Below are 72089 nucleotides of genomic sequence, written 5' to 3'. Positions count from 1 at the left end.
ATGTGGACAGGAAGCATATCGTTTCCCCACATTATTTTATCCTCCATTACCAAGAACAATGTCTGGTGCATAGGAAGCACTTAATAAATATTTACTGATAGATTAATAAATAGTAGTGGGAATATTAAAGGTGATAGTGGTTATAAAATATTTTCTTAATGAAGCCCTATAATAATAAAGGTTGTTTTACTATCATATTTGAGAACATTTTCAATGTGTTTGGAGTCTTCTAGACTAATAGGATTCTTTCTTAGCTGTGATGTCAGTAATAAGTCCATTCATTGTTATTTGGGAGAGATTTTGTAAGAAACAGATAATGTCTTTACATGGCACAGTGTAAGCAATACACAGTTTTACCTCAAGATATGCAGTCAATCTAAAACAAACAGGAGGGCAATGAGACAGATAATGAGTAGGCACCATAGTGCATTTTGTTATTGATTCATTTATTCATATATTCTGAGATATTTGGGGATCATACTATTCACAAGGTCATAGGGTATGTACCCTATATGAAGAAGAAATAATATTTTCCAAAAACTTAGAGTTACCATAAAGTAATTCAATGGTATACATAAACAGTTATATTATGAGATAAATGATGTTACAGAGACGGGGAAAAAAGAAAACATGTGTTAGTCAGCCTGAAGGGTGTTAGGAAAACCTCTATACAGGAAGTGATTCTTAAGTTAATAAGGAATGAATATGAAATTTCTAGGTTTCCACGTTAGGTCAGTTATCCCAGCCAGAGTGAACAGCGTCTGCAAAAATTACAAGTGTGAAAAATCACAGGATCAGTGAGGACCATGCATAGTTCAGGATCATTGAAATGTAAGGAAGGAGGGGAGGATATGTAAGGGGAGTGATATCCAGGCAGTAATAAAGAGCTTCTGCAACGTTTTTAGTTGGAGGGAATTGTGTTTGCTTATTATAAGGGTATATATAAATGTGTGTATAAAGGATACATTTATTTTTATATTAAAGTTGTAGATAGTTGATGGTACAGGCAATGGCACATATAAAGAGGGTAGTGATAGGTATTTTAGAAGATAGAAATCTAATCAAGGTGATGCTGCCAAAACAATGAACACTGTTATGCTGTAAATAAACAAACGAAAAAAAAATCTTTAAAATAAAAAAAAATTTTAAAACAACAACAAAAAAAAAACCAACAAAAAAAAAGGTGATGCCAGTGGAGATGGAGAAGAGTGAGCAGAAAGTAGAGATTATAAAACTTGGTAGCTAGTTGGAAACAGGAATTAGAGCTTAGAGGATTGTTCAGTGTTATGCATGAGATTATCTCTGGGTAAAGATAATATGAATCTTCTCTAGGGACTGGACTTCTACATGATTGTCTTAGTACAGGCTGCTATAACAAAATACCATAGACTGGGGGACTTGCACAGTAGACATTTGTTTCTTACAGTTCCAGAGGCTAGGAAGTCTGAGATTAGTGCACTGGCAGATTCATTGCTGGGTGAGGGCCATCGTCTTAGCTTGGTGACAACAACCTTCTCATTGTGTCCTCAAGTTGTAGAAACACACAGACACACAGACACACAGGCACAGACACAGACACAGACACAGACACACAGACACACACACGCAGGAAGAGAGAAGGAGAAAGACAGAGAGTGGTCTCTCTCTCTTCTTCTTACAAGGGCAATAATCCCACCATGGAAGCCCCACTCTCATGAGCTCATCCAAACCTAATCACCTACCAAAGGCTCCATCTTCAAACACCTTAATTTAGGGGATCAAGTTTTAACATATGGATGTTGGGAAGACATAAGCATTCAGCCTCTAACAGTGATATGATTTTGCCAATACATATAATTTTTTGTTTGTTTGTTTGGTTTGTCATTTAAGTTCCTGTGCCCTTTGGGAAAACTATATTGGGGAAGAGTTGGTAGAAAACAATTAACTGACACAACCCCTCCATTAATGACCCTCACTGTGGAAGCCAAAGAATTAGGTCCTTCCTCTACCCAACCATCATCAGAGCTTATTCTGTAAATTGTGAACCTTGAAAAAGGTATTAAGAGAACAGGGGCGGTCATCAGGAAGTGAGTGTCATTGGAGTGCTATAATAGCACTGGTATGGCCCCAACTGTGCTCAGGATATGGCTTTGTTATGGTTCTGCTACTCCTCCTAAGTACAAGGAGATCCCTTGATCATTGTTCACACTGCCCAAGTCTTGTTCTCCAGGTCCCATCAGTTCTGTGAGCTCACCATATCCCTTCAGTATTTTCTACTTGCTTAAGATAGCTTGAGTTACTTTCTTTCTTAAACCAAATCCCTGACTTATTTGATCCTCATTCCTTTCAGATATCTGAATGTGCTCCAATTTGCTAAAAACATTATCTAATTAATACCTAGAATTTAACAGCCTTTCTATCATATATTTAATAGAAAATGTGAAAGGGTGAAACAAAACCAACATAATTTTAACAATTAAATTCAAGAAGACCACAGCACTGATTCTAAATCAGTTCATGGTCTTATTCCTGTTGCCTGCCATTAATCTGTTTCTCCTTTATTATGATGTTTTATAGGACTGCAGCAGTACCTGAGTTCTCAATTTCTGACCTTTATCCTTATCCTTCCTTTACTCCACAGCATACCTTTCTGGATGACCTCTTTGGGTCTTTTCCCATAGCTGCAGTGCCCCTGGTAATGTGATATAAAAAAAAATAGATCCATAAGATTTTCAGTCTTGAGCAGGTGCCCAGTAGAAATAGCATATTCTTAAGATGGGGACAATATACCAGACTATTTTTTTTCACCCATTCTTGGGCTAGGCCAGACCAAGTAAACTAATTTGAAAGCTGATGGCAATAGTGAAATTCATACAAATGGTCAGTTGGTTCTACAGAATGAAGTTCCTCACTGAGCATGGACCTCATTGACCCATTGTCCCTGAGGTTTCCAGGTGGTTATGATATATCCTCCCATAATTATTAAGTTTGGTGGCCCAACATTTACTGAGGGCTGATTATGTGCCAGACATTATCCTATGTGATGGAATTTAGCCATAAGAAAGACAGACCAGGTCTCACACTCATAGACCATATACTCTAATAAAGAAGGAAAGAATCAATAATCTCATAAATGAACAATATGATTTAAGTTAGTAACAAGTGATAAGAACATAAAAGAAGATAAAAAATAATAAAAGACAAGAGAGCATGATTTTAGATAATGTGTTGAAGGAAGGCCACTCTGAAAGCTGACATGTGAATAGGAATCTGAATGATCAAGAGAAACTCACTATCCTCAGACAGGGTAAGGGCATGCCATGCATATCCAGAGACTGTAGAATGGATAACAGGCCAGTTTTTGTTTTTCAAAATGGAGATTTTTTTTTTTAAAGATTTTGTTTATTTATTTGACAGAGAGAGAGACCAGAAGTAGGCAGAGAGGCAGGCAGAGAGAAAGGAGGAAGCAGGCTCCCTGCAGAGCAGAGAGCCCGATGCGGGGCTCGATCCCAGGACCCTGAGATCATGACCTGAGCCGAAGGCAGCGGCTTAATCCACTGAGCCACCCAGGCGCCCCCAAAATGGAGATTTTATGGCCAAGAATTAAGAAAACCATAAAAAAAGTAAATAAAACAGAAGTTTTGGTATGCCCTTCTCCAGGAAGGCCAGATGGGGCTCTCCTATCCAGGCTTCTGCCATGTCATAGGCAGTTGTATGAGGGATATATGCCTCTTCTCAATGACTGGGCACAATTCACAGAGTGCCAATTCAGAAAATCAACCATATTTTCAAAAGGAGAGGTAGGAGGGAATAACTTAACAAGTATGTTTCAGAATTCTGATTCGTAACTTAGGACTTAACTTAGGTATAATTTAGCTACTGTGGAAAATTCCAGAAAAGACCTATGGGATCCATCTAGTATGAACTGGCTCCACGAGCAGAAGCCAAAGATTTGGTTATACTAGACATTTTGTTTGTGTGCATATGTGTATGTGTGTTGTGATGAGGTACTTTCTGGCAACATGTGGCTAGTTCAGCTCGTGCTGTCAGCTGTTCTGAGGCTGAGAGAAAGCACCTCAGAATGAATATATAAATGGATTTTGCTTCCTAGAAATAACTAAGGCCTTCGACCATACCCTTCATATAACGTCATCCTCTCTGGAACTGGAGAGTATTATGCTGAGTGAAATAAGTTAATCAGAGAAAGACAATTATATAGTTTCACTCATATGCAGACTATAAGAAACAGGGCAGAGGATCATTGGGGAAGGGAGGTAAAACAGAATGGGAAGTCATCAGAGAGGGAGAAAAAGCATGAGAGACTCATAAGTATAGGAAACAGAGGGTTGCTGGAGGGGAGGTAAGTGGGGTGATGGGGTAATTGCGTGATGGACATTAAGAAGGGGATGTGATGTGATGAGCACTGGGTGTTATTAGCAACTGATAAATTATTGAACACAACATCTGAAACTGATGATATACTGTAAGTTGGCTAATTGAATTCAAATTTAAAAAAAAAAAAGAATATCATCCTCTCCCGTGATATTCTTTTGTCTAGTGTCAGGCACTGTATTAGATACTCTGTTGGTATTCCCTCTATTTTCTCATTTAATTATCGTAATTATAGAACAAATATTAACTTAGATTTTATAAATGAGTAAACTGAGGTGTGAAGTGTTTGTTTCTTTTCTCTGAATCACACAGCTTGCAAAAGACAAAGCAAGAGTTCAGTTCAGATTAAACTCTAAAGTATATGTTCTTGTCAACACACCCTTAAGCAGATTTCAAAAGGAAGATTGTTTTTTAGATAAAAGAACAAGATTATAGAGGCACTCATGAGGGCATACAGATATAAGCTTTGGTTCTTTAGTCATACACATTTATTTGCATTTTCCGAACGTGGCTAGTTATTTATATTTAACTTCTCTTGCTGGGAAAAAAAAAATCACATTTTGCCTTTTGTGCCAAGCTGCAGAGTCGGCTCATTTCATTACATTTTTGTCTTCTCAGAAAGATACTATGCAACTGGAATCTCATCTGTATCAATAGTTCTCTGCCAATTGTCGGAGATTGCTGACAGTGGATCAATTTTAATTTACAGGCGATCTTGAAAGGCCATTTAAATACTGGTAATTAAGAAGCAAAATATGGGACTGGAAATGTAGCAGAATGTGGATAGTTTTAAACTAATGAGGTATTTGAAGCCCTTTTTCTACAAAGCCAAGATGTTCGAAGTGAAGATTCTCTGTAGTATATGTCATTATTTTGTCAGAGTTAAGGAAAATCATTAGGTTTCCAGTGTCAAACTAGATTATGTCCATCTAAAATACTATTTGTTACTATGCTGCACCTCCTTTTCATAATGCTTGTCTCTCTTACATTCCCTTTTCAGTTTGTGTTCGCCGTAGTTGTATATCCGTGGAGTAGAACCTATGTCCACCAAGTCTGCCAATATACTGCATGTGTATGGAACCTAACTGGGCTTATGGTTGGAGTTTAATAGACATTTGACTCAATATTAGGTGACAAATAACTCTATGAACAAAACAAGAATGACCCATTTATATATACAAAAGTATCCATCATTCAAAGATGCATCCCTGAGCCTTTAAGTGGTACAGCAAACAAAAAGTATCTGTGAGAATATTATTTTAGGCATTCATGTTCCAGCATTTCTATTCCAGGTTTGGAAGCTAGTATGTTTCTCACTTATTAATTCTGAAACTTGGGGTAACTTTAATATGCTTTCCCACCTGTGTACATCTTTTCTCATCTGTGCTCGCACCTAATTTCCTCCCTTCATATTCTTGGGTTTCTAGCCCTTCCTGGTTGTGATGGTCTTCTAGAGGATAAAGAACATCTCATAAACACACACACACACACACACACACACACACACTCACACATTAGAAGAGACTCAGTAAATATTTGTTTCTACTAAATTTCTGCCTTTGTCATGACAGGGAAACATTCTAGGGCAAGAGCCGAAGTCCTTGAATTCCAACTGCATTTCTTTTTCTTTTCTTCTACATAGCACTGCAATGTTCTCTTCTCCAGCAATCCTTTCCGGATGGCTGTAATCTAATGAGCTGTCTCTTATTTCTTATTTCATTTATTTACATCTGCCTTACAATCCTTACCCAATTCTGTTATTTGCACACAAAGTTATTCTAATCATTAACAGTAAAATCCTTAAGGGCAGGAGTCATGTTTTATTATTCTGAATTCCTAATGTTAGCACATTAGTTGGCATAAATTCACATTCTGCAAATATTTAAGTATGTGAATGAATGAATGAATGAATGTATGATCTATAAAATAATGCAATATTGGATTTACAGTGTTTTCTGTTTTTGACCCATGACTTTGAATTGATTTGATATAAATAGGTTTATTTCCAATCAATTTTATCCTTGAATATAGTATTATTCAATTAATTCAATACTATGTCTTCCTGTAACTTTCTTGTGTGACCTATTTTCTTTGTTGTACTTATGATTTTATATTCATCATATAAATTGAAAAAAAGTACTGACAAATAAAATGATTTGGATAAAATCTTAGTAATTTAAAACCTAACTCTTCTCTCCTGGACCACCCACCTTATGTGACCTGAAGAACAAACAAAATAGAAAGGGATACCGCATTATTTTTCTCCAATATACCTTGCTGGCATTGAGAGGTTTTGAATTATTTATGATATTTACTCAGAAGGAAAAATATAGAGGATTTCAGTTCTTATAATGAGCAGAACAAAGTGCAACAATCAAATAAAGTCAAAGAAAAAAATTCAATAAATAATAAAAGAGTCATGTAAATTACCTTTTGTTTTTGGAATGCCTTACATTGTAAAGTTGTAGATCATGTTTATGGAAACTTTAGGAATGAATAAAAATCCTCTCAGTGGCTATGCATTTCTTCATTTTCCCTTATGGTAGCTGTATGGACTAGTCAGTGCCACTAGTATCTGCAAACTCATTTTCTCCAAGGTGGACTTTGGGATATAGTTCTGGAGATGAGATGCTACTCACATAAACAACATGAATAGATATGTTTAGGCAACACACCAAAGGTCACTTGTACCTCAGCTTGAGGTATGAGTAAAAGAAATAGCAGAAACACAACTATGAACCAGGGTTAAAGAAAAAGTTGTGATAAAGGACAAAGGTAGCACTGACTCACCCCTTCATACAAAAAAAACCTCTTGATATAAAGGTAAAGCTAACAAAATGCAGTGGAAAGATTGCATAATGTAAAATCACAAAGACATGAAGGAAAGTTTGGCTTGGCAATGTCTGCTATGTGTAATCTCAGGCATAGAATATAATGCTTTCAGTCCCATCTCTTTGCATATAATTTAAACTCTTCATTTATAAAACATCAAATCGTCTAACTTATAAAGTACCATCTGTGCTTCCTACTTTAACAGAAATCAAATGCAGTAATATATACAAAAGTGTAAATTGCTGTATAAATATTACTGCTTAAATGTTATCACCATCATTAATTTCCCAATCATTAAGCTTACAACTAATATTTGGGCCAATGGAAGAAAATTACATTTCCCTAACACTTTCATAAACAACTGGATTTGAATTCTATTATTAGTTTTTTTCATGCAAATGAACAAATAAATACAGAGAAAAATTAAAACAATAATTAAGCACTAGAAGAAAATCAGCTATACCATATAGACATGAGAAAAGAGCGCTATGCATGATTGTTACCACCAACGTGAAAAAATAGGAGAAAATTTGCAGTAATGGGAGAAGGAAGGCAAACACAGCAACAGAAAAAGCTGGATTAAGAGGATGCACTTTATTTCTAGTTATGTTTATCTGAAGTGAACATAGTGTGATAAAATTGGCACCCCCTAGGTGGTTGAAGTAATATCTCCACAAAAGATGAATGTTTAATCAACACCAGGACAAAAGTGCAGATAGAATTTAGCTGATTCATAACCCTGCACATTCCTTTTTGCATTTGCTGATGAAAAGTATTAAGAGAAATATTTAATGATGTGATGTACTTTGAGATGAATACAGGCAAGTTGGCCTAAAGATACCCTTTTGAATATAACACCATTTCCAAATTGTAATTCACTGGGAATTTCTAAGGTATTTCTGGGGAATGTGTTACTTGGAAAGATAACATCATTCTGGACTGAAATAAGCTAGTCTGATTCCATATTAAGAAAGCTGAGGTCTTTACTGATTAGAGTTGGATCTTCTCCACCCACCTATGGGATGCACAGTGGCTTTAATGTTGAGTGTGATGGCGCCAAGCATCAAATCCAAGGTTAAATTTTGGATGTATATGGTCTCTGCATAGTTGTGTATCATATGTCGTCTGTCACTGTATGTCCTCACTTAACATGTAGGTAAAAAAGTGATTTTTCTCATAGAAATCCTTATTTCTTGTGCATATAAGTTTTAGTAACACTGACAATTATAGATGTGCAGATGAAAATAAGCTAGGTGGTTTACAAATTAGGATGAATAAAGATTAGCCAGAAAGTTTTGGTTTCTCAAAGTACCTCTAACATTTGCCAATATCAAAATCCAGATTTCTTTTCTCCTGATTTAAGGAATTGATAATTCAGATTTTTAAAAAGATTTTATTTATTTATTTGACAGAGAGAGAGAGAGATCACAAGTAGGCAGAGAGGCAGGCAGAAAAAGAGGGGGAGCAGGCTCCCTACTGAGCAGAGAGTCCAATGTGGGGCTCAATCCCAGGACCCTGAGATCATGACCTGAGCCAAAAGCAGAGGCTTAACCCACTGAGTCACCCAGGCACCCCGAAAATTCTGTTAAAACTCATCAGGGGAACTAGACCTTTTTCTGACTCTGTATCTTTTCCCTATTATACATTCTTGACAGCCTTGTGAAAGATCAGTTGACTGTAAATTAATGGACTTAATTCTAGGCTATTTTGTTCCATGGGTCTGTCAGTCTTTATTCCAGTACCATATTGTTTTAATTATTGTAGATTTGTAATATATTCTGAAACCAGAAGTGTGATGCATCTAGATTTGTTCTTCTTTGTCAAGATTGCTTTGGTTATTCTGAGTCATTTGTGTTTCCACAAAATTTTAGTTAGTTTCAAAAAATTTTAGAATTTTTTTTCTGTAAAAAATGTTATTGATATTTTCATGGAGGTAGCATTGATTCTGTAGATCTCTTTGAACTTTCAATCCCTGAACACAGGATGCTTTTCCATTTATTTGTATATCATTTAATTTCTGTCAATATTTCATAGTTTTCAGTGTACAAGATTTCCATCTCCTTGGTTGAACTTATTCCTAGGTATTTTAGTCTTTATTATGCTATTGTAAATTGAATTGTTTTCTTAGTCCCAATTTAGGCTTAAGTCTCATAAATAAGAAATGCAATCAATGAAACCCTAAACAAGGGATTGAAAGTGAAAATAGAGTCTTACTTGACAGCATAACACAATAAAATATAAAACCAGGTTGGTAACCAAAGTTAATCAGTGGACTTGTGTCATGCTGGACTAGAGAAATATACAAAATACCACTTATTGAACACCTACTCAATGACAGACACCCTACCTACACTGTTTTGATAAAAAATCTCACAAAACTATGAATTAGATAGTTTTTTTTCCAAACTGCACCTTTTGAAGTTGAAACTCAGAGACTCTGAATGAATTTCCCAAGTTCATATAGAAAAAAATTCAGGATTTAAACTTCAACCTGACCCATGTCAAATCTCCTTCCTCTTTCACCACATGGTAGGATTAATGGGTCAAATTCATCTGGATCCCTATCCATTTTCCAAACTATGTTCATATACTTTCTACAATGAGGCAGTACAGTTTCATGGCTTATAACACAGACCTCAGAATGATCAGACTGACTGGGTTCCATCATAAGTCTCCCACTTAATACTTGTCATGATCTAATACAAGATTCTTACTGTCTCTATTGCTCATCCTCCACTCACACTCCCACATACAAATATTATGTAATTTAAAAATCACAAAGTTTTAACCATATTCTGATAAAGAGATCATCTCAATGTCTTAGAAAAAAAAAGATTTTGAAAGAGCCAAGATGCCCTTCAACAGACAAATAGATGAAGATATGGTCCATATAGAAAATGGAATATCACATAGCCATCAGAAAGAATGAATACCCAACTTTTGTATCAACATGGACAGGACTGGAGGAGATAGTGCTGAGTGGAATAAGTCAAGCAGAGAAAGTCAATGATCATATCTTTTCATTTATTTGTGGAGCATAAGGAATAACATGGAGGACATTAGGAGAAGGAAAGGAAAGTGAATTGGGGTGAATCAGAGGGGGAGATGAACCATGAGAGACTGTGGACTCTGAGAAACAAACTGAGGGTTTTGGAGGGAAGGGGGATACGGGGATGGGTGAGCCTGGTGGTGTGTATTAAGGCTTGATCCCAGGACCCCAGGAACCCCAGGATCATGACCTGAGCCATAGGGAGGCACTTAACGGATTGACCCCCCTGGGCACCCCTAAGATAATCTGAACTTATGACTCACCTATTTTATTTCTATTTTTATAAGTTTTTATTTTAATTCCAGTTAGTTAACATACAGTGTTAAATTACTTTCAGGTGTACCATATAGTAATTTAACACTTCTATACAACATCCTGTGCTCATATCCACAAGTATACTCCTTACCCCATCACCTATTTAAACCATCCCTTCTTCACCCCATTCCCTCTGGTTACCATTAGTTCCTTCTCTATAGTTAAGAGTCTATTTCTTGGCTCATCTGTCTCTCTCTCTCTTTTTTTTTTTTCCTTTTTCTCATTTGTTTTGTTCCTTAAATTCCACATATGAATGAAATCATGGCATTTGTCTTTTTCTGACTAACATATTTTGCTAAGCATTATACTCTCTAGCTCTATTCATGTTGCAAATGATACAATTTCATTTTTTGTGGGTGAATAATATTCCTGTGTGTGTGTGTGTGTGTGTGTGTGTGTGTGTGTGTGTATCATATCTTCTTTATCCATTCACCAAATGATGGACATTTGGACTGATTCTATAGTTCAGCTATTGTAGATAATGCTGCTGTAAACATAGGTGTGTATGTATCACTTTGAATTAGGGTTCTTGTATTTTTGGGTAAATACCCAGTAGTGCAATTGCTAGATGTAGGGTAGTTCTGTTTTTAATTTTTTGCAGTACCCACATATTGCTTTCCACAGTGGCGACACCAGTTTGCATTCCCACCAAGAGTGCACAAGTTGTCCTTTTTCTCCACACCATTGCCAACACTTGTTGTTTTTTGCTTTATTGATTTTTAGTCATTCTGATAGGCTTATTCCTAGGTATCTTATTGTTCTTGGTGCACTTGAAAATGGTATTGATTCCTTAATTTCTCTTTCTGCTGCTTCATTATTGGTGCATCTAGATATCTCATTATAATTTCAATTTGCGTTTCTCTGATGGTAAGTGATGATGAACATCTTTTCAAGTGTCTGTTGTCCATCTGGATGTTTTGTTTGGAGAGATGTCTGTTCATGTTTTCTGCCCATTTTTAATCAGATTATTTGGTTTTGGGGTGTTGGATTTTATAAGATTTTTACATATTGTGGATACTAACTCTTTATCAGACTTGGTATTTGCAAATATCTTTTTCCATTCTGTAGGTTGCCTTCCAGTTTTGTTGTTTCCTTCACTATGAAGAAGATTTTTATTTTGATGTAGTCCCAATAGTTTATTTTTGCTTTTGTTTCTCTTGCCTCAGGAAATATATCTAGAAAGCTGTTGTGGTGGTCAATGTCAAATAAGTTAATGCTTGTGTTCTCTTCTTGGATTTTTATGGTTTCAATTCTCACACTTTGGTCTTAAATCAATTTTGAATTTATTTTTGTGTCTGGTGTAAGAAAGTGTTCCCTTTTCATTCTTCCTCATGTTGCTGTCCAGTTTTCACAGAACAATTTGTGGAAGAGACTGTCTTTTTCCCACTTGATATTCTTGCCTCCTTTGTCGAAGATTAATTGGCCATGTAGTTGGGGGTTCATTTTGGGGTTTTCTATTCTGTCCTATTGATCTGTGTGTCTAGTTTTGTTCCAGTACCATATTGTTTTGATTACTAAAGCCTTGTAATATAACTCGCGTCCAGAATTGTGATGCCTCCAGCATTGGTTTTCATTTTTCAAGATTGCTTTGACTATTCAAAATCTTTTGTAGTTCCATGTAAATTTTAGGATTGTTTGTTCTAGCTCTGTGAAAAGTGTTGTTAGTATTTTTTTTAAAGATTTTATTCATTTATTTGTCAGAGAGAAAGCACAAGCAGGGAGTAGCAGCAGGCAGAGCAGACAGAGAGAAGCAGGCTCCCCACTCAGCAAAGGGGCCCAATGTGGGACTCTATGCCAGGATCCTGGGACCATGACCCGAGCCGAACGCAGACGCTTAACTGACTGAGCCACGCAAATGTCCCTGTTGTTGGTATATTGATAGGGATTGCATTAAATATGTAGATTGCTTTGGGTAGCATTGATACTTTAACAGTATCTATTCTTCAAATCCATGAACATGGAATATCTTTCCATTTCTTTGTGTCATCTTCAATTTTTTCATCAGTGTTTTATAATTTTCATAGTACAGGTCTTTAACCTCTCTGGCTAGATTTATTCCTAGGGATCTTATTGTTTTTGGTGAAATTGTAAATTGGATTGATCCCTCAATTTCTCTTTCTGCTGTTTCATTATTGGTGTATATAAATGCAACAGACTTCTGTATGTCAATTTTATTTCCTGTGACTTTACTGAATTCATATATCAATTCTAGTATTATTTGGTGGAGTCTTTTGGGTTTTCTACATAGAGTATCATGTTATCTGAAATAGTGAAAGTTTGACTTCTTCCTTGCCAATCTGGATGCCTTCTATTTATTTTTGTTGTCGTATCGCTGTGGATAGGACTTCTAGCACTATGCTAAATACCTGTGGTGAGAGTGGACATGACATCCCTGTCTTGTTCTTGACCTCAGGGGAAAAGCTCTTAGGTTTTTGTTTTGTTTTGTTTTCTATTTTTGTTTTTCCCCATTAAGGATGACATTAGCTGTGGTTTTTTGTTTTTTTGTTTTGCTTTGTTTTGTTTTCATAGATGTCCTTTATTATGTTGAGGTACATTCCATCTAAACTTTGTTGAGGGTTTTTATCATGAATTAATGTTATATTTGTCAAATACTTTTTCTGCATCTATTGAAATGATCATACGGTTCTTACCTTTGCTCTTATTGATGTAATGTAACACAATGATTGATTTGTGTGTATCGATTTGTGAATATTGAAACAACACTTGCAACCCAGAAATAAAGCCCAGCTGATCATGATGAATGATTTTTTTTTTTAAACTGTATTGTTGAATTTGGTTTTCCAGTATTTTGTTGAGGATTTTTGCATATATGTTTATCAGAGATATTTGCTTATACTTTTCTTTTTTAGTGGTGTATTTTTTTGATTTTGGTATCAGGGTAATTCTGGTCTCATAGAATGAATTTGAAAGATTTCTTGCCTTTTCTGTTTTGGGATAGTTTGAGAAGAATATGCATGAACTTTTCTTTAAACTTTTCTTTAATTTTTTTTCTTTAAAATTTCTTTAGAATTTGCATGTGAAGCCATCTGGTCCCAGACTTTTGTTTCTTAGAGATTTTTTTCATTACTGATTCAATTTCTTTGTTGGTTATATGTCTGTTTAAATTTCCTATTTCTTCTTATTTCATTTCTGCTAGTTTATATATTTCTAGGAAATTATCCATTTCTTCTAGGTTGTCTAATTTTTTCCCATATAGTTCTTCATCATATTTTCTTATTATTGTTGTAATTCTGATGGTGTTTAGTTGTTAGCTCTCCTCTCTTATTTGTAATTTTATTTATCTCAGTCCTTTATTTTTCTTGATAAGTCTGGCTAGAAACTTAATAATTTTATTGACTCTTTTTTTTAAGTCTCCTTGTTCCATTGATCTGTTCTATTATTTTTGTTTGTTGTTTGTTCTAGTTTCTATAAAATTTATTTCTACTCTAATCTTTATTATTTCCTTCCTTTTACTGGTCTTAAGTTTTACTTGTTGTTCTTTTTCTAGTTCCTATAGGTGCAAGGTTAGGTTGTTTACCTGAGATACTCCTTTCTTCTTGAGGTAGGCCTGTATTGCTATAAACTTCCCTCTTAACACTTTTGCTGCATTCCAGAGGTTTTGGACTGTTGTGTTGTCATTGTCATTTTTTCCATGTGCTTTTGTATTTTTTTCTTTTATTTCCTGATGGAGCCATTCATTGTTTAGTGGCATGTTTTTTTGTTTGTTTGTTTTTTAGTTTAGTCAGGGGGTAGGGGCCAAGGGAGAGAAAACCTTAAGCAGATTCCATGCTGAGTGTGGAGCCTAACATGGGGCTTGATCTCACTAAATCAAGATCATGACCTGAGCAGAAATCAAGAGTCAGACACTTAACTGATTGCACCACCCTGGTGTCCTTAATAGCATGTTATTTAACCTCCATGTATTTGTGGTCTTTCCAGGTTTTTTTCTTGTGGTTGACTTCAGTTTCATAGCATTGTGGTCAGAAAATATGCCTGGTATGATTTTGACCTTGAATTTTTTGAGTTTTTTTTTATGCACTAATATATGATCTTTTCTGAAGAATGTTCTTTGTGCACTTGAAAATAATGTGCATTCAGCTGTTTTAGGGTGGAATGTTCTGAATATATCTTTTAAATCCATCTGTTCCAGTATGTCATTCCAAACAATTTTTCACTTGTTAATGTTTTGTTTAGATGATCTGCCCATTGATATTAATGGGATGTTAAAGTACCTCGACATTATTGTATTATTATCAATTAGTTCCTTTATGTTTGTTATTAGCTGTTTTATGTATTTGGATGTTTCTCTATTGGGTGTATAAATATTTATATTTGTTATGTCTTGTTGGATTGTCCCCCTTGTTATTATATATCCCCTTATTTGTCTTGTTATAGTTTTTATTTTAAAGTCTATTTTGTGCAATGTAAGTTTTGATACTTTGGTTTTCTTTTGACATCCATTTGGATAATAGATGTTTTGCATTCTTGACTTTCAATATTCAGGTGTCTTTAGTTCTAAAATGAGTCTCTTCCAGGTAACATATATATATATATATACATATATATATACACATATATATACATATATATATACACATATATATATGTATATATATATATACACATATATATATATACACATATATATATGTGTATATATATATATATTTTAATCCATTATGTCACCCTCACCCTATGTCTTTTGATTGAAACATTTAATCCATCTACATTCAAAGTAATTATTAATAGATAAATATCTATTGCCATTTTATTACTTATTTTATGGTTGTTTCTGATGATCATCTGTGATCCTTTTTTTATCTTTCTTTCATGTTTTGCCAGTTTTCTTTATTGACATATTTGATGAATGCCATTATTCATTATTTCTGTTGAGAAATCTTCTGCTAACCTTACAGGTTTTCCCTTATAAGTTAATGATTTGTCTTGCTGCTTTGTTTTCTTTATCACTATATTTTGCAAATTTAATTACAGTATGTCTTGGTGCCATTTTGCTTTTGTTGATTCTATTGAGGGGTCTCTGTACCTCTTGGTTCTGGATATCTGTTTCCTTCCCCAAATTAGGGAAATTTTTACCTATTATTTTTTCATATAAATTTTCTGTCCCCCTTTTTCTCTACCCTGTTGTTCATTCCATCGAGTGAGTTTCTCCTTTTGTTTATTTGAATTTTATGTCTTCTATGTTATCCTTATCTCTATGTTAGGGGTCTCATTCATGTCTGCCACTCTTTTCTCAAGTACAGTGAGTATCCTTATGATCATTACTTTAAATGTTCTATCAGTCATGTTACTTGTATTGATTTCACTTAGATCTCTGGCTATGGCCTTGACTTGTTCTTTCATTTGGGAAAAATTTTCTCTATCTTCTCATTTTGGCTGCCTCTCTGTGTCTGTTTCTGTCTGTTAAGAAAGTTAGCTGTGTCTTCTGCTCCTGAAAGTAGTAGCTTTATAAAGAAGGGGGGACACTGTGCACTTCAGTACAATGTCCCCTCTTCCCCAGAAATTGACATGTCAGGAGAGTATCCTATGTGTGTTCCTTCCACATTATTGTTGAGTCTGAGTCTCTTTTCATCTTAGTGTAGTCACCTGAATTGACTCTACCTATTGTGGGCTATGCTTGCTCTCTGTGGTGTTAGTGGGACTCAGGCAAACCAACTCTGAAGGGGTTTGCTCACCAGGAGACTTGGGAGGAGGGCAGAAAATTAGCAAAATTTGTGCTAGGCCACTAGTCCTATGCTGGATCCCCTAAGCACTATGGCAGTTGGAGGCTGTGTACCAAGGCGGTTGGGAGAGCAAAGCTGGTTGTGGTTATGACAATGGATGGGGGCAGCTAGGCCCAATACCTAATGATGCCTGGGGGCATGCATCTGGGCATGGCGTGACAGTTGGGCACAATATATGGTGGTAGCTATGCAACTGGCAGCTAGGCTTGTGCAGCTGGGGGCAACATGCAATGGTTTCTTGGGGCATAGACTGGATGCAGTTCAGTGGATGTGCATGGCATATGTTGGCAGCTATGCACCAACAACTGGATGGGAGGAGGGAATGTACTGCTTTAACGAAATTTGCCTTGTGTCAAGGATAGCAGTTTTGGTATAGGTGTGTCATCAGGAGACCTTGTGGGTCTGGTTGCACTGCTAGTGGGTTAAATAGCACGTATCTGTGTAGTCTTGCCTCCTGTAAGTGTCTCTGTCTATTCTGAGGGTGTGGGAGAAAAATGGTGCTTGCCAGCGTGTTCATTTTTGGAGAAGGACCCCCAAGATGCTGCAAAATCAGTATGAACAGATCTGTCTCCCATTTGTACCTCCCACCCCCAGTGCTGTGTAAACTGCCATTTTTTATGTTGCCACTCTGGGCAGTCTGTTGTTTATATAAGGGTGGCAAACCAGCTATCATCATTCATCCTCCTGGATTGCCCAGTGCTGAGACAGCTAACTTTTCAAGCCCCAGGTTCCTAATTGTACTGGTTTTATAAACTCATGGGATTTAACTCCCATGGTTTTTACAGCCAAACATTATGCAGATTAGTCTTCCCCATGTGAGATCCCTGGTGTGAAGGTCTATTTCTCTTCCCTCTCTGCAAGTGCAGCTTCCTCCATCCTATAGACAGCTTCCTATCTTTCTGAATTGCTTAACTTTTCAGCTGCACCTTCTTTTCTGTATTTAGTTGTGGAGTTTGTTCTGTCAGTCTTCAAGTCACCCTCTAGTTTATTGACTTGGACATGGATGATATCTAGTTGAAAACATGGGTGGGAGTGTGCTCAGGATCCTCCTACTACACCTCTGAAATATTGAAATTGAAGACATAAATGACTCACTCATGGTTATACAGAAGTACTACTGGACACTGAGTCTACTGAATTTCTGTTCCATGAGACCTTATTTCCTATCTTATTTCTATTGATCTACCTCTGAGAGATTAAGCTTCACTTCTATTTTAACAGAAAAGTAATTATAAATATTAGGAGAACAGAAACATAGCATTACTCAACTTACATAATAAGTCTTAAGACTAAGATTCCTGTCTTAAATTCTAACAATATAGACAAAAAGAAGGAACAGTAAAGACTTCAGGGGTCAAGGATATTAGACAGGATTTTAACTTTCCTGGGAATTTATGATACAAATTTAGGAAAATTATATCTAGACTTCCTCAATTCATTAATGACAAAATATCTACAAACCATTATTACTTTTAGTCCATCTTATAAATGAAGAGTCAAGATAAGGAATTGACAAGTGTCAAATAGACAGGAAGTGTCTGGATTTCTAGATGTCCCTACTTCAGAGCCACTATCTATTTATTTCATTTTATTCTATTTTATTTTATATTTTCAGTGTTGTTGTTGTTTTGTAATTGTGGTACAATTTATAGAACACAAAATGTGCCATTCTGGCCATTTTTGACTCTACAGTTCGATGGCAGTAATTATATTCAAAATATTGTACAACCATCACCACCCCCCATTTTCAAAAAGTCCTCATCACCCAAACAGAAAATCTGCTGAAAATCCATGAAGCAATGCCACCGTTCCATTTTCCCTAGAACGTCATAACCTTTCATCTATTTTCCATCTCTGTGAATTTGCCCATTCTAGACATTTATTATAAGTATAATATTACAATATTTGTCTGGCCTATTTCACTTACCATAATGTTTTCAAGCCTCACCCATGGTATAGTATGCATCAGAACTCCATTATTTTTTTTTATATCTGAATAATATTCCATCATATAGATATACAGAGCCACACTTAATTACTATATTCATGTATAAATCTCCTGGGAAGTAGTAATGATGGTTGTTAACTTTCAGGAAAGTTACAGAGATTAGATATGGTAAGGTAAGTAAAAATTATTGGTTCTGAAGTTTTGTTCCTTAGCTAAACTTCCTATCTTCCATCACAATTTATACAGAACATATTGCCACTAATGAGAGATATGACCTCTAATGACACTGTTTTAGGTAACTATTTCTTTTTCTTTAATTTTTAACTGAGGTATAATTGACATAAAATATTATATTAGTTTCAGTTTCATAGCACAGCGATTTGATAAATATATAACAAGATGTTCACTATAATAAGTGTAGTGGCTAGCTCTTCACCTTTAACAGTAGAGTATAAGATAGAATGAAAGGATGGATTTTTTTGTCCCTAAAATTCTAGGTTAAGCCCAGATTCCACTGCTTAAGAATTTTCTTTCTTTTCTTGCCCCCACCCACTTTGGGAATTTACTTATTGTACAGAAGCCTTAGTTCCTTGCTATATAAAAAAGGTAGAGAAGAGATAGATTATCTCGAAACACCATCAGCACTAATATTGTGTAGGTTCATCTCAGGGATGACTGAGATGAACTATAGACATATTAATGGCAGAGTCAAACTTTCAGAAAGGAAAATTAATTACTTTGGAAATGGGTACTATTATATAGGACTTTCTGGAGAACCTTGGGTAATTATCAGAAATCTCTTGAGAAATAGTGATTTTGGACTATTCCCAAATAGGAACTTATGAGAGTATTTGCAGCTAATGGCAATTACCTTAATCGAAGCACTTTATTTATATTAATTAATTAATCTACAAACTTCCTCTGTAGAATGAAACATTAATGAGGAAATTAATTTATCAACAGATATTAACTAAACGAGATGATGTGACTTGCTCAAGGCTATGGAATGAGTCATAGTCCAGGTTTCCCTGTCAAGGCAGAGCTCCTAGCCAAGCCTGGCCTATTAAGGCTCTGTACAAAATATGATTTTTATGAATATCCCTGATAGAGATAGGAGTCACTTCACTGAGGCTCTCACAGCCTATATCACTCAGTTCTGAGTAGTTTCCTTAAATCTGTATCTCTTGAAGAAGTTAAACTTTCCTTCCTTTCTTGTCTTATTGAATTCACTGGTATCCACTGGATATGCTTTAGATGGTACATATGCAAAAATCAATAAGTCACAGTGAGAGTCCTGCCTTTGGGGAGTTTACAGTCTAAGGAAAGAGATGTATATGTAAAAAGACATTTACAAGTAAGTGTTATCACTGCTGAATGGAGGAAGGTTTAAAGAGATTGACAAGCCAAGGAGAAAATTTGCCTTTCAAAATAAGCCCTGATCAATAATCATATTGAGTAGCCAGTCATATGTGACAGACTCAGATTTAAGGAACTAGAAACCTGTACCAATGAATCTTACTCCTGGCCTAAGTGTGCTTGATTATTGCACCTGGTCTCCTTCAAATAACTCTCTAATTTTTAGCTGATCATGTAGCTTGTGGGAAATTTCCATAAAAGTAAAGGATTATACTGCAACATGACTCAGTAAAGGCATTCCAAACCAGATTTGGCTGTTTAGGGAGCCAGAACACCAATATCTATACTACGATGATGATGACCATCATCATCGTCATCGTTGTCATCATCATCATCATCATCATCATCATCATCATTATCCTAAAGTCTTTACTAAGAACCCATAATGTTTCTGGCACTGTATGTGCATCTGCATAGTAATTTATGATGATCATTTTAGATTCATCAAAGGAAACCAGAAAACATCATGTTATAAGACTTGCCACTGAATTAGTTCTGGGCATTTTGTTTTTTTACATTGTTTCCCTTGCACTGACCACTGTGTATGTATTTTCTTCTGGTTCCTGAGGATCAGTAAATGAACTCTGGCATCGAAGCCAGCTCATCAAAAATTTAAATTGTGAAAAATATTTATTATTATGCCTATTATCAATGAGAACAGCATTTTACTAGCATTTATTTTCTAGAATGAGGGATGATATGATATCTGAGAGTCCATTTATTGCCTGATACATCATTCTGAAGTATTGGAGTGAATGTTGGAAATGCCAAAGAGGAGCCTTGGAAATTGAGTAAAATCCTACAGGAAAACTGACTTGAACATCCAGAAATGGAATACACCAGAGCAGATGCAAAACTGAGCATAAATGTGGGACAAGAACAGGAAAAAAAAAAAAAAAACAGACCAGTTTACACTTAATGATGAATGTTAGATCAAATGACAGAGAAGCAGGTAATAGCAGGATCCCAGTGAACATAGAGGTGAGGACTTTGACAGTCAGATCATTTGATCAAAACCTGATGAACCTTAATGTGCACTCTTGGCCAGGTGAAAAGGTGAATCTAGTGTGAAAGACAGTTCTTAAGAGGCTCATTGAGCTCTTTGGGGGAAATAGGATGTGGTCAAGAGGAAATTCTAGATCTCCACAAACCAAAAGTTGGCACAGAGCTGTATGCCTGTAGAGAATATGGGAAGATCAGAGTTGGTGGGAGCTGGCCTCTGGGACGCTGCCTCAGAGGACCCAGGGTAGTGAACAGGGAGCTCGGCAATTCCACAAGTGCTCCCAGGAGAGTCTCAGAGCACCAAAAGGAAAGGAGATGGTAAGGATATGATCTCAATCTCTCTCTTTTTCCTTTTCCCTTTTTTTTTTTTTTTTTACATTTTGAAGTAAATGGTTTTTTTTTAACTTTTTAAAAATTTATTTATTTTCAGCGTAACAGTATTCATTGTTTTTGCACCACACCCAGTGCTCCATGCAGTACGTGCCCTCCCTATTACCCACCACCTGGTTCCTCAGCCTCCCACCCCCCACCCCTTCAAAACCCTCGGTTGTTTTTCAGAGTCCATAGTCTCTCATGGTTCATCTCCCCTTCCAGTTTCCCTCAACTCCTTTCTCCTCTCCATCTCCCCATGTCCTCCATGTTCTTTGTTATGTTCCACAAATAAGTGAGACCATATGATACTTGACTCTCTCTGCTTGACTTATTTTGCTCAGCATAATCTCTTCCAATCCTGTCCATGTTGCTACAAATGTTGGGTATTCATCCTTTCTGATGGAGGCATAATACTCCATCGTGTACATGTACCATATCTTCCTTATCTATTCGTCCGTTGAGGGCATCTTTGTTCTTTCCACAGTTTGGTGACCATGGCCATTGCTGCTATAAACATTGGGGTACAGATGGCTCTTCTTTTCAGTACATCCGGGGATCAGAGAGTTGAAAGGATCTAGTCAAGTCAACTGGCATATTCAAGACTCACATCTAGTTGTCTTATTCTTAACCCAGGACACTTTTCACCCCAGAAGAAAGTGTTCCCTCAAGCTTCTTTCTTCATCTTTCAGTCAAAATGACACCACTCTTACAGTATCTATTGTATAACTGAATTCATCCTGGTTAGTGGTTAGTCATTTCCAAGTCTGATACCATAAATATACACCTCATATCTCCAATAATAACAGTAACAATAATAAAATGACCATGATGATGATGATGGCAAGAATTGTGTATGATGTACTAGGCACTATATACAGGTAATATCTAAATTAATCACAATAAATTAGAGGGTAGATAATGTTAATATCTCCATTTTATAGAATGGGGAACTGAGATCCATGGAGAGTAAGATACTTTCAAAGCAGTGGGAAGTGGTAGACATGACATTTTGAACCCCTGCATTCTGACTCCAGAAACAGTGTTCTTTAACCTATCAGGATAGTGTGCCCTTCCGCTGAAATCAGGAACCAGCTGTATTTGTTTTTATTCCTCCAACATCATGCACCACAGTTTGTAACTCTCTACTGCCCTGCATGTGTTTAACATCATATGTGCTCAAAAAAGCTTGTTGAAGTGAATCATAGCTTGATACTTCAGTAGCATTGCATCAACTGTGAAGAACATCAGTGTAAGTGGAGAAACAGAGGTTCAGTATAAAACTGAAGGCACTGTCTGCCAGTATCTGGATGCGGGAAATGGGAGGCAGTGACAAGGATTAGAAAGAGAGTACTCTGAGACCCTTCAGGAGTTGTTCTGGGGGCAAAGTTGGGTGGGTTAACGTGCAGAGTGAGGAGCTGCAGATAGAAGTGAAGACATGGTTTTGCATCTGGGTGAGCCATCTGGCTTCATTCTGTGTTATTAAACAAAATAGAGTAACTCTCAGAGTCCCAGCTTTTTCATTTCTGCAATAAATATGACAATCAGCATGTAGGAATAATGTGACAGCTAAATCAGGTAATGTACATGCCAGGCCTTCCGATTGCTCCTGTTTCTCCGTCCTGAGGCATGTCACTGCTGGATTTCCACGTGGTGTGTTTGTCTCTGCTTTTTATTGGTTCATTCTAACAGAAGCTTGAAAATTATGATTGTCACTATTTTGGTGATGAAGACAGAGAGTCATCATGGTTAATTATGAACATTGAGGGTTGGGGCAGAAAAGGGCCAGACTTGTTTGATTTAAAACCCCAGAGTCTTCCTATAATTCAGGGTAAAATGTACTCTCATCAGAGCTCTCAGGACAATTTCAAGAACCTTTTAAGTGTGCAGAATTTTTAGTTTGGATTCCACTTTGCTCCACATCAACCGTCTGCTTAAAGCCATTTGATAGTTTCAAAATTCCATATGAAATATTAAAAGGCCCTTTGTTGACAGTCCTCTTGTTTTTATGCCTCAGTCTTGGACTAGACTGCATTCTTATATTAATTATGTAATTGCACAGTAACTTCACCAAATGGATTAGCTTGATCATGTCTCTGTCATTTGGCACAGAATTTTAATTATGATTGGAATAGACTCTTCCTCACTTAGTCTACTTGGTAAACTCTTACACACCCTGAGAAGTCCCATTCACATTATTCCTCACTTTGTGCTATTTCCCTTATCCAGGCTGTGATGGGTATCCTACCTCATCATTTCCATAATACCAGGAATTAAATTTCAACTCAGTATTTTAAAACCTGCCAATCTTCAAACACACATACACACACTCAGGAACCTTGTGAAAAATAGATTTCTAGACTGAGACCCAAGTCAATCAAACCAGAACCTCCAATAGAGCTGCCTATTAAATTTAATCTTTATAAGCTCTATAATCAATTTTATTACCAGACAAGTTTTAATGCCACTTAAATGGAGCAAATAGTTAGTTTCATTAAAGTTATCTGCATGTCAGCTTGACTTTAGCTTATGGTGTCCTTTAAGGATGAAACTACACCCTGTTCATGACTGATTGCCTGGAAAAGCCCAGGACTTCAGAAACTATTTTCTGAATGAATGAGATAATAAAATAATACTCTTAGAATGAAATAATAAGAACTCAGATTATCTACAAAAATATCTCCTGATCACCATAAGTAAAAATTCCAAATGTCCTCTGCTGATTTCCATCCAACATTATGTGTTTTCTTTTAGTTTTTTTCTTTGTATTTGTTTTTGGTGTTGTTTGTTTGTTTGTTTTTGTTTGTTTTTAACCATTGGTTATCACATCAGCAGAGATTTCTCTACTCTGAGAATGGATGACATTAGTTCTGCACCAGCTGACCTACATCAGGTCACTTTGAAGGAATAGTGACTGTAGACAAATATATAGTCAGACAACTTTTGACATGAGTAGAGGCTTCAATATATTGTGTTAAAAGTTTATAATAGGAAATATATTCTGAAAAATATGTGAGGAACTTTACTGATATAAATTCTAAATGATGATGAAAAAAGTAGTAATAAATTAACATACCAGACCAGAGGGAATGAGAACAGACAAGAGATAAAATTATCTCTCTGAGTTCTAGGACTTCTCTTGTTATCATAAAGGACCTCTTCCATTTATAGGATATATCTCTATTACTTCTTCCCTCCTCTCTCCCCTCTCCTCTCACCTTGAACGTTCTAAGCTTTGTTTCAAAGAGAAACAAAGCTAGACTCTACTTAAAGGTGATAAATGAGGATTTCCATTTCTTATAACTCCTCCAAGCACCTGTCTATTAGAAGTAGTGTTGCCTGATTCTAGGATTATTGAATAATCTTCAAATTTACTCAGTTGAATTTTTGTTCTTTAAGAGTGGTGTGAGAGGGAAAAAAGATCATTTCTTGGGCAGTGAAAATAGCATATGCAAAAGGAGAGTGTCATAAGCAATCTGAAAAATTCCAGGTTGAAAGACAAGAAGATGGTCAGCATTTTAACAGGTTAAAATTTTAAATCTTCAGACGTCAAAGATTCATCTACTTGTCAACATTTTGATTTCCTCAAGCAAAGATCCTTCATACAACCAAGATGTCTGTATGAGCAATTCCCACTATAGAAAATTAGAGGATACTAACACCAGAGAGATCAACAGGTTTTTCTGGCAAAAACAGGAAGCAAAGAGCTTCTGCAGGAAACATGGGTTTGAGGGGATAAGTGTTTCTGTTACTTGTTGCTGCCAAACAAATGACCCAAAGCTTCCTGACTTAAAAGAATATGCATTTTCTTACATTGCATGCTTTTGCAGATCAGGAACTCAGTCAGGGCAGTTCTGCTCTATGGGACATCAGTTGGGTCATTCTGTGATTTTTCAAGTGATGCTTCACTCTGGTGCCACTCTTGTGCATTAGACAGGGCAGCTGGTAAGTCTGGCTTCTCTGTGCCCACCTACTCTCCATGCAACATTCTTCCATGTGCTCTCTTCTGAAAGGTAATGGGGGGCGGGGGAGGAATCAAGTCTCCCAGAAACCAATACAGAAGCTTCCAGTCTTCTTAAAGACCAGTTGTGGAACCTGGAACCTGCAAAGCATCACTTTCCCTGGGCTCCATTCGTCAAACATTCACGGGCCAGCCTAGATTCAAGGGGAGGGGGACAGAGCCCATATTTTGGTAAAAAGAATGTCAAATAATGTGTGACCATCTTTAATTCACCAACACAGACTTTTATAGAAATTACCTATCTCTCTGAAGCCTTCCATATTATAGGAAGATAGCTTTAATTATTAGTTTTAATTGTTAATTATTAGTTTAAATAGGGTTTTAATTATGGCTGTGTCCATAATGTCAATCGAAGTGCTTGAAGGAGGCAAGTAGGACACAAGTAATAACAAATTAAAGTGACCCCTGATATCTGCGGAGTATACCAGATATCTTCATGTTCATTAGCAATGGTGCTGATTGCTATTATTAGATACCTTCCACGTGCCATGATTTGTATTTGCATTATTTCTTTTTTTTAAATTTTATTTAATTTTATTTTTTTCAGTGTCCCAAAATCATTGTTTATGCACCACACCCAGTGTTCCATGCAATATGTGCCCTCCTTAATACCCACCACCCGGCCCACAGCCCTCCCCTCCAAAACCCTGTTTGTTTCTCAGAGTCCACAGTCTCTCATGGTTTGTCTCCCCCTCTGATTTCCCCCAACTTATTTCTCCTCTCCATCTCCCAATGTCCTCTGTGTTATTCCTTCTCTTCCACAAGCAAGTTAAACCATATGATAATTGACTCTCTCTGCTTGACTTATTTCATTCAGCATAATCTCTTCCAATCCTGTCCATGTTGATACAAAAGTTAGGTATTCATCCATTCTGACTAAGGCATAATGTTGCATTGTATATATGGATCATAACTTCTTTATCCATTTGTCTGTTGAAGGGCATCTTGGTTCTTCTCACAGTTTGGGGACTGTGGCCATTACTATTTGCATTATTTCATATGATTCTCATGATAGCAATTCAGCAACACCAGTTTTGTGGTACCACACAAGGCACATGGAACTCTGGAGCTGAAGTTCTTTGATATCAAAGTCCATAGTTTTTCCATGAAGTCCCATTGCCAACCCCCATGCCACACAAGATCCATGTGCTGCCAGAACAGCAACCCTTATTCTCATTTCACAAAGAAGATAAGCCAGGCTTAAGGTCACCAGGTTTCCCATTATACAGCTCAAAAGGAAAGAAGCAGAAACTGGAACCCATGAATTTGTAAGCTCCAGAAACTGTAGGTGCTACAGACACCATTTCTTTTTTTTTTTTTAATTTATTTATTTTTATTTGTTTATTTACAGCATAACAGTGTTCATTGTTTTGGCATCACACCCAGTGCTCCATGCAGTACGTGCCCTCCCTATTACCCACCACCTGGTTCCTCAACCTCCCAACCCCCCCAACCCCCTGCCACCCCTTCATAACCCTCTAGTTGTTTTTCAGAGTCCATAGTTTCTCATGGTTCATCTCCCCTTCCAGTTTCCCTCAACTCCCTCTCCTCTCCATCTCCCCATGTCCTCCATGTTATTTGTTATGCTCCACAAATAAGTGAGACCATATGATACTTGACTCTCTCTGCTTGACTTATTTCGCTCAGTATAATTTCTTCCAGTCCCGTCCATGTTGCTACAAAAGTTGGGTATTCGTCCTTTCTGATGGAGGCATAATACTCCATTGTGTATATGGACCACATCTTCCTTATCCATTCATCCGTTGAAGGGCATCTTGGTTCTTTCCACAGTTTGGCGACCGTAGCCATTGCTGCAATAAACATTGGGGTACAAATGGCCCTTCTTTTCACTACATCTGTATCTTTGGGGTAAATACCCAGCAGTGCAATTGCAGGGTCATAGGGAAGCTCTATTTTTAATTTCTTCAGGAATCTCCACACTGTTCTCCAAAGTGGCTGCACTAACTTGCATTCCCACCAACAGTGTAAGAGAGTTCCCCTTTCTCCACATCCTCTCCAACACACGTTGTTTCCTGTCTTGCTAATTTTGGCCATTCTAACTGGTGTTAGGTGGTATCTCAATGCTGTTTTAATTTGAATCTCCCTGATGGCTAGTGATGATGAACATTTTTTTATTTTATTTTATTTATTTTTTTTAATTTTCATTTTATTTATTTTTTTCAGTGTAACAGTATTCATTCTTTTTGCACAACACCCAGTGCTCCATGCAAAACGTGCCCTCCCCATTACCCACCACCTGTTCCCCCAACCTCCCACCCTTGACCCTTCAAAACCCTCAGGTTGCCCCAACCTCCCACCCCTGACCCTTCAAAACCCTCAGGTTGTTTTTCAGAGTCCATAGTCTCTTATGGTTAGCCTCATTGGGGAGGGGATGATGAACATTTTTTCATGTGTCTGATAGCCATTTGTATGTCTTCGTTGGAGAAGTGTCTGTTCATATCTTCTGCCCATTTTTTGATATGATTATCTGTTTTGTGTGTGTTGAGTTTGAGAAGTTCTTTATAGATCCTGGATATCAACCTTTTGTCTGTACTGTCATTTGCAAATATCTTCTCCCATTCCGTGGGTTGCCTCTTTGTTTTGTTGACTGTTTCCTTTGCTGTGCAGAAGATTTTGATCTTGATGAAGTCCCAAAAGTTCATTTTTGCTTTTGTTTCCTTGGCCTTTGGAGACATATCTTGAAAAAAGTTGCTGTGGCTGATATCGAAGAGGTTACTGCCTATGTTCTCCTCTAGGATTCTGATAGATTCCTGTCTCACGTTGAGGTCTTTTATCCATTTCGAGTTTATCTTTGTGTACGGTGTAAGAGAATGGTCGAGTTTCATTCTTCTACATATCACTGTCCAGTTTTCCCAGCACCATTTATTGAAGAGACTGTCTTTTTTCCATTGAATATTTTTTCCTGTTTTGTCGAAGATTATTTGACCATAGAGTTGAGGGTCCATATCTGGGCTCTCCACTCTGTTCCACTGGTCTATGTGTCTGTTTTTATGCCAGTACCACGCTGTACAGACACCATTTCTTCGCAATAATTTTAACCATGTTAAAGAACATCCTAAATTGTATGTAACCTTTTATCATTTTTATGCTCATAACTGTGTGCTAATGGAAAATGTAAATTCCTTGCAATTTACAGCAGATTTTACATTAGTGGCAGTGTTCCCATAGTTTCACTATCTCAGTTTGTCTTAAACATTTATTACTAATTTGACACCAGTGATGTTCTAATTAAAGTTCATTCTCTAACATGAAATACTGTGTTATATAAAGCAGCAAGAACAGTCCCTTTCCATTTAGATTGCCAGATATTTCATGGGTGGTTTACAATAAACGTTGGAAGTAATTTTGTTTATTTGTTTAGGAAATCATCATCTCCATCATTCTTAATCCATATTACCACCCTGCATTTTTCCAGCAATTCTCATGTCCCATTAAAAAGCTCTTTTATGCAATGAGTTTTTGTTTAGGCACAAGTTTTAATTAAAGCAAGTGTCCAAATTGCTTAATTGCCTGACAGAAGATGTTAGATTTTTCCAAGCATGACCTATGCTTTCAGGAGAAAGATTATAAAAACTTGCATTTTTGAGGGAAAAATCATGGGCTTGAGGATAAAATTAGGTAATCCTACGAACCCTTTTAGCTTAAGCAGAATCTAAAAAAGCTCTACTCTTTCACTGACCCCTGTTGGTTTTGCTTCCTAAATACATGTTTCAAGTGTCATTGTTTCCTCCATCCCCACTTCCTCTGCTCTCTGTCAACAGGCTGATTCTCAAAATGCACATTAGAATCACCTGGAATGTTTATACTTAATACTGATGCCTGAGTCTGCCCCCAGACATTCTGAGTAATTAGTAGGGGGGAGGGTCAGAGCACCTGTGGTTCTGATTCTTGGATGATGTTGATATTGTTGCTCCAGGAATCAACCTTTGAGAACCACTGTTCTCACTCTTGCTACTTAATGCTATTTGAACTTGTTCCGTGGAGAAGGGACATCCTGTGCCACCTAGAAGCTCGTAAGAAATGCAAAATTTGGGTCCTCATCCCAGAACTACTGAATCATATTCTACATTTTAACAACATCCCCAGGGACTTCATATGAACAGTAAAGTGTGAGGAGAGTTTGAATGAATGTCCTAATCATCTGTCATCTGGACTATTCATTAGAGTTGTTTTTTGTTTTTTTGTTTGTTTTTGCTATTTATTCCTATCCACCTGTCCTTCACGTTACTTTGTAATATGTATATGCAGCCATAATTATGCTCGTAAGGTTAAGTTGTGGAAATACCTCATATTCTTCCCATGTTTGCACTTAAATTCCTTTCTCTGTTATGCAGTTTCCACCTTCTGCCACCTCTTCCCCATTCCCCAGATCCTAGTGTTCCATGAACACAGCCCTCTGCACTTGTAGCTCTTCATCAGATGCTTCCTCCTCAGGGAACAGTCTCCTGCCCTTGCTAAAGGTCTGTGTGTCACAGTAGTCTTGCTGAGAAATACAGCCACATTTCTTGTCCCTGAACCTTAAGGTTCAAGGACAATGATCGTAGGATAGCAAGAGAGTAGTTAGCAAAACCCAGGGCTGCTTTGTTACTCTGAGCTTGGTCCTTTCCTGAATTCACATACTTGGAAGTTCAATTGATTTTCTTTGCCTTCCATTTTACCAACTTATACAATGGGGATAATGACAGAAGCATTTAAATGAGATCGTGCAATAAGACCTGGGCAGGCATCTGAATCACACATAGTATTGACTTGATTAGTGATAATATATCAGGTGTTCTGGCAGAGTAAAAGATAGATGCTCAACACTAAAGCATGAAGATGTACTTGAGAAACTACCCACTCAAAGGAGGGTGCATTAAAACCAGAGTAAGACATTATGCCTGCAAAATACTGGTTTAAACTGTCTTTTAACCACTAGCTAAGTGATGAACTCTAAACACCCTTTGCTGAAACTCTTGGGTGACCCAATTCCTTTGTTCTTAATATAAAAGGAAATTTGAACTAAGGAAGAAATTCTTTTCTAGGAACCCAAAAAGAAAAAAAAAAGTAACAGAAGAAAAGAAAGAACACCCCTTCAATTAATTTTTGAGAACTCTGCAGAACTCTTAAAATATTTTATATTTCATATTAAATATTTCAGTTACATTGGGAAGGTTTATAACTCCTGGTGAATAGTCCTTCAATTAAAATATTTAACTGAAGGCAAAGGGTATCTTTTTTCCCCTACTGAAATTTAAAGTTATTTAATTTTTTTTAAAGTTATTTAATTTTTGATTATATCATGTTACCTTGGACTCCCACAAAGGCTTGCCCTGCATTAGAAATATTGCATTGCACTAGAAAGTCTTTTGTTCCTAACTCTCGACTTGTAAATGATATATAAGCATTGTTTCAAATGGTAAAATAAAAAATGAATAATTTCTTTTTAATAGTCCACATGAATTATTATTGGATCAATAGTTCACAGTATACAACCTGCAATTAAGTGTATTCAATAATTCAGTAAAATGGCTATATTTTATATCTGAAAGCTATTAAAGTAACTTTACATAGTCCCTAATCTAAGATCATTCTTTGGTTATAATGAAAAAAATATATATACACACACATACATACAACACACACACCACACACAAACACATATCTATGTATATATACATACGGTATTAAAAAAAGTAATTGATTTTTTATTCCAAAAATTATTAAATACATTAAAAAAAATAACTCTCTAATGGGCTATAGTCAATTAGTAAACTCACAATCCTCAGTATTGTAAAATCTCCAAGAAAATACATTGAGTTTTTTTTTGTTTTTGTTTTTTTGGTTTTTTTGCAAATACATTGAGTTTTAACTCAGAGACATTCCTCATAAACATGTTTAAGAGAGTCCAAAACTAGATATTTTGACAGTAAAAGCAAAAGGTTTTGAAATTAGTTCATAACTGGTTTATGTTAATAGAAATCAGTCTGCTTTTGAAACTTTTCAGTGTATACTGTCGGCCTTAGCAGTAGCTATATGCCTGTTCTCACAGACCCAAGCATGGAATGGAAACTCAAAACTATTTTTTGATTGAAAAATTAACTCAGTATTGGTCTATAGCATCTGGCTACTCAAGTGTGTCTTCTGGGCCAGGAGCCCTGACCCCACCTGACAATTGAGAACCAGATACAAAAGCAGAATTTAGACACTCTAGCCCTATGACATGGAAATCTGCACTTTGATTGAAGTCCCATAGTTTTGAATGTACAACATTTGACAAGCATCTTAAGCCTAAAAACACCTTAACCCCTGGGACTCTAGAAGCATCCCACCCAAACCCCATCATGGGTCCAATACTTCCCAACACTTTATGAAGTGTAAATGGTCTGTAAATATTAACTCTTATCCTTAGACACTGTGAAGAAAGGTCACTTCAAGGCCAGATCAATACTTAAATCACAAGGCATCTCTGGTTTAGCAGAAGGCACCCTGAACTTTGAATTGAGAGATATAGATTTGATTCTTGAGTTTGTCACTTCCTACCTGCTTTGTTTTGTTTTAGTTTTTATGAATTCCAGCTAGTTGACAAACAGCATAATATTATTTTCAGGTGTATAATATAGTCATTCCAAACTTCCAAAAAATACCCAGTGCTCCTCATAGCAAGTGCACTCCTTAATCCCCATCATCTATTTCACTCATTCTTCCTACCATAGACCCCATCCACCAACCGTAACCATCAGTTCTTCTCTATAGGTAAGGCTCTGTTTCTTGGTTTGCCTCTATCTCTTTTATTTTTTCCTTTTGCCCATTTGTTTTATTTCCTAAATTCTACCTATGCGTGAAGTCATATGGTCTTTGCCTTTCTCAGACTGACTTATTTCACTTAACAGAATATTTACTCTCTAGCGCCACCCATGTCATTGCAAATGATCATTCATTTTTATGGCTAATATTCCATTGTGTGTGTGTGTGTGTGCGCGCGTGCACACATGTGTATACCACTTTTTTTTTTTCTTCTCAGATCTAAGGGTTAGGGTTAGGGTGAGGGTGAGGGTTAGTTGAAGGTATGTGCCTGATATCCTGTAGCTCAGAGAACTCTCCAGAAGGTTAGGTTTAGGGTTTAAGGGATAGGGGTTAAGAGTCAGATTATGTTTGGGGATAGTATGAGGGTTATTATTAGGGTGTGTACCTGGTATCCTACACTTTAGAAAGTGCTCCAGAGGGAGAAGAAAAATGCCAAACTTCCACTGGGGTGAGAATAGACATGACAACTCTCTACAGACCTGAGTCAAGGAAGCAATTTGAGGCTCAAAATACTCTTACTATAGATATTCAATTGCTCCTTCTGGTTTTTTTTCCAAGTTTTTATTTAAATTCCAGATAGTTAATATATAGTGTCATATTAGTTTCAGGTATACAATATAGTGATTCAACACTCCCACACAACATCTGCTCATCATCAGGACAAGTGCACTCCTTAATCCTCATCACCTATTTTGCCCATCCCTCACCTACCTCCCCTTCAGTGACCATTAGATTATTCTCTATAGTTAAGAATCTGTTTCTTATTTTGTCTCTCTCTTTTTTCATTTTCCTTTGTCCATTTGTTTTGTTTCTTAAAGCCCACATATGAGTAAAATCATATGGCATTTGTCTTTCTCTGGCAGACTGATTTCATTTAGCGTAATACCCTCTAACTCCATCCATGTGATTGCAAATGGCAAGAGTTCATTCTTTTTTATGGTTGAATAATATTCCATTATATGTACATGCATCAGTGTGTATATACGTGTGTGCATATATGCATATATACACACACATAGAATCTTCTTTATCCATTCATAAGTCAGTGGATACTACCTGCTTTACTTCAGGCTTCTGTCCTATTCAGATTCCCTACATTTCAGATTCCTAGTTGGTAAAACTATAATAACTTCTCAGGCTTAACGTGATGATCTGATATAGAAACAATATGAAATCTCTCTGTGATTCTATAATTTCACACACATAAAAATATTAATAGGAGAGCCCAGCTGATAAGTTAGTATGGGTTCTGATGATGGGATGGGGTACCCTATCGTGTTACATCATATCACTTTCCTTCTCAATATTTTGGTGGTACAATCCAACTTTTCTGGCCCTCAACTTTCTCCCTGAGCTGAGCCCTGCCCTTCTTATTGATCCCCTCTCCTATCCATTATTCCTTTTCACACATCCTACAGTCATACTGGCCTTGAGGTTTTTCTATGAAAGCAGAAACAATGTATTGACAATTTGTCCTTTGTCCTAGCCTTTCCCTAGGATTGAAATCACTTCCCTCAGGTGTCAGCATGGCCTCTTCATTCAGTTCTCTCAGAGAAGCCTTCCCTGATATCGGGAAGAACACCCACTCTCTTCCCACTTACTCTGCTGCATGTTCCACCAGATTTATCACTACTTGACATCATAACTCAATTTGGAAGCAGAGAACACTCTAGGTATTTTAAGAGGGAAAATTTCAATAGAGGAAATGCTTGTATATAAAATCATTAAAAGATCTAGAAGATCTAAGATCAGACAAAGCCTTAAATGACATTAGGAAAAGAGGCTCCAGCTGTTCAAAAACCTTAAGAATGTGGATACACAAGTATTTCCTGGTGGCTGCTACTCACTACACCATGATTTCTGCTCAGTTGTCTACCTCAATCTCCACAGGTGATTATGGGATTTTCCCTCTCCTCCAATTCAGGTCTGTGAAAATACCTCTCATGGATCCGTCCTACAGGGGCCCCACTGCAAAGGAGTCTGGGAAATACAGTTTTGAGAACTCAAGGCCTTTCATCTCCAGGAAAGCTTAGAAGGGCAAAGGTAGGAAAATAACAAATCATCTGGCATATATATATATACATACTTATTTTCTGTCCCTTACAGAAACATGAGCTACATGAGATCAATGACTCTCTATTTTCCCACTGATAGAGTCTAAATTTCAGAACATTAGCTGAAATTCAGTCAGTTGACACTCAAAAAAAAAAAAAATCTTATTGAATGAATGAGTGAGTAAGTGAGTGAGTGAATAAACGGCAGAAACTCCAAGCTGGTATTGCAGTCACTCTCTATGCCTCCCCGTTTGGTGTGCTAAGACTGCAAGGCAAAAGAACACCCTTCTGTGTGGGAGTTTGTGGTCACTGTTCCCACCCTGTGGGCATTCTCAGGTCTCATATCTTCGCATAGTTCCCAGTTAGGGTCAGCTGAACAAGGCTGAACAGGGCATTAGGCTGGACAGAGCATTAGACCGGGAGTCAAGATATTTGGGCTTCTGGCCTGGCTTGTGTTTCTGACAACCGGAGGTGTAAGTAGAAAGAGTTAGGGACCCCCTGGAAAAGAAAGAAAAGTCCCCCCCCATTTTCCATCATCTATGCTTTTCTGGTTTCACATGCTCTAGAATATTTTTGCAGAACTTCCTACGAAGTGTCAAAATTACAAAGAAATGCAAAAAGATTTTAAGGAAACAAAGGAATGTAAAAACTCATAGTCACTACCAGACTAGGACATTAGTCTAATCATATCAGAGATATTAGCAAAGGTAAAACTCTCAGTACTGTTCAAAGTAAGCATGATCCTGCCTTCCTTACCCTAAACATGGAGCCCAAGTCCCCATCCAGTTTATACCCAGTTCTTGGAACCCAGAACCCCTGCTCTCCTCTGACAATTCCTCTGCTTCCTGACAATGTTAAAGACTCTGTCCTCGGGGGAGCCCAAGCTTCACTAACATAACATAGGATGCCTGTAGGGGCATGTTTTCTAAGCACACCTGCACAAACTTATGCCCACCTCTATATTTGATGACAAAACTCCCCTTTCTGAATATTCATCTTAACCCTAAATAAAAGAAACACACTTTTGGAGAGTCACAGCTTTAGAAGTTAATACCCATTTGTTGTAAATCAAGTTTCATTTGTGCAACAACTCTACCTGGTAGAGTCTCTGTCTGTAACTTGCCAAGGAGGGAACTCAGGTTAGTTCAGTTACAGGGGGATCTTGGAGAACACATTTTATTTCTCTGAGCCTCATTTTATTTTCTGGGAAGGTGAGACTAGGAATGGTGCTCTACTTAGCTCACAGGGCTGTCAGGAGGATCATTTGAGACAATGCATTTTTCTACTCATTCACTCATTTACACATGCATTCCTTTGTCAAACATTTACAAACACTTACTCAATTCCAGAAATAGTAGAAGAGACTGGGTCTACACAAGCATATAAAACACCATCCCAGATCCATAGGCATAAACAGCCGATGCAATGAGCGGACCAGAAAAATGAATTCAAACCTGTGTTGTGGCAGGGAGGACAGCTCACTCTGCTGAAGGAGGCTGTCCCTCTTCACATGGTGCTGACCCTCTGCACAATCACAAAGGAGAAATTGAGTTTGGTCAAGTGACGCACCAGAAAGAGAGTATGTTTTGCTGCAAAATGTTACATACATAAAATCTAAACTTTTAAAAAGAAAATAGAAAGCTTGAATTTGGGTAAAGAGTAGACAGTCCTTTGATTTTACTGGGGCATATGTTCTTTGTTTGTTAATACATGTCTGTATGAAAAGGTGTTTGAATTCGAATTCTAGTCCTGCCACCTATTAAGGTGTTATTGTAAGATATAACTTAACTTTTCTGGGTCAGTTTCCTTACCTGTAAAGGTCAGGTAATTATGATATCTATTTTAGTGTTGTGAAGATGATACAAGTTTATACACAAACTGCTTGTAATCATGTCTGACTACTCAACAGGAAAAACACACAATAAACCCAGCTATTATTATAATAACTATGATGCTATTTTCATTATTGTTGTTATTATTATTGATAGAATTTACTTCTCTGTGGAAATGCTCCTGCTCAGTGGGAGGTCTTGGGATTCATAACCATCAAATGTAACAGCTTGAGTCCAGCCAATCCATGTAACATTTTTTTTTCCTCAGTCAATTAACATCACCCAGGACCAGAGGTTAACAGAGCATCTCTCATCCCTCCAGCACTGGGCAGCCTCATGGTTGGGGCCAGCTGTGCTGGGTGCTCTCACAACAGATATCACTCAAGTCCATGAGGACTGCCCCTGCTGACTTTCTCCTTTGGCTCAGTCATGCCCTCCTAAAATGTATTTAGCAATTGACATGTTTTCATCAGTGCTCTCATACAATCCATGCAGGGTTATATGCAAAAGGAACTGGGGAGAACATATTCTCTTGTTCCTTCACTCTACGGGTAGTAAATCTGAGGACCCCAGAGAGAAAGAGCCCTGCCTGTTGTCACAGAGGCAATTAATGGAAAGGATAAATTCAGAACACAAACCTGCCTAGTCCCAGGCCAGGTCTTTTTTTTTTTCCCATTCCCTTGCCCTGCTTCTGAATTACCATGTGGACAATAACAATTAGACACAGCATAACACTAAAAATGTGTCAGATTTACATCGTTGTGGCTTTTTATTTCAGTCTCAGCAAACACTATTCTGTTACACACATTGGTTTTAAAACCCAGGTTTAACAGCCAGGGTGCATGGATTGAGGGGATAATAATGCACGCATTAATAACCGTAATGGTAGAACTGACAATTATATGGCACATTACAGTTCACAAAGTATTGTACACACACTGGTTCAATTGTTTTCTCTTCAGCATAAATAAACACAAATTTTGGCAATGGAAAGAAGATTCTAGCATACTCCTAGACTCAGTGTGGACACTACATCCTTATTTTTCCAGGCTCCACTCATGGCATATCTCCCACATGAAGCTTGTGCTTCTCATGAGCTAAGTAAACAATATTTAAATCTCAGAGCCTTAAATCTTACCTCTCAGAACCTCCTGTTTAACTGGACTGTCCTTCAATCCTTAATAGTGTGTGTGTGGGGAGGGGGGCATAGTGTGTGTATGTGTGTATGTGTGTGTGTGTGCATATGTGCTATCTTTCCAACCACTAGGAACTCCTTTGGAACAAATGTCCTTTCTCAGCAGTTACAGAGGAACATGGTTCTAGGCAAATAGAAGACTCTCAGAAATGCCTGTAAATTTATGGGCTGTAAAATTATGGGTTGGATAAGGTTCAAGAACATCTAAGAAGAACGAAGTTTTTGTAGTATTGAGAACCACTATTGTACTTAAGAGTTTGGAATGGTTTTCAGAAAGGGATCAGGGATGGACAGAAAGTCAACAATATAATATGTAGAACATACTCTGTATAATTTGTAAGGAAAGTGAAAAGGAAATTCAGATAAAGGATTTTTTTTTAAGATTTTACTTATTTGACAGAGAGAGAGGTAGCGAGAGAGGGAATACAACCAGGGGAAGTGGGAGAGGGAGGAAGAAGTTGCTTGAGCAGGGAGCCCAATGCGGGGCTCCATCCCAGGACCCTGAATCATGTCCTGAGCTGAGGGCAGATGCCCAATGACTGAGCCATTCAGGTGCCCCCAGATAAGGGATTGATTGAAGACTTATATGTATGCAGCATGTTAAGAAACTGGAAAAATCTTTGTGAATGGGTTCATCTGGGGTGGTGAAGTCCACATATTTGTCCAACAGATATTTAATAATGAGTGCCTCCAAAGTACAGCTCCTAAACTCCTTCATCAAACTCTTCCAAAAAGTTTTCTCCTTTGGTCTCAATAAATCCCCTTAAGATTAAACCTGCTGATCCAGTCCCAAACTGGGAGTTAATTGTTATATGATTATTCTCCCTCAATCCAACACTTACAATCATTACAAAGCCTTTCAGTTAAACTTTGAAAACACACACTGCTCACTGCTCTGCATCTCCACAACCCCAGTTCATGGCCCATTTCTTTCTTTTTTTTTTTTTTAATTTTTTTTTTTCAAGATTTTTTATTTATTTATTTGACAGATAGAGATCACAAGTAGGGAGAGAGGCAGGCAGAGAGAGAGAGGAGGAAGCAGGCTCCCTGCCAAGCAGAGAGCCCGATGCGGGGCTCGATCCCAGGACCCTGGGATCATGACCTGAGCCGAAGGCAGAGGCTTTAACCCACTGAGCCACCCAGGCGCCCCTCATGGCCCATTTCTTGCCTTGCCTACCACGATTCCTTTTGAATTAGCACCATGATTAATTTTCACTCCCTGTAATCTAATCATTTACTCTTCAAATGCATTTTTCTCAACAAAATAACGCTTTCATGGTTCTGTAAGTTTTGACAAATGCACACAAAACAAGTTTCACTACTCCCCAAGATTCCCTCTTACTGTTCCTTTTCAGTATAATCCATCCTTTCACTCACAGTCCCTGGAAACCACCAATCTTCTTTCTGTTCCGGCACTTTTGTCTCTTCTAAGATTTCACAGAAATGGTATCCTATGTCCTATAACCTTTTAAGTCTGGCTTCTGTCACTCAGGAAAACATATCTAAGGTTTGTTCATGTTGTTGTGTGTATCACATGTTGTGTCTATGTTTGTTTTTCCTGATGAATTGCATTCCATTATAGAGATTGGATGCAATTTGTTTATCTGTTCATGAATTACAGGTTATTTGAGTGATTTCCAGTTCAGAATGAGTATGAAGTTACATTGGAATTTTTGGAAACATAACTGTATTTCTCATCATTAATTTTCTTTGTTAGGAGTCATACAGTATGAACACATTTGACTTTATAGAAATTGCCAAACTGTTTTCCAAAGTGGCTTTACAATTTTTCACGTTCATGAGAAATGTAGGAGAAAGCTCCAGTTGCTCTGTATTTCTGCCAGGACTTGAGCACTTGGAGCATATATATATATATATATATATATATATAGTCTATATATAATTGCACATCTTTTCGTTTCACATATCTATATCTGTAGATATAGAGATAGTTTTTTTGTATATATAGTATTATATATATTATAATGTTACATATAATATGCAATGTTGAGCATCCTTTCATGTGCTTATTTGCCATCTGTATTTTTTTTTGGTGAAAATTTGTTACATATTCTTTGTCAGTATGAGTTTTGCAAATATTTTATCCCACACTATGTCTAGTCTTTTACTCTCTTAGCAGGGTCTTTCACAGAGAGTAAGTTTTAAAATTTGATTAAGTTTAATTTATCTTCTTTTTTTTTCTAGATTGTGATTTTCATATCATAGTTAAAATATCTTCACTTAGCCCAAGATCACAAAGTTTTATAGTTTTAGGTTTTCACAGTCAAATCCGTTATCAATTTAGAGTCACTTATTTTGTAAAAGGTATATAATATGTGTTAAGGTCTTTCTTTTCTTTACTTTTTTTTCTTTCTTTTTTTTCTTTCCCTCTTTCTATTTTTCTGTTTGGAAAAGGGGAGGGATATTTTTTCTCAATTCTTTAAGAACCATATATTAGAAAGCCTGCATTCCCCCATTGAACTCCCTTTTCATTTTTGACAGATATAGGGGTTTATACCTACATCTATACTCTACTTCACAGCTCTATATATCTACCTTGTCATTAATACCACACTATCTAGATTTTTATTTATTTATTTATTTATTGTAATATGTCTTAAGATCAGGGATTTTGTATCTTCTAACTTTCTTCTTTTTCAAAATTATGTTGGTTATTTCAGTCTTTGACTCTTCAAATGAACTTTATAATCAACTTGTGAATATTTATTTAAAAAGAAAAAGACCTTACCTGATGTGATTTTAATTGAGCTTTCATTAACTATATGGATCTATTGGGGGGAGAACTGATATCTTAATGCTGTGATTTCAAATCCGTGAACTCAGTATATCCCTCTATTTAAATCCACATTGAAGGGCGCCTGGGTGACTCAGTGTGCTCAGCCTCTGCCTTTGGCTCAGGTCATGATCTCATGGTCCTAGGATCGAGCCCTGCATCAGGCTCTCTGCTCAGAGGGGAGCCTACTCCCCCCCCCGCCCCCGTCTGCCTCTCTGCCTACTTGCCATCTCTCTCTTTTAAATAAATAAATAAAATCTTTAAAAAATATATTGACTTCTTTTTACCAGTGTATTGTAGTTTTCATTGCACATATTTGATTAGTTTTTTAAAAGATTTTATTTATTTATTTGTCAGAGAGAGAGAGAGAGAAAGCACAAGCAGGGGGAGAAGCAGAAGGAGAGGGAGAAGCAGGATCCCCACTGAGCAGGGAGCTTGATGTGGGGCTCATTCCTACAACCCCAAAATCATGACCTGAGCTGAAGGCAGAGGCTTTACTGACTTAGCCACCCAGGCACCCTGGTCAGTTTTAATAACTATTTCATAGTTTCAGATGCTATTTTTCAAATTTCAATTTCTAGGTTTTCATTGGTAGAAGAAAAATATAAAATTGATTTTGATGTTCTATACTACAAACATGTTTATTTACTTTGAGAATCTTTTTGTTGATTGAGTTTTTTATGTTGTGAAAACAGTTTTATTTTTCTTTTCCAATTCCTATCCTATCATCTATCTACCTATCATCTATAACTACCATCTATCTATTTCCTAATCACTTATTTGCCTTTATGTGCTGTCTCAGACCTCCTATTTGATATTGAATTTGAGTGTCAAGAGAAAACATCCATTCTTGATCTCAGTCTTAAGAAAATAGTATTCAGTAGTTCACCATTGAAAAACAACCAGAGGGTTTTGAAGGGGCGGGCGGGGGGTGGGAGGTTGAGGAACCAAGTTGTGGGTAATAGGGAGGGCACGTACTGCATGGAGCACTGGGTGTGATGCCAAAACAATGAACACTGTTATGCTGTAAATAAACAAATAAAAAAAAGAAAATAAATAAATAAATATCAAGTTATTAATGTTCCTTTCTATTTCTTGTTGTTAAGGTGTTTTGGTGTAAATGAATGTTTAATTTTATCAAGTACTTTCTTGGCATTTATTGGAATGATTTCTTTTATTTAGTTTCCTGAAATGGTGAATTATACTACTTGATTTTCAAATGGTGAATCTGCTCTAAATTTTCAGGACAGGCATTGATTGTGAGGCATTATTTTTTAAAATATTTTTGGGTTTAACTTATTAATTTTCTGCTCATTACATTTACATTCATAAAGAATATTGATGTGTAGTGTCATTTCAATGTTTGACTCTGGTTTGGATCATTCTGGATTTATAAAACAAAATTTGAATGTGTGCACTGATTTTATTTTCTAGAAGAATTTGAATAGTATTGGTATTATTTCTGATATTATCTTTATTATTTCTCTTATTTTGTTTGCTTTGGGTTTAATTTGATCTTATGTATCCAGTTTTTTTTTTAAGTTTAACTATGGAATTATCAATTTAAAACTTTTGGTTTTATTATAATAAATGTATATCTTGCTATATTTTTCCCTAAGCATTGTTTTAATATTATCTTACTTCATTTGATGTCTATTTTAAGTGTTTTTCAATCAAATGTTTTCCAATTTCACTTTTGAATTCCTCTCGATGCATAGATCTTTTAGAACCACATCTTATTTTCAAGCATTTGTAGATTTTCAAGATATTGCTCTGCTACCGATATCAATTTCAATTCTTTCATAATCACAATCTAAACCTTAGCTATTTTCTACATTCTTTAAGTTGCTGAGTTTTATTTTATGTCTCAAATGTCCATATGTTGGCAAATGTCCAGTGTGCACTTTAAAAAAAATTGTTTCCTGTTTTTGTTGAGTGGAGTAGTGTGTAAATATCAAATAGATCAAATCTGTTGTTGGTGTTGTACTGGTCTCCTATGGTCTTATTTATTTTCTGGTTAGCTTTTCTGTACACTGAATAAAGAATGTTGAAATACACAACTAAAATTATTGGATTTGCTTAATATCTACTTTCAGTTCTATCATGCTTTATTTTATGTATTAAAACTATCTTCTTAAGTGCATATGCACTTGCAAATTTAAAATCTTCTTGGGGCGCCTGGGTGGCTGAGTGGGTTAAAGTCTCTGCCTTTGGCTCAGGTCATGATCCCAGGGTCTTGGGATCAAGCCCTGTGTTGGGCTCTCTGTTCCGTGGGGAGCCGGCTTCCTCCTCTCTCTCTCTGCCTACCTCTCTGCCTGCTTGTGATCTCTCTATCAAAATAAATAAGTAAAATCTTTAAAATCTTCTTGGTAAATTGACCGTTATATTATTGTGTAATTTTTCTCTTTATTCCTAATAATTTTTAATGTGCTAAGGTCTACTTTCTTTGATATTAATATTGGCACCCAACCTTTCTTTAGGTTAATGATTTTTTTAAAAATATTACACTTTATTTCATTTTAAAAATTTTACCTATTTCCATCTTTATATTAGAGTTTTTCAATGTAAATATATGTAATATGCATACAGTATATATATATAATGTAAATAATATATACTATATATTAAGACAACCTAATACTATATATAATAATACTGTATATATTAGGTTGTTTTAATATTCTCCAACCTGACAGTTTAAGATTCCCAATAACTTTCTTTAGATCATTTTCATTTATTATGATATTGATATAGTTGGATTTAGGTCTGCTATTTATTGTTGGTTTTATGTTTGTCCTTCCTGAGTTTTGTTTCTCTGTTCTCCCGTTCCTGCTTTCACTTTATTCAGTTGAATTTTTATCCCTTGGATTTTTTTCATATACTGTTGAATTTATTTTATATATTTATTGTGTTTGCTCTAGGGATTAAAGTTTTATTGTGTACATAATGTTATTATTTTAGTAGTTCAAGAGTCAGACGTTTTGCAACCATACCAGTATCTTTATCATTCCCCTCTGATATTTATGTTATGGTGTTACATGCACTACTTTCACAATGAATACCCTGCCAAACAATATTATCATTTTTACTTTCAATATTCATGCATATTTTCAAGGATTTAAGAGGAGAAAACAGACTTTTATATTAACCCCTATATTTACAATTTGTTGTTTTTACTTTTTTTTGAAAGAGTTTATTTATTTATGTGAGAGAGAGAGAGCAAGCATGAGTGCTGGGAAGGGGCAAAAGGAGAGGGAGAAGTGTACTTCTCACAAAGCAGGGAGCCCCATGTGAGGCTCAATCTCAGGCTCCCAGGATCATGAGCTGAGCTGAAGGCAGATGCATAACTGACTGAACCATCTAAGTATGCTTTTACTTTTATTTCGAAAGGCCCAAGTTTCCCTACAGTATCATTACCCTTTTATATAAAGACAATATTTAATACATTTTTTAGATCAGAATTTCTGAAAATTAATACTCTGAGTTGTCCTTCATCTAAAATTTATTTTGTGATCACTTCTATTAAATATTTCCACTGGATATGAATTCCAGCACTTTTCTTTCAGCATATTAAAAAAAACTAAATATTTTATTTATTTATTTGACAGAGTCAGCAAGAGAGGGAATACAAGCAGAGGGAGTGGGAGAGGGAGAAGCAGGCTTACCTCTCAGCAGGAAGCCAGCTGCAGGGCTTGATTCCAGGACCCTGGGATCATGACCTGAGAGGAAGGCAGACTCTTAATGATTGGGCTACCCAGGTGCCCCTTCTTTCAGCATTTTATTTATTTTATTTTTCTTTCAGCATTTCAAAGTGTTGTTCCACTTTCTTGTGTCTTCCATATTTTCTGATGATAAATCCATGTTTTTTTAATCACTGTTCCTCTACATGATGTAATGTGTTGTATTTCTCTAGTTCCACAAAGTACTGTTTTTATTTTTTATATGTTTGTCTTTTATTTTCAAAAGACTGATTTGGTTATAATGTCTAGGCATTGTTTTCTTTAGTTTTTATGTTTGGGGTTGACTATGCTCCTTGAAATTGCAAATTTATATCTTTCATGATATTAGGGAAGTTTGGGGTCATTATTCACTCAAAACTTTTTTTGTACCCTCCTCACTCTTGTTGGGATTTCAATGACATGGACATGGACATGCAGTAGTGTGGCTTAGGACTGCCATCAGAGCAAAGCCACAGAATAAGAAAAAAAAAAAATAAGTAAATTCAACCCTACAATGCCTGCTATATAAGTTTTAACTCTTTTCTACACTCTATTTTATTTGATTTTCGGAGTTTTCAAATAGTTGCCTGTTTTGTTTTATATAAAGTTTTAGGGTTATCCCTGGGACAGATTTGCTGTGGCCTGAGCTGCAATTTATAGTTTTTCACATGATTGACAGTATCCTTTGAAAAGTATATTTTAGATTTTTTTATTCCTTGCTTAAAATCCTCCAACCATTTCTTCTTCATTGGGAATATATATAATTATGTTTTAAAAGTAGGACATTCTAGACTGTGACTCTTTCCCTCAATCAGCACACTGCAATCGTACTACACATTGTTTTTTATCACTATCATTTTTTTTTCCTAAGTAGAGAATGACACTCCTTTCCTATCTTGGAGTCTTTGAACTTATTCTTTTTGTATAAAACATCTAGTATCTCAGAATATATTTGGAGATGGAGACTTTAAAGAGATAATTATGATTAAACAAGGTCACATAAGTAAGCATTGATCCAATCTGATTAGTGTCCTTATAAGTAGATGACTTTTGGACAAAGAAAGAAAGACACCCTAGGGCTGTGTGTGCACAGAGACAACCATATGAAGAGGCAGCAACAAGGTGGTCATCTACAAGTCAAGGAGAGAGGCCTCAGAGGAAACCAAATCTGGTGGTACCATGATATTGGACTTCAAGCCTCTAACGTGGTGAAAAACCAATTCCTCTTTATTAAGCTCACCCTGTTTGCATTATTTCATTATGACAGCCTTAGAAAACTAATACAGATTTCAGTACTGAGAAGTGAGGTGCTACTATTAAAAAAAAAAAAAGGGATACCTGATGGGCTCAGTGGGTTATGCCTCTGCCGTCAGCTCAGGTCATGATCTCAGGGTCCTGGGATCAAGCCCTACATTGGGCTTTCTGCTTATCAGGGAGCCTGTTTCTCCTTCTCTTTCTGCCTGCCGTTCAGACTACTTCTGATCTCTCTCTCTCTCTCTTTCTTTCTCTGTCAAATAAACAACAACAACAACAACAACAAAAACTAAAAATGTGGAAATGGCCTTAGAATTGGCCAATGGGTAGACATTAGGAATATTTTAAGGTGCATGTTCAAAAAGTCTAGAAGGAATTGGTGCTAGGAATATGAACATAAAAGATGATTCTGGTGAATTCTCAGACAGAAATAGGGATCATATTATTGGAAACTGGAGGGAAAATGATCTCTGTTATGAAGTGGCAAGTAACTTGGCCAAATCATATTCTATGTTTTGAGGAAAACAGAGTTTTTGTAAGTGACCTATTTCTAAGTTTATTTCTAAGCAAAATATTGAAGGCCTTGCTTGGTTTCTTCTTACTGTGCTTAGGAAAGTATAAGAGGAGAGAGATAATTGAAAGAAGTGTTAAGCAAAAATGAATCAAAACTTGAAGATTTGGAAACTTCTCCGTGTATCTATATCAGAAAAACATGAGGTAATGTGTTCTGGAGAGTATATCAAGAGCATCGCTAGAAAAAAAAAAAAATCATTTGCTGAGGAGATTATGGGTGTGACTCATGGATCTAACCAGGCATCTCAGCAGAAGCCAGAAATAGAGATGGAGTTACAGAAACAGAAACACAGAAACACAGCCAGCTGGGAATGCTGGGGACAAAAATGGAGCAACATGTAGGAATGTTGTCAGGGTTCCATGATTGTATGGGATAAACCAATAGAGTGATCTAGCTATAAAAATATGGTGTTCTTCCAAAAAAATAGAAGAATGACTCCAAAGGTGAGACTATCTCCTTCAAAGCTCTAACAAGTGAGGCTAACTCCTTCGATGACTGCCAGACTTCAGAACTATGAGAAAATAAATTTCTGTTGTTAAAATCTTCCAGTCTATGGTATTTTATTATGGAAGTCCTAGTAAACAATATAGTAATGAATACAATTGAGTTCTAAGAAAAGAAGTGTCCAAGTCCTAACTTCTAGTACATGTGAATGTGATCTTATGTAGAAATAGGGTCTTTGCAGACCCAATTAATGTAAGGAATGAAAAGTAGTCATACTAAATTTGAGAGGGTCCTGGGGTGCCTGCGTGGCTCAGTGGGTTAAAGCCTCTGCCTTCGGCTCAGGTCATGATCCCGGGGTACTGGGATTGAGCCCCGCATCAGGCTCTCTGCTCCGTGGGGAGCCTGCTTCCTCTTCTCTCTCTGCCTGCCTCTCTGCCTAGTTGTGATTTCTCTCTGTCAAATAAATAAAATATTTTTTAAAAAGGAGAGTAAGGAAAAACTACAAATAATTCGGGGAGGCGAACCATAAGAGACTATGGACTCTGAAAAACAACCTGAGGGTTTTGAAGGGGCGAGGTTGGGAGGTTGGGGGAACCATGTGGTGGGTAATAGGGAGGGCACGTATTGCATGGAGCACTGGGTGTTGTGCAAAAACAATGAATACTGTTACGCTGAAAAAATAAATAAAAAAAAATAAATTTGAGAGGGTCCTAAGTCAGATGAGAATATCCTTATAAGAGACAGAAAGGGAGAAAACACAGTATGATCATTTATTTTGTATGTCAACTTGACTGGGCCATGAGATTCCTCAGATATTTGGCTAAACATATTTCAGGCAGGCCTATAATGGTGTTTCTAGGTTAGATTAACATTTGAATCTGTAGACTGAGCAAAGCAGATTACCCTTCCCAGTGTGGGTGGGACACATCAAATCCACTGGAGATTTGAATAGAATAAAAAGCTGGATAAGAAACAATTCTCTTTCTGTTTGACTGTCTTCAAGCTGGGAACATTGTTCATTTTTGCCTTTGGATTTGGGCTCAGTTTGGAAATTACACTATCAGTTCCCCTGATTCTCATGCCTTTGATTTGGACTGGAACAATACTGTGGGCTTTGCTGGGTTTCTGACTTCCCAGCTATGAATCTTGGGATTTCTTAGCTTCTATAAGAACAGGACCTAATTTTTATATGTATAACCTATTGGTTCTTTTCTTGGAAACACAGACTATACACAGAGACATGACTTCGATGTGAAGACAGAGGCAGAGTTTGAACTTATGCGGCTACAAACCAAGGAATAGCAGGAATAACCCAAATCTGAAAGAGTCAAGATAGTGTTATATTCTAGAAATCTGGAGGGAGTATGGCCCTGCTTGCTCCTTGGTTGCAGACTTCTGGTCTCTAGAACTGTGAGCAAGAACACTTCTGTGTTGTTTTAAGTCACTCATTTCTGGTAATTTGTTATGGCAGCCACAGGACACTAATACACATTCTCCAAAATTATATAGCCTTTTGTGCAAATGCAAGGTTTGATCCTAGTCTACTGGACTCCAAAGGCCCTGCTTTTATCACCACACATGGTACTTCATCAACTTAGTTTTCATAAGACAGATTTGAGTGGCAGTCATGAAACTTTCTTTGGAAAACAGAATTTATACAAAATGAGATCATTTTTTCCTTCTCATAATGTTTACAAATCCATTGACTTTTGTGTGGCAGATACTGTGCTGAGCAGTGTGACCAAAGTAAATAGAGACGTGGTTGGTGCTTATAGGGCTGCCAGTCTAGTAGTGGCAACAGATCACAGACAGATATTCTGATAAACTTGTAAATACTGATAATGATAAATACTGTAAAGGAAAGAAATAGTGCAGTAAGAATGATAGAATACATAGGACTATGGGTGACAAATTTAGACCTACCCAGAATTTAAAAAAATTATATATTAATTTATTTATTACTTTGAGAGAGAAAAAGAGAGAGTCAGTGAGGTAGAGGGACAGAGGGAGAGGAAGAGAATCTCTAGCAGGCTCCTTGCTGAGCACAGAGCCTGACACAGGGCTTGATCTCACCATCCTGAAATCATAACCTGAGCTGAAGCCAAGTGTCAGACTCAATCAACTGAGCCACCCAGCTGCTTCAAGAACTACCCCAGAATTTTTTCTCTGTTATGTCAGGAATTTTATATTCATCTTTCTATCCAAAATTATCTTTTGAGTAGAAGCCAGCTTGATCTAATAATCTAAATTGGGACTGGTTTATGTAGAGGGAGTGCTGGAGGCATAGGTTATGAGCCATTTATTTTTTTATTTTATTGTAGACTAGAAAAAAAAATCAAATAACTCTCTCTCAAAGTATCTAGGCATTTCCAACTGTGAGTTTCTTAAACTGTTCATGAGAGTACCTTAATGATATTCTAGTGGACAGTGTTTCAGGTTGAAAATTTGATATAAGGGAAACCAGAGACATATATTATTAAAGGCTCCAAGATGCCCTTGGGCTATCCCCAGGGTAGGCAAGGTCTTGCTGCTTTCAGATTTACCTTGCTCATGGTTTCCAGAGTGATCTTCCTAAAGCAGATATGGCACCAGCTTTCACCACTGATTAAAATTTCTCATTGCCCACCCACTGCCTCTAAGATAGAGTCCAACTCCTTTGCCTGACACAGAAGGACCCTCCTGAACTTGTTTCTGCTTTTTTCTAAGTCTATCTCTTGTAACCTCCCACATCATCAGTTTACTCTAGCAACGCTCAGGTTTGTAATTAGCCCCCTCCAAGTGTCTCCACACATAGACACACAATTCATTTCTGTTTTTTTTTTTTTTTGTCTTTGTCATATCCTATCCTGTACTTTTTATGTTTTCATCATCCTCAATGTTTAATTCAATCATATCCAGTCTCATTGTATTATAATTCTTATAAAGTATGTTTTCCCTAGTCAGACTATATGAGACTCAAGATTTGACTTCATATCTTATCAATAGCTTTCAACAGAAGTGGGGAAAACAATGGTATGTGACTTCTGAGATCGGGCCTGGACACTTCAGCCAAGAGCTTCAGCTAACTGCTAGACACATATAAGGCTGCTTTGGATCATCCACTTAGGGTCAAGTTCTGGGATGGCAGTAGACACAAGAGTAACCCCAGGAAAGTCCAGTGGGAGAACTGCCCATCTGAAGCGAGCATGAATTACTGAGCCACAGAACTTTAAAAAAGAACAACATGGTCATTGTTTCAAGTCACTAAATTTGGGGGTGACTTATTACACAGCAATAGATAAATGACACATGACTCTAGCTAGTTTAAGCCAACAGGATTTATTAAAGACAGTAGGAAGTTCACAGAACCCTTGGATGAACAGAGAAACAATGTTATGCGTTATCCAGTGGGGAAAGCAAAGCCAGGATCAACACAGCCAGGAGTGAAGCCCACCATGCTGGAAGCACAAACACCACCATCATCACCTGCTCTTTGCCACTGACCACACTCCACACAGGATATGGGCAGCTCTAACCCCAACCGCCCCTTCTGGCACTTTGACCAGAAGAACAATCTTCTCAGGCTGCTTTATTCATGCTACTCTCTTCCTCACCCATCTCTTGCATGAATTGCCTGATTAGCTGAATGGAAGTCACATTCTGGTGCCCTCACAGCAAAGAAATCTGAGAAACTTAATGGTTTTTCTTGTCATTGTGGCTGTTTTGGTTGACAGTACTGTCTACTTCTTACCGTGAAAAATCAGCAAACTATGAAGAGGATTTTAAAAAGATTTGGTCAGGCAAAAATAAAAGATCAAAGATATCTATGCATCCACCTTCACACTTACTTAGTATGTGGGCTTCAGTCCAATGGGATTATGTTACAAGACTTCAGAATTCTGGGTGCTCTGTAGTTATTTTTGTATTTTCTTATGCAGATTCCGTTTGTGAATATGCTGATTCCATTAGCCATGGTACTATATATCACCACACCAAAGTGACAGCAAGTAAGGTGTTAAAATATGTTCATTTGTTTAAGATAATGTCAGCAATGTGTTATTTTGAGAGGCAGTATTTTACAGTGGTGATACTCAAGAGTCTCTAAAACAAGTCTCTGAATCCCAGTGTCTCTTCTTATATGGCTGTGCCATATAAGAACTTATATGGTAAGTAAGAACTATATGGTAACTTACCATATAGGTAAGTTACTTAATCTCTCTGTGCTCTAGTGGTTTTATTTTTTTTAATATATAAATTTAGGCTAACTAACGTTATGCCTAATAATATAATGTTTAATATGATATTATATATGTCTAATTAGTAATATAATTATAAAATTATAATTATAAAACCTTATTATAATTCTATATAATTATACTTATAAGATCTTATTATAATTGTGTATAATTTCTATATAGGCATATAACACAAACAGCATAATACATATATTGTAAATGTTATGAAAATGTTAGGTAGTAGTATTTTCATTTATTATTTTCAGTAAATTCTTTAAAAAGTTTTTAGTTTTGAAGTGATTAGCCCAAAAACTGTTTATGTTGAATCAGTAGATCTGATAGGGATGAGATTTGTGATTCATTTCCCTCTCTGTGAAACTTACACTCCGTATAAGAAATTAAATGAAACTTATGTGTTATATGCTATCATTACATGCTTAAATCATAGTAGGTACTCAACCCATGTAAGCAGTAGTTCTTATAGTCATATATGCATGCAGTGTTTTCATTGCTCATCAGGTATGCAAGTTTCCACATCCCATAAGAAAGGCATGTGGCTGTGAGCTTTTTTCCCCTCAAATTATATTATTTAATCTTTGCTGCAGTTCTATAAAGTATGCAGTTCATGAAGGTAAAACCCATTACACAGATGAGACAACTGCAGCATGGAGAGTCTCCATGACTTCTAAAATGTTATACATTATGATGATGGTAAAGACAGTATCAGAAGGCATCTCCTGAACCCAAAGTTTATTCTCCTTTGTAGCCACCAGTGTGACTAGAATAAACTCCTACTGCGATGTTGTGAACATTTAGTTTGGTGTCCAAAGCCTCCATGTAAGAATTACTGAATGTAATAGAATTTTACATTGTTTAGAACAAAATTAAGTGTGCTCTAATCCGGTGAAGACTCAGGACCAACCAGCTGGAGGATATTATATGACAGCAACCCAAAGTCAAAACTTCATGGTATAGTGAACCGCCCTGGAGGGCATGTTAGACACATATTCTGGGTTTCCACCTCCCAAGATTCTGGTTCGGTAGAACTGTTGTGGTGACAGAGAATATGTATTTCTCTCAATTTTCCAAATGATGCTAGTGCTGCCAGTTCAGGGATGACATTGTAAGAATCATTATCATAGAAACATCTAGACCAGCTCAGCCATTTTAAAAATATGGAAATGAGTTGAGAAGGAATACAAACTGTGAATGTTACCTGGGATATAGACTCTAAAATAGGAATTTGTATGCTGGAAGCTTGTTGAAGAGTGTTCTTACAGACATTAACATTGAGGAAGTGAAAGCAAGGGCATCAGAAGAACAAGAGGTTGAAGTGCAATGATATTGCAACAAAGACTTTAGCTCACCTTGGATAGGGTTCTGGAACTGGTTTAGACCTCCGGAATAGTCTTCAATTGAGACAAGGAAGCTGTGCCTTTGTACACCTCCTCTATTCCTTCATATTGACCAATCATTTGACTTGGTCTGTCCCCAGGTTGGGCTCCTGGCACTTGGAAGAATGAGTGTTCCAGGAGTCTTATTGTCTCTTTCCTGCAGGATGCCTGGAAGAACACAGGAATTGGAACTGGAGGTGTGAGCAGGTTGCCTTGTTTCTCTATGAATTAGCTATTTGGATTGAACTTTGAAAATGAACCTCTGAACGTAGTGTAGTGGGGAAAAAAAAAGATATTTTTTTAAGACCTGGGTTTGAATTTCCACTCTACCATTTATAAGCCTTGTGGCACCAGTTCACTCATGTTCCTCTCTGGCCTATTTCCTGATTTGCCAACAATGGGTAATAATAATGATTATCTTCCTTTTAAGTACATGGAGCACTGGGTGTTATACACAATGAATCATGGAACACTACATCAAAAACTAATGACGTACTGTACAGTGACTAACATAACACAATAAAAATAAATAAATAAATAAATAAAAGGGAGGATGCTTTAACATGTATCTACTGTGCAATGGTGCTATGCAAATGGTTATATTAGTGCTTCAATCAATTATCTAATACTCTGTAGTTAGTGTAGTTTAGTGGCTTCAATTATAAACATTATTACTTCATAGCTTCTGGGCAACAGAAATCCAATAGAAGGTTTACTGAGTATTTCTGGTTCTGTATCTTTCATGCGGTTGCAGTCAAGATGTCATTCAAGTCTCCAGTCATCTGAAGCTTGACTGGGGCTGCAGGATCCTTATTCAAAATAGGCCACTCCTGTGGCTGTTGGAAGGAGGTCTCAGAAGCCATGGTGGTATTTAAGTGTCCTCATGACATAGAGACTGACATTCCTTCGTGAGAATTGATCCTAAATTGAAAGATAAAAGCCACCACTTTTTCATGCCCTAGCCTCAGAGGTCGTGCTCCATGCTTCACAATAACGTTTTGGTTATTTGGGTTACCCATCCCTATCCAAGAGCAAGCAAGGAGGGCATTACCAGGAGACAAGATTCATGTGGGACCACTTTGAAGATTAGCTACCAACAGTGCTTAAAACAGGTATCCCTGGGTGGCCTGAGGACAGAGACATCTCATTTTGTCTAGGACAGATTTCCTCTTCCTCAAGATCATCTGTCTATTAATAGGAAGCAGGGGTCTTAGACCAAAGGATTCAAGCATTAATGCTTAAGGAGAAACTAGATTGGAGGGAATTACTAGCAATCAAGAATTCTGTCTAGTGGGCACCTGGGTGGCTCAGTGGGTTAAGCCTCTGCCTTTGGCTCAGGTCATGGTCCCAGGGTCCTGACATCGGGCTCTCTGCTCAGCAGGGAGCCTGCTTCCCTTCCCCCCTCTCTGCTTGCATCTCTGCCTACTTGTGATCTCTGTCTATCAAATAAATAAATAAAATCTTTAAAAAAAAGAATTCTGCCTCACATTCAACACAGAATTTGCATTGTCACAGAGAGTGTCAATTCAGATAAAAGAGGGATACTTTTTAACCTCCTTCATTTTTATTGCTTCATTTCTTTAGCTGAACCCAATTCAAGTATACTTTTAGATATGTTTGCCACCAAAAAACTGTTTAGAGACAAAGACCTCGTGAAGTTTTAAATTTTAAGGAAACATTTTCCAGTGAAAGTCTTTGACAGGATCAGTACTTGAGATAATCTCTTATTGTATGCACCTGGTTTGTCTGTTCTTTTGGACCAAAGAGTAGCCTTTAATTTATAGCAAAGAGAACAGTTGAGTTTCCAGAAGAGACTTAATTCCAGAAAGAGGAAAAAAAATTATGTATATAAAAAGAAAGCTATTTACCTCATTAATCTTTTTTATTAAGAGTCTTCCTGTACTAAAATGAACAGCCTGTTATGGGAGAAAAGGCTAAATGTCTAAATCTTGCTTTAATGGCGGTAAAGCGTATTATTCATATTAACAACCCTAAGGTTATTTTTATGTGCATATAATGGTTGTGCTGATCTGCTTTCAGGACATAATAATCCAGATTTTACACTCAGCAAGGCATCTTATTCATTTAAATTTACTGCATATATTTAGAAATACATATCAGCAGTGAATACAACCTAAATTGTTAGGTACAATACTGAAAATATGAGCCTAAATTAGAAAGGAGGCTAAATATAAAGATGGTTGTAATGAACATACCTATCTGCAGTGGCTGGGATAGCAGGCATAGCCCTGGATTCAGATCACAAGGCTCAGGTTTTGGTTTCTCCTCTTCTTTTGATAATTATGTGACCATGACCTTGGGAAAATGTTTGACCTTGATGAGTCTAATTTCTCCCCTAAAAGTAGGGTTGTTAGGATTACTAAATCCATGTTTACTGAGTATTACTTATGGAGGATAAGTTCTTCTGAGGGTGATAAATATGTGAACAACTTATATTATTCATAAACTAATTTACTCACAAAATTGACTCTTTGTTGGAATCTGGTGTCACTTGTACATTGCTAGGATCTAATACACAGTAGTCACAGTAGTACACAAGGCAGGTTATGCTGCTGACCTTTTGGCATATGTAGTAATTGGGGAAATTAGAAAACTAATCCAGATTATTGGAACAGACTGTGATGAGTGCCATAGCTGGGGGAGTATGGCATCAATGGAAGCACATGTAGGGCAGATGGGTTATCTAGGGGTTTGCAGGAAGGCCAGGGGAGACCCAAGACTGTCATAAAGAGCAGCAGGAGCAGTCAGCAGTAGTGGAGAACTGACATGAGAACTCTTCTGCATGATCTACAGAATAAAGTCTTGTCCAACTACAGAGAATTGTTTTATCCAAACACTTGGATGTACAAAGCTTCCCAAATATAAATGTGAAAAAACATGACCCAAGAGAGAACATTAAAGTAGGTTCCTTTGGAAAAACAAGAATGAAGGACACTGAGACAGAGCATGAACCCATAATTCATCAAGATAGCACAGAGATTAAGTTATGAAATCTAGTAAGAAATAAAGTTCCCTTATCTATGGCCAGAGAAAGGACTGAGGAAAATGTTTTCGTGTCTTCCGTTTGTACTCTCTATATGCATTATTGGTGTTCCCATAGTGTGTATCATCAACCACAATTCCCTTAAGTCTTTAACAGCGAAATTCAGGGCAGGTACTCCTATATTTACAAATTTCCAAGCAGACAGTTGAGCTCATCTTCAAACTCCATATTGTTCAAGTATTCCTCAACAAGTTCATCTTGGAGTTTCAGCCCATAACCAAATACAATCGGGTATGATATCTCTGTTGGACACATTGTCATCCCCAGTGCCATCCAAAGATGTTTGTTTCCTCAAAGGATTTATCTAAATAAATATTCTTCCAACTAAGAGAGCTTTGTTAATATGTCTCTTAGCTGATGGGAACCCTAACAAAAAGAATTGTGACAAAGGTCAGAAAGCAGCTTCTCCCGATTATCATATACATGAAATACAAAGCTTTTTAAGGGCAATATCCTATTCTTAAAATTACAGAGCTATTATCATGTCCACATTATAGATGAGGAAATTCGAGGTCTAAACAAAGTTGTCTCTCGGGATATTGAACTCATGCCTTGAGTACATATCTGTGGGCTTTCATATTCCATATACTTCAGATAAAAATGATATGAAGAATTCAGTTAAACTTTTTAAAATCGTTTTTAACTTTATTATGTTTGTATTTAAGTAATTAAGAATTTTTTTTTTTTTTTTAAAGATTTTATTATTTATTTATTTGACAGAGAGAGAGAGAGATCACAAGTAGACAGAGAGGCAGGCAGAGAGAGAGAGGAGAAAGCAGGCTCCATGCTGAGCAGAGAGCCCGATGTGGGACTCGATCCCAGGACCCTGGGATCATGACCCGAGCCGAAGGCAGCGGCTTTAACCCACTGAGCCACCCAGGCGCCCCTAAGTAATTAAGAATTTAACTGGGATTTTAAGACTGGTATGTCCCACCTGGTGACCACAGGCTTTTATTTCTTTCTGAACATCACTGTATTCTTTAAATGGTAAAAATAATATCTATTTCAAAATATATTGTAAGGGATGAATGAGGTAAAATATATGAGAGGTCTAATTCAGAACATGAACATAGGTGTACAACCAATGATAACTACTGCTAATTTTTAAATACTGCTAATATTTGAATACTTATCATATTACTGGACTCTCATCTCTATTTTGCCAAGTGGGCCTTGGGAAGCACAGCAAGATGAAATAGTAGAGCATCTGACTTTGAAGCTCAACAAACATCATCAAAACTCAGTGCCACTACTTATTATCTCAACAGACTTGAACTCCATTTTGCATCTGTAAAATAGAATTAACTCTAATTTCTTACTCATTAAGTTGGTGTGATTTGATGATGAGATTAGATGAAATTGCGTAGACCTTAGAACCAGCTATGAGTAGAGCCTGGATTCTAAAGCTGGTCTGTTGACGCAAGATACATCTCATCAACAATTCAGTTACCTTTTCTGACAATCCTTGCCTCATCTATGTGAAAAGTATTCATCCAGCATCACTGCACAAAATATTCTCTAAAATAGAGTTATTTTCTACATGTGGACCTTTGTGAGGATCTTTTAGGTGCCAAGCATCATGCTTGTAGCCTTGCATAAGGAAAAAAGAAAAAAAAAGACAATTCTCTACTCTAAAAAGGCACTCAGCCTGATGATGGAAAAATAGGAAACAAGCAATTAAAGTCATGGCATTTTTTTTAATGTTAAGTCATAGAAATCTATTTTTCTACACAGAAAGAGGCTCTCAGATTATCTCTCTGATATGAGGAATTTGAGAGTCAGGGTGGAGGGGTTGTGGGGGTAGGAAAGGAAAAAATGAAACAAGATGGGATTGGGAGGGACACGAACTCTAAAGACTCTTAATCTCACAAACAAACTGAGGGTTGCTGGGGGTGGGTAGGGAGAAGGTGGTTGGGTTATGGACATTGGGGAGGGTGTATGCTATGGTGAGTGCTGTGAAGTGTGTAAGCCTGATGATTCACAGACCTGTACCCCTAGGGCAAATAATACATTATACATTAAAAAAAAAAAAAAGATGCTCTCAGGATTTCATATGTTTTGCTCTTATACATGAGGTATGTACTGGGATCTATGGAGCATATTTACAAATCACAAATCATATTACAAATTATGATAAGTATTATAATCATTCTAGGACATATCTATAGAAACAACTATGGGGAACCACAGAAGTGGGTTTCAGTTATTAAAATGGGAGGGAGGCACCTGGGTGGCTCAGTGGGTTAAGCCTCTGCTTTCAGCTCAGGTCATGATCTCAGGGTCCTGGGATTGAGCCCCTCTTCTGGCTCTCTGCTCAGCAGGAAGTCTGCTTCCTCCTCTCTCTCTGCCAGCCTCTCTGCCTATGTGTGATCTCTGTCTGTCAAATAAATAAATAATAAAATATTTTTTAAAAAATGGGAGGGGGCAAGAATCACTGAACTAAATTCTAATTTTATAACAAAGTTGCAAAGTGATTCATTACAGTCTTAGCCAATTTTAGTAGTTGCATAGACAGGAGAACATAAAATTATGTGTGTGTGTGTGTGTGTGTGTGTTAAACAGAGAGAGGGAGGGAGAAAGAGAGGGAGGAGGAGTAGGGGAAATGGGAGAGGGAGAAAGAGAAGGGGCAGGGGAGAGAGAGAGAGGGAGAGAGAGGAGAGAGAAAGGTAGGAAGAGAGGAAAGAAGGAAGAGAGAAATTTAGGTTACTGCATTGCTGAGCTCATGAGTGCAGGAGTTCCTTATGATGTTGCTCCCAGTGAAAACCACATGTCTGTTGATTAATTTACTTTCTATAAAAGAGCTATTTTTGTAAACCGTTTGAGGAGTCAAAGGAAATGCAAATGAGCGGCTGGAAAAATTTAAGTGCCGAGAAAGAAAAAAAGGTGGAAGGGCTATTATTCTATTTTATGGGTGTTGATATGAATGCCAGGTGCCTCTTTGTATCCTGATAGCCGACTGCCTTAAGGGCTTTTAAATAGCTTTAAAACGATTTATTTTCACATCAATATAATATTGAGGAAGTTTTATTCATTAAATGTTTATTCATTCAATATTGAAATCCATGGAGACACAATATATATTCCTACGTGTGAGCATGTATCACAGAGATTTAGCTGTTTGGGCAGGAAAAAAAAATGTTTGTATAAAGAAGACAGTGTTTTATATCTAGAGAAAACTGGGCAGGGAGCCAGGAAATGTGGGCTTCAACCATTAACACTAATAAAAGGACAGTAACCAACAGTTAGGGAACACCCACTACATGATGTCAGGCACTGTGCAGGGAGACTCACCCGTTACCATGGGCTAACTCTATAGGAAGCATAATCACGACTTTTTTAGATAATAGGGTTCAGGTTAGGGTGCCTGGGTGGCTCAGTTGGTTAAAGCCTCTGCCTTCCGCTCAGGTCATAGTGCCTGGGTCCTGGGATTGAGCCCCACATTGGGCTCTGTGCTCAGCGGGGAGCCTGCTTCCTCCTCTCTCTCTCTGCCTGCCTCTCTGCCTACTTGAGATCTCTGTCTGTCAAATAAATAAATAAAATCTTAAAAAAAATAAGGCTCAGATTATGTCTGCATTTCAAGTTCACATTGAGCTCTTTGTAGTATTTATTAAATATTAGGTAAGTGAACGAACAAGTGAGTAAGTGAATGCTCAATTTTGGTGGATCAGAAGCCACCAGAGCTTGTTGTGTGTGTCTGTTGGGGGGGGGGGGGACTAGTTAAATCTTTAATGCAATTTTAGAAGGAAGGGAATCATCAAGATTTGGACTGAAGTGGTATCAGTGAGGCTATAGAACAAAAATGGCTGAATTGTTTGCTTTTTTTTTTTTTACTTTTTTTTTCCATTTTATTTATTTTTTCAGCGTAACAGTATTCATTCTTTTTGCACAACACCCAGTGCTCCATGCAAAACGTGCCCTCCCCATTACCACCACCTGTTCCCCCAATCTCCCACCCCTGACCCTTCAAAACCCTCAGGTTGCCCCAACCTCCTACCCCTGACCCTTCAAAACCCTCAGGTTGTTTTTCAGAGTCCATAGTCTCTTATGGTTCGCCTCCCCTCCCCAATGTCCATAGCCCCCTCCCCTTCTCCCAATCCCACCTCCCCCCAGCAACCCCCAGTTTGTTTTGTGAGATTAAGAGTCTTGCTTTTTTAAATTGCTTTACCATTTGCAGAGCAAGCCTATCTACATCATTTCTTTGGATCCTCCTAATAACTTTGAGGCAATGTTATTTATTTATTTTTTTCCTCACGAAAGTGAAGTACAGAAAAGTTGTACATCTTTCCCAAGGTCATGCAACTAGTTTGCAATTACCTAGGTCATGGTAGTACTCTAAACATGGTCATGAAATGAGATGCCTATTATAAATAAAGCTTCAAATCTTTGTTTTCTTATATCAAGCTTGTTTATGCTCGTTCATCAGTGTTTTTTTTTCTTTTTTTTAATTTATTTTTTAAATGGCGTCAAGAAGGTAGCATCTAACAGTCCAAGAAACATAAGAAGCAAAGACAAAAATATTTTATGCTGGAATGGCTGGGAGGGAAGAGAGTGAAAAAATGTCTCTTTTGTAGATGGTAAACATGAAAATAGATTATTTTATGAGTCTAATTTGAGGCATGTTGAGTTTGAGTTACCGACAGATTACTCAGGTGGAGCTGGACATGCAGTCCAGGAAATTAGATTGCTCAGGGTTGGAGAAAAAAACAAAACAAAACAAAACAAAAAAAAACAAACACAAAACAAATAAACAAATTATGAACATAAATATTTTATTCTTATCATCACAGTAACAAAATGAGGAATTCCACAAAAATTATTTGAGTTCTCCAAGGGAGAATGTATAGAAGAAGGGAATTTGATGATTTTATTAGACTTCATACCTGTTACCTCTTATTGGTATCTGTTTTTATACTCAAAGCATTATTCTTGTAGAAGATTGAAATTCAGCTTTGCCAGACAGATCAATATTGGGTGTGTTCATTTGTGTCTTTGACATCAGAAAGAACTTTGCATTTAGTGTGATATGTGACATTGTATGATATCAGTGATTTGTATTATATCAGAATTGGTTGCCCCCCAGAAGCTGAAATACTACTTTACCGAAAACCTGAAATGTAAGGCTGCCCACTGAATTTCCACCTGAGCTTTAAAATGTCTCCTGTAGTGATAAAGTATGCCTCAGACATCCACAGATGACAGTGATCATCTGCACTACGTTTTTCAGGGAACGTCTCAACAAAAGCTCATAGAGCAATAGACGACTCAGAGGATTTACAATTTGCCAGCCTCTTGTTCTGCTAAGTCCATCACCCTAATTTGCTCCTGGGCTGATTTATATGGAATTTCTCTTTTTCATTACTCACCCTGTCCTTTTAAACACTGTTAAATTCTGGGCAGACAAGTATTGCTACAAGAAATACCTTGGGAGAATGAATCGTTGCCTCACAATTAAGTGTTGGATGTTACTTACAAGAGCATATTTTAAACATTTCTCTACTTCTAGAGGTCATTTGCTCTGCTGGTGGGTTGACTCGTGCATGCCAGTATTTTAGAAACTGCTCAGTTTTATTGTAATAGCAAGAAGCTGACTTGACCAAGAGGAAGGGTGGGAAGAGTGGGCAGGAGTGGCCTGGTCTCTCAGCAGATGTTATAGAGCATGAAATTGGAGAATAAATGACAAAAGATGGGTCTTCAAAAAGAGGATGAGTATTACCATATTAGTACATTATTTCTCAAACTCATATCCTATGGAACCTTAGTTTTAGAAAATATAACCTTCTAAAAATTGTCCTTTTACTTGAGTAAGTCTGAAAATACTGATTATTTCATTTCCTTCTGAGCTGTTCAAAGCACATTAGCATATAAATTTCCAGAAAAGTCCTACAGTGACATATTTTATTTTACTTTGTATAATTCAGGGATTTCCAAATTTATTTGACCATAGAATCCATCCCTGCCTTATCATTTATTAATTTGTGGCATTTCTAGTGGGTGCACCAAACCATGGTTTGATAAACATAACTAGTCTCTAGGCAATGGGACTTTCCAGGGCAGATGCTATGTGTTATTCCTCTTACATCTCCAGATCTTGGTAAAGTGCCATTAACAAATTAAAATAATTGGGAAGTTATGAGTTTTATAAATTTACTAATTGTGTTTTTAATGCAATTTATTTAATTGTAAGTGTGTTTAATTTAGTATTTCATGAAGGCTGTGTTTAATAACAGGCTGTGAAGTTTCCACAAATTTAACAATCAGCTCCATTAGTGATAGGAATCAGAAAAATTAGCCTGGAAACTGTTATCATAAGAATATTTGGAATTGTAGGGCCGCTGAGGGAGGGTGAGGCAGGTGGTTGAAGAGGAAGGATGATAAGGATAAAGAGCAGTAGCACATAGCCCTGTGTAAGTCATGATCTGGAATTAACTCAGACTGCTTTGCCCTCATTTTGTGGGTTCCTGGGTAAGTCCACATATTATTTTTTATAAATTTATTTATTTTTTTCAACGTAACAGTATTCATTGTTTTTGCACAATACCCAGTGCTCCATGCAGTACGTGCCCTCCCTGTTACCCACCACCTGGTTCCCCCAACCTCCCACCCCCGCCCCTTCAAAACCCTCAAGTTGTTTTTCAGAGTCCATAGTCTCTTATGGTTCACCTCCCCTTCCAATTTTTTTTAATAAACATATAATGTATTTATTTAAAATATTTTTAGTGATTGTCACTGCTCCCCAGTGGACTTCCTTCAGAAACAATAAACTCCTTTTTCACAGCTGTGTTGCCTGATTATCTAGCATGAACACAGTAAGCTTTCTGTTGGAAAACCTAACCTGAATTAATTGTGTTTAAGATTTATGTGTAGCATAGTAGATACACGAAGGATAAGGCAAAAGGTGAAAGATGGTGTGTAGTTTGAATGCTAATATACTTAAGGCCATTTATGTTTATATTTTCTCTTGAAGTATCCTGGGTACATGAGTTTTGAAAAATAAAGGATTAGTATTTGGTTGCAATGGATTTCGTGGTGACAGAGGACAAGATTAAGGAAGTGCTCAGAAGGAAGCCTGCTTCCCCCTTTCTCTCTGCCTGATTCTCTGCCTACTTGTGATCTTTCTCTGTCAAATTAAAAAAAAAAAAAGTCACTCGGCATCAGGGAAATACAAATCAAAACCACAATGAGATATCACCTCACACCAGTCAGAATGGCTAAAATTAACAAGTCAGGAAATGACAGATGCTGGAGAGGATGTGGAGAAAGGGGAACCCTCCTCCACTGTTGGTGGGAATGCAAGCTGGTGCAACCACTCTGGAAAACAGCATGGAGGTTCCTCAAAATGTTGAAAATAGAACTACCCTATGACCCAGCAATTGCACTACTGGGTATTTACCCTAAAGATACAGACGTAGTGATCCGAAGGGGCACGTGTACCCGAATGTTTATAGCAGCAATGTCTACAATAACCAGACTATGGAAAGAACCTAGATGTCCATCAACAGATGAATGGATAAAGAAGAGGTGGTATATATACACAATGGAATACTATGCAGCCATCAAAAGAAATGAAATCTTGCCATTTGCGACGACGTGGATGGAACTAGAGTGAAATAAGTGAAATTAGTGAAATAAGTCAATCGGAGAAAGACAACTATCATATGATCTCCCTGATATGAGGACATGGAGAAGCAACATGGGGGGGTAGGGGGATAGGAGAAGAATAAATGAAACAAGATGGGATTGGGAGGGAGACAAACCATAAATGACTCTTAATCTCACAAAACAAACTGGGGGTTGCTGGAGGGAGGTGGGATTGGGTGAGGAAGAGCGGGCTATGGACATTGGGGAGGGGAGGCGAACCATAAGAGACTATGGACTCTGAAAAACAACCTGAGGGTTTTGAAGGGTCAGGGGTGGGAGGTTGGGGGAACAGGTGGTGGGTAATGGGGAGGGCACGTTTTGCATGGAGCACTGGGTGTTGTGCAAAAAGAATGAATACTGTTACGCTGAAAAAATAAATAAAATGGAAAAAAAATTAAAAAAAAAAAAGAAAAGAAAAGAAAAAAGAAATGTTTTCTAAAAAGGACTAGGATTTCTGCTGGGATTTGTAGAATAAGTATGATTTAAATAGAGATTTAAAACTTATATTTCTGACTGATGGGGCAATGTAAATGTGAGTTGGCAGGCTTTATAGCACAGAGCATGTTAAGGAAAATTTTGATGGACCAGTACGAATGAAATTGAGGATATTATGTGGATTGTTGCAGGATCTTGGGAAAAACTATTTTAGTATATACTGTGAACAACTGAGAATATGAAGCCAAACAACTTGACCTTTGTTCAAATGCATTAATTTAGATAAAATAATACAAGGTAAGAATGTGGGTCTGAAAGATAAAATTTGGATTAACATATAATTATAATTTTGTAAAAGTTATGATTGGGTTAATGCTTCTTTTGTACCAGAGATTTCCTTCCTATTATATAGAACTCCCCTAAACTCCTTCAAAGCAGAGAGAGAGTGACTCATGTGATTGGTAGTTTGAGAATAACTTAACTATACTCCATTCAATTCAGTCATCTCCCTTATCTGTCATTTCATGTTCTGCAGTTTCAGTTATCTACAGTCAATTGTGGTGGTGAAGAAGATGATCCCCCTTCTGACGTACAGTTAGAAGGTCAGTAATAGCCCAACATTACATAACAAGTCTCCATCATTTGCCTCCCTACATCTCACAAGTAGGCATCTTATCTCACATCATCATGAGAAGAAGGGTGAGCACAATACAAGAAGATATTTTGGGAGGAGAGGGAGATCACATTCACATGAATTTTATTACAGTATATTGTTATAATTGTTCTATTTTACTAGTAACAATTGTTGTTAATCTTTTACTGTGCCTAATTTATAAATTAAAATTTAATTAATTAAATTTAACTATTAATTAATTAATAGTTAATATTAATAATATTTAATATAATTAATATAATATAATTTAATATAATTAATTAAATTTAATTAATTAAACTTTATCGTAAGTGTATACATATAGGAAAAAATCACAGTATGTAGACAATTCAGTATTATCGATGATCTCAGGCATTCACTGAGGTTCTTGGAAACTACTTGCCATTCATAATGGGATGCTACTAAAACTCCTTCCTTCTTTTTGGAAATAAAATAGCTCCAGGAAAACAAAAAAAAAACAAAAAAACAAAAACGTCATGTTCCACCCTTCTGTGGGTTGGCATCCTACCTGAGGAGGTGTGTCCCATCCAAAGTTGCCTTTTACTAGAAGAATGAGTCAAGCTCATTCTAAGGTCTACTGAGTGTAGATTGACTTGCTTATAGACAGCTAGAGACCTTTTCATCCAATTTTTGTTTGTAGTAAAGATGATATTGTCTCTATCATCCATTTCTTTGTTATATTTTGAAAACTTTTTTTTTCATAAACTGGGAAGAAAACAGGTGTTATTCATTGGACCACCTAAACATCCCTGCACTGGATGGACAAGGAAAGTCACTAAATGAGAAATGGAGAAACAGTGGAGGAGCAAGATTCCCAAACAGTAGCTGGCTGTGCTGGTATGCTGGGTCTTCACACTGTGAATTTCAATGGATAGGCTATGTGTTTTATTCTTCATGGTTTTTAACATCATACATTGGACTTAGAAGGTTGCTATAATAGTTTGATGGTTTCCTAACTGCTGAAACTTCATCAAATGGCTTTAGCTGGCAATAGGACATTTTGACCTTGGTGGATGACTACAGTTTTTGGTGAATTTGTCCAAAGGAAATGGCTATTTCTTTAGAGTCAGGCCTGGATATGGGGATATGCCCATCTCAGTAAAACTCCATGGGCTTCATATTTGGCCCCAGCAAACACAGCCAACCTAGATAATAAGATAGAGGACCCAGGGAGGATTATGGTGGAGTTGATTTTACTACAGCTGTGAACTACATTTAGCTTCCATGGACAGGCAGTGGGGTCTTCAACAGACTTAAGAGGTCAGCAAAACTGGGAGGGGCCCTGAAAGCTCTTATAGGATCAGAGCTTACCATAGAGGAAAATCTTTTCCTAAGAAATATGAAAAGAGGCAATGGTTTGACCATAGAGGTAAGAATCTGTCTCAATAAAGGCCTTGCTGTTTTATTTAATTTTTAAACATTTTATTTCATTTTATTCAATTAATTAACATATAGTTTATTATTTTGTTTCAGAGGTAGAGTTAGTGATTCATCAGTTTCATATAATACCCAGTGCTCATTATATCATATGCCCTTCTTAATGCCCATCACCCGGTTACTCCATCCCCCCACTCCCTCTTCCCTCCAACAACCCTCAGTTCTTTTCCTATAGTTAAGAGTCTTTTATGATTTGCCTTCCTCTCTGATTTCATCTTGTTATTTTCCCTCCCTTCCCCTGTTATTCCATGTTTTGTTTCTCAAATTCCATATATGAGTAAAATTGACAGTTGTCTTTCTATGATTGACTTATTTCACTTAGCATAATACCCTCTAGTTCCATCCACATCATTGTAAATGGTAAGATTCCATTTTTTGATGGCTGACTAATATTCCATTGTATAAATACCCCATCTTCTTTATTCCTTCATCTGTCGATGGACATCTGGGCTTTTTCCATAGTTTGGCTATTGTGGGCATTGCTATAAACATGGAGTGCAGGTGCCCCTTCAAATAGCTATGTTTCTTTGTATAAATACTTAGTAGTGCAATTGCTGGTTCATGCGTAGCTCTATTTTTAACATTTTTGAGGATTCTTCATACTTTTTTCCAGAGTGACTGCACCAGCTTGCATTCCCACAAGCAGTGTAAGAGGGTTCTCCTTTCTTTGCATCCTTGCCAACATTTGTTGTTCACTGCCTTGTTAATTTTAGCCATTCTGACTTGTGAGAAGTGGTTTGTGGTTTTGATTTATATTTCCCTGATACCAACTGATGTTGAGCATTTTTTCATGCGTCTCTATCAGTCTTTTGTATATATTCTTTGGAAAAAAATGTCAATTCATGTCTTTTGCCCATTTTTTTGACTGGATTATTATTATTATTATTATTATTATTATTATTATTATTATTATTTTAGGATGTTGAGATTGATAAGTTCTTTCTTGGATACTAGCCCTTTATCTGATAAGACACTGCTATTTTGAACTTCAAGGCAGCCCAGTTCAAATGTACAAGAGTGAGCCAATCAAAGCTAGCTTAATGTGTTAAGCCCAGGTTAGGAAGACAGTGAATGGCAATTCCATTTAAACTGAAAATGCCAGGGCTCATTACAGTGGCAGATTATGTAATTACGAAGAGCTTGTGCTCATTTAAGTGCTGAGGTGCCAGAAGCATGAGGGTGAAAAGAGGAAATGTAATTAAAAATGTGTGTGAATTTGTAGGTGTTGTAGGAAGTGATTATGCTGAGTGAAATAAGTCAAGCAGGGAGAGTCAAGTATCATATGGTTTCACTTATTTGTGGAGCATAACAAATGACATGGAGGACATTGGGAGATGGAGAGGAGAAGGAAGGTGAGGGAAATTGGAAGGGGAGGCGAACCATAAGAGACTATGGACTCTGAAAAACAGCCTGAGGGTTTTGAAGGGGCAGGGGTGGGAGGTTGGGGGAACCAGGTGGTGGATAATAGGGAGGGCACGTATTGCATGGAGCACTGGGTGTTGTGCAAAAACAATGAATACTGTTATGCTGAAAAAAATAAATTAATTAATTTTAAAAAATTAAAAAAAAATAAAGAAATCCATTACAGGGAAAAAAAAAAGTGTGTGGAATTCTTCCCAACCTATCTTCCACCCTGTGAAATGGTTAATGGGTAGAATCAAAACTAACTACTGAATGAAAGTTTATCTCAGCTAAGTTCAAATGTTGTGGAACTTAGACAACATGTATATAGTACCAATATCCCAGTAAGGATAAAAGCAAGAAGACATTTTTAAAAATTATTTTTGTTTTATTTTCCTATCTACCTTTATACAGATATCACTGAGTGTCTGCTGTGATTGGCAGGGTTTCAACAATAGGTGTAAGGATCACTATAAATACAGGTCTTGCTGTTTTAATCTTCAGTCTTTGCCAATGCCAAATACATATTCTAGGCACATGATTTTCTTTGGATAGCTGTTTTAAGAGTTAGGTATTGGCCTCTAAATTAAGTAAATGTGGAGCCAGTTCTTTGATACTCATGAGTGCACATTTCACTCGTAGGGCATGTTAAAATTAAGGATCTGATAGTTTGGGATTAAGTTAATACAATCCCTGAGGATAAGATTCCAAAGAGACAGAGCCTAGATGGTAGTTGTTAAAGGAACCCCAATATACTAGGCATTGACCAAATCTCTAGCTGAGATTGAGAAGAATAAAAAGTTGAAGATAATTCATTTTCAGCCTTAACTTCTCTTAATTTTAACTCATAAGGGCAAGACAATTTGATTTTGGACTTTAATAACTTCAGAGTTTAACATCTTTGGATATAAAGTGCAATGGAAATAATCCTTGAACTTTAATTTATCCTTGGGAATTTCATAAATAGAGGCAGTTTATATTCAAATTTGAGATATCCTTTTTTGGCATTTTATTATCTGAGTATCATTATGCCTTTTTATTATAGAATCCTAATGCTTTTATTTCATCTCAGACATAACTGTTGATTTACCGTTTTGGACAATGTGGTTAGATGTAAGTTGGGGTGGGAAGTAGATTGGGAAGGAATAAAGAATATGGAATGTAAAGTGTCAGTGGGATTCATGTAACAATGTCCTGCCTGGCATAACTGAGGGTCTGGTGGGGGAATAATGTAAACTACAGAGTAAGGATTCCAGAAAGATATGTGCCAGGAAATAGTGGTTGTCAGTCTTCTCTCTCTCTCTCTCTTTTTTTTTTTTTGATTGGAGCATGTATTGGAGCCATGCTGGTTACTAGCACAAGTTTTATGTCAAACATGGATATGAAATCCTGGTCTCAGCATTCTTTTTTTTTTTTTTTTTTTTTTTTTTTTTTTTTTTAGCGTAACAGTATTCATTGTTTTTGCACAACATCTAGTGCTCCATGCAATACGTGCCCTCCCTATTACCCACCACCTGGTTCCCCCAACCTCCCACCCCCACCCCTTCAAAACCCTCAGGTTGTTTTTCAGAGTCCATAGTCTCTTATGGTTCACCTCCCCTTCCAATTTCCCTCAACTTCCTTCTCCTCTTCATCTCCCAATGTCCTCCATGTCATTTGTTATGCTCCACAAATAAGTGAAACCATATGACACTTGAATCTCTCTGCTTCACTTATTTCACTCAGCATAATCACAATGATGTTTTTGATGATTTTGTAAATAAATCTTTAAAATATGGTGTGTATTTTATGCCTATATCACATCTCAATTTGGACCAGACACACGGGAGTTGTTTAACTAGCGCCATGTGGCTTGCAGTTTCCATACTGGACTGCACAGTACAGAGCAATAAAGCAGACATCGAGGTAAATTAGAGACATTGGGAGCAACACCGTTAATATTCTAGAGTTAGTCTCATGGTTTAAAGCTCTCATACTCAATCATGATATGCCCAGATTATAAAATACTCATAAAATTTTAGATCTGGGAGGAATTTGAGAGATGGTCTGATTTAAGACTTTCTGTTTTAGTTGCAGGAATTGTGCTCAAAAGAGGATGAGTGACCTATCAAGACCATACAGGAAATTAACAGCAGTACTGGAACCAAAGGACATCCCTCCTGTGTTTACATTGAGGGCACATCATGTGAAATGGCACTGGGATGCCCTCTACTTTGGACCCTGTAAGAGTATTCTACCTACTCATGAGCAAGAAAAGAAAGGGGAAGTACCATGGGGTTCCCACAGTGTGCTGGATGCCCTATATATGTTTACCATTTTTTTTTTTTGCATTTTGTACATGCTTTAATGACAAATTATCAGCTTAGAAATGGAAAAGTTGAGATTTTTCTCCTAAAATATGTTATTCACCATTGTATGTATTACAACAAGGAGAGCCTAGCCTCGTCCCTCTCTAAGTCAGAGAGGATAAGCACCACACTTGTATAACTAAGTACAAATGCCTTTACATTCCCTGGTTTTAAAATCTTCCTCTTGACAACCTCAGTGCTCCATTACTATTGACCTTTGCATTTCATTTATCCTGCAGATTAGATTTGCAAATAAGAATTGTGGGTTCTCTCTTCATTCGAAACTGTGGATTTTCACATACTGTATTATGTTAATTGAGCCAGAATTTAAGGTGTGGAAATTAAAACTCAACAAGAGAAAATAATGTACACTGTCTTTAAAATCAAGAATTATAGAGATATGCGACATTACATGGATTGCCAACATTGACAGAAAGTTATAAGATGGATTATGTGGTGAAATGTCTGATGGAATAGAGAAGATGTTATTGTGGGTTATATGAATACAATAAATGATGCTCAAGTGGGAATATACAGGAACTTTGAGTTGTAAGGCAGATGGATTCCCTCACATGGGAAAATTGGAGTGATTAAATTCTCAAATGACCAGGAGCCTCTCTTGAGCAACATCACAGTCTTACTGTGTGACCTTAGGCAAGTCACTTACCCATATGGTACCCATTTTCCTAGCCTCAAAGTGGTGTTCATAATCTGTATTCAGCCAGATAATGTTTACAGAGATTTTTTAGATACTTGGATGAAATGCTCCATTTACATGTAAAGTAGTGTTATTATTCAAATCCTCCCTCTGCTGACTACTGTACAGCAGGTGTACTGCAGGAAAGCAAATGAGGAAGAAGAAATGGAAAATTGGCCCCTTAAATGATGGAAATCTGATTATCCCAAATTGGCTCATTCTGAAAGGGGGGCATTGTGCTGCATTTATTAACCATTTCCAAACATACTTCACTTTGGATGAACAAACAAGCAGAGGAAGACATAGTCTTTTCCCACGACGAGAAACAAAATCTGAGATAAGAATAAAATCACTTAAATTCTGAGCATAATCCCACGAAAAAAGAATTCCATTACTTGGTTCTGGCTTCCAGTAATGCAGAGTACTGGGAAAATTAAGAAGATTCTGAATTCTACCACTTTGGTCTCAGGTTACATTTACTCATGTCTAGATGCATATTTGGAACTAAGTTATCATTGACATTATTGTCTTCTATTAGTCGAGGTTCAATAATTCCTTGCCCAATTTTAAATGCTGCTGATTCTTAATGACATACATCCTAAATGAAATTGGCTATGAAATAAATTACAAAGCTTTTTGGGTGTGTTTTAAAAGCACATAGGAATTAAGTGGAAGTGACAGGTGGAGTAAATAAACAGTGTCTGGTATCCTAAGACATGGATTATGCTCAGTTTTTCCAGCAAAATTTGCTGGGTGAAGCCCAAAGACTTTGAGGCAGCACTGTATCTTAGTCTCTAAAATAAGGGATTTCCACAGAGTATCTAAGATCTGTTCCAGGTCTTACGTTCTGCAATTACTTGCTTTTTAACATCTTCATTGTTGCTGCAATGAATTTACATGCGTCTCTTTTATTCATCTTTGTTTATCCTGTGGCTGCTGTATCTGCATATTAGCTCCTGGAACCCTTGCAACATTCCTATGAGACAGTTGTTACTTCCTCGGTTAGCGCAGATGTGGAGTAAGAAGGTGTGGTTACGTTACCTAGTCAAGGTCACACTAGGTAAGTGGCAGAAGAAATAATTTTAAATAACTCTAAGTGACTCTTAAGCATATAATATTCTCACTGTATTATACTACTTCTTAGAAACAGCATTGCGTCTCAGATTTCTCTTACTGGGCATACCTATTTGATATCACTCACCTTCCCATTTACCTTTGACTGTTTTGAAACAATGAAACATGTGCATATGAAATTTGGTAGAACAGAAATTATTTCTTTGAGCAGATTTTTGAAAAGATCCTGGTCTGCCTGAACAATTACTGATGAAATTAATGTCATCCTGGTAACCCCTAAAAGTGCCTGACATTCTTTCTTAGTGACTAATTACTTTACAGACGGTGCTTTAATTGCAGGATGTGGGAGGTAGTTTCTATAAATGCTTAACATTACAAGAGGACATGATCTGCAATACATCATTAAATTTGCTACCAGGAATAAGCATGCTTTGGGGACCAATGACATTTGTCAAAAGAAGCACATGTGTTCTGTGGAGGGCAGGAGGCCAGGCCAAGGAAAGGCAGCCTGATAATTGTCCTATGCTGAGTGCCTTTAATTATTTACTAGAAGGAAGATATGGGTGATCCAGGCCTTCTCCAGAGAGATGGCTTTTCAGAGAACAGGATACATAAAATCACTGAGTGAACTGAAATTGAAATCTAAAATAAAATACCCCTACACAGTTTTCAGGTAGTTTACAGCCATCGCAAAATAGAAGCTGAGAAGCTGCATAAAGATGACCTAAATGGGAATTAGAGGCTGATTATTCATCACTTGTCCACTGTCTGTCTCTCCCAAACTAACATAGGCCTATGAGGACAAGGGCTTCTTCTTTTTTTTAAAAGACTTTATTTATTTATTTGACAGACAGAGATCACAAGTAGGCAGAGAGGCAAGGCAGAGAGAGAGGAGGAAGCAGGCTCCCCGCAGAGCAGATGCGGGGCTTGATCCCAGGACCCTGGGATCAGGACCTGAGTTGAAGGCAGAGGCTTTAACCCACTGAGCCACCCAGGCACAAGGGCTTCTTCTTGTTTTTTGCAGCTGTCACCTGGTGCCTGGAGTACAATCTGGTATATTATATGTCATTCAATTAATGAATGAAGGTCACTGGAGGAAAAACCACAGATCTTGGTTTTAGACATTGATCTAAACCTGCCTTGGTGGGTGGCTCAGTGTAGTTTTTAAGACCCCCATCAAAAATCCAATGACACCATGGATATTTGTAAGTGTAGCCTGTAAATTTCAGCATCCGAACAACAAGAGAAATGTTTAAGATGCATATTTGGCATCTTGATGGACAGATTCAAGATATCTAGGAGTCTAGGGGACTTAGCATCTCACTTATGAATTCTTAAGCAGACAAAAGTTTCAGAACTAAACACTGAATTCAATGACCTGATTCACTCATTCATGAATCAATTTCCTCAGTCGACACATTCACTAATTTAATCCACATTTATTGGTGCCAGCTATGTGCCAGGCACTCTTCTAAATATTGAGATGTTCCTGTCTATATCAAGGAAAAGTCCGGCTCCTGTAGAACTCATATTTCTTGTTGGAATACACACACACACACACACACACACACACACACACACACACACGCATATGCCTGTGCACACTCATGCATTCATGAGTGGACATGCAGGCGCTAAATAAATTTATGTGGGACACTGAGGGAGCTGATGTGCTTTGAAGGAGAATCTGATACTTGTGTGCTCTTTGATATACGGTGGTCTCTTTGATGAGATAACATTTGAGGAGAAGGAATTAGCTATGAGGATATATAACAAAATTCTACAGGTAGAGAGAATGGAAAATGCAAAGACCCTTAACAGGAGAAGAATGGCATGTTTGAGAAAGAGGAAAGAAACAAGTGTAGCTAGTGAGTAATGGGAGAGTGATGGGAGATGGGGCTGGAGAGGTAGGCAGGGGGATATCTTGTAAGGCCAGAGTAAGGATATGGCTTTTAATCTAAGTGAGAAGGTGCGGTA

Source organism: Meles meles, chromosome 2 (assembly GCF_922984935.1).
Source record: "Meles meles chromosome 2, mMelMel3.1 paternal haplotype, whole genome shotgun sequence".
NCBI lineage: Eukaryota > Metazoa > Chordata > Mammalia > Carnivora > Mustelidae > Meles > Meles meles.
The sequence above is the reverse complement of the archived record's forward strand: the minus strand, read 5'-3'. Positions refer to the sequence as shown.